The 62780-nt window shown below is 29.7% G+C and overlaps 8 protein-coding genes and 1 non-coding gene across 10 annotated transcripts; 5 read left to right on the forward strand and 4 right to left on the reverse strand.

The window, feature by feature from the left end:
- Positions 1 to 2503: 2503 nt before the first annotated feature.
- On the reverse strand, positions 2504 to 3511 carry LOC124924987. Its single transcript, XM_047464967.1, has one exon. It carries the CDS (start codon positions 3509 to 3511, stop codon positions 2504 to 2506), a length of 1008 nt encoding a protein of 335 aa, XP_047320923.1.
- Positions 3512 to 4972: 1461 nt separating this feature from the next.
- LOC124925699 (phosphopantothenate--cysteine ligase 1-like) lies at positions 4973 to 9013 on the reverse strand. 2 transcript variants are annotated; one of them, XM_047465772.1, is made up of 10 exons: positions 8826 to 9013; positions 8196 to 8372; positions 7992 to 8099; positions 7859 to 7903; positions 7632 to 7717; positions 7069 to 7121; positions 6934 to 6993; positions 5694 to 5795; positions 5437 to 5556; positions 4973 to 5347 (listed from the first exon to the last, which is right to left on the reverse strand). In XM_047465772.1, the coding sequence occupies exons 2-10, from the start codon at positions 8351 to 8353 to the stop codon at positions 5114 to 5116; spliced, it is 966 nt and encodes a 321-aa protein (XP_047321728.1). In that variant the 5' UTR covers positions 8354 to 8372; positions 8826 to 9013; the 3' UTR covers positions 4973 to 5113. The 2 variants fall into 2 exon arrangements, with proteins under 2 accessions (XP_047321728.1, XP_047321727.1); XM_047465771.1 differs by lacking the exons at positions 8196 to 8372; positions 8826 to 9013 and having other exon boundaries at positions 7992 to 8145.
- A 972-nt stretch (positions 9014 to 9985) lies between these two features.
- On the forward strand, positions 9986 to 15148 carry LOC124925450 (citrate synthase, glyoxysomal-like). Its single transcript, XM_047465451.1, has 13 exons — positions 9986 to 10259; positions 10356 to 10536; positions 10658 to 10743; positions 10889 to 10993; positions 11652 to 11714; positions 11819 to 11928; positions 12882 to 13001; positions 13105 to 13180; positions 13400 to 13473; positions 13583 to 13703; positions 14042 to 14139; positions 14208 to 14331; positions 14885 to 15148. Exons 1-13 carry the CDS (start codon positions 10017 to 10019, stop codon positions 15014 to 15016), a joined length of 1533 nt encoding a protein of 510 aa, XP_047321407.1. The 5' UTR covers positions 9986 to 10016; the 3' UTR covers positions 15017 to 15148.
- LOC124925451 (pentatricopeptide repeat-containing protein At5g56310-like) lies at positions 15064 to 16528 on the reverse strand. The gene has a single exon (XM_047465452.1). It carries the CDS (start codon positions 16496 to 16498, stop codon positions 15116 to 15118), a length of 1383 nt encoding a protein of 460 aa, XP_047321408.1. The 5' UTR covers positions 16499 to 16528; the 3' UTR covers positions 15064 to 15115.
- Positions 16529 to 20130: 3602 nt separating this feature from the next.
- On the forward strand, positions 20131 to 24618 carry LOC124923882 (exosome complex component CSL4). Its single transcript, XM_047463865.1, has 6 exons — positions 20131 to 20426; positions 20560 to 20634; positions 21599 to 21687; positions 22441 to 22525; positions 22960 to 23041; positions 24335 to 24618. Exons 1-6 carry the CDS (start codon positions 20256 to 20258, stop codon positions 24451 to 24453), a joined length of 621 nt encoding a protein of 206 aa, XP_047319821.1. The 5' UTR covers positions 20131 to 20255; the 3' UTR covers positions 24454 to 24618.
- A 6172-nt stretch (positions 24619 to 30790) lies between these two features.
- LOC124923880 (sucrose transport protein-like) lies at positions 30791 to 33409 on the forward strand. Its single transcript, XM_047463863.1, has 5 exons — positions 30791 to 31583; positions 31703 to 32195; positions 32432 to 32495; positions 32926 to 32969; positions 33085 to 33409. Exons 1-5 carry the CDS (start codon positions 30829 to 30831, stop codon positions 33250 to 33252), a joined length of 1524 nt encoding a protein of 507 aa, XP_047319819.1. The 5' UTR covers positions 30791 to 30828; the 3' UTR covers positions 33253 to 33409.
- Positions 33410 to 35164: 1755 nt separating this feature from the next.
- On the forward strand, positions 35165 to 35238 carry TRNAI-AAU. The gene has a single exon. It is a non-coding gene; the product is annotated as a tRNA-Ile (tRNA).
- Positions 35239 to 36996: 1758 nt separating this feature from the next.
- On the forward strand, positions 36997 to 40645 carry LOC124923881. Its single transcript, XM_047463864.1, has 9 exons — positions 36997 to 37406; positions 37472 to 37531; positions 37629 to 37676; positions 38217 to 38349; positions 38449 to 38525; positions 39879 to 39977; positions 40044 to 40114; positions 40198 to 40288; positions 40357 to 40645. The coding sequence occupies exons 1-9, from the start codon at positions 37107 to 37109 to the stop codon at positions 40465 to 40467; spliced, it is 990 nt and encodes a 329-aa protein (XP_047319820.1). The 5' UTR covers positions 36997 to 37106; the 3' UTR covers positions 40468 to 40645.
- A 15655-nt stretch (positions 40646 to 56300) lies between these two features.
- LOC124927579 (proline transporter 2-like) lies at positions 56301 to 60686 on the reverse strand. The gene is made up of 7 exons (XM_047468024.1): positions 60271 to 60686; positions 59749 to 59973; positions 59556 to 59650; positions 58959 to 59148; positions 57987 to 58111; positions 57248 to 57463; positions 56301 to 56702 (listed from the first exon to the last, which is right to left on the reverse strand). The coding sequence occupies exons 1-7, from the start codon at positions 60476 to 60478 to the stop codon at positions 56325 to 56327; spliced, it is 1437 nt and encodes a 478-aa protein (XP_047323980.1). The 5' UTR covers positions 60479 to 60686; the 3' UTR covers positions 56301 to 56324.
- Positions 60687 to 62780: the final 2094 nt, after the last annotated feature.

Consider the following 62780-nt stretch of genomic DNA (forward strand, 5'->3'; position numbering starts at 1 on the left):
TTTGGGTTTGATTAATTCGCGGAAATTAGTCACATTCTTGAAGTGAAACTCAGTGTTTTAAAAAAATATTACAATAACATCACACATAAATATATAAACTACCAATTAGGTCTGATTCTATCTATCTGAGTTATTTCAATCTCTCTTTATATTTCATATCACATCATTCTATTTATTGATTTAAATATTAAAATAATATATATTTATTTATTTTTATATATTAATATCTTTTAAATTTGTTTATAAAGAAATGTAAATTTTTTTGAAATCACTGCCTATTATTAGTTTTTAAATAATTCAGATTATTTAAAAATTCCGAATTCGTACAAGCCAAAGATTTTGTTTCATTCACATTAGAAACTGATATAAGTCGGTACTAATCATTTAACGGTTCTTTTAAATATATAATTAATTATTATAAGGTATGCATAATAAATTATAATTAAATACATCTTGTTTTTACAACATAATCTTTTCTCTATAAACTCATATAAGACTTTGTTCGGTTGTGGATTTTTTTTTAAATTCAAGAGAGAGAAAAATTTAATGAAGGTGATAATTTTATAAATGTAATGATTATTTTTTTATATTTAAAAGGTATTGATATAGATAAATAAAATAAAAAATAATAATTTAAAATATATAGTATTTTAATATTTTATTTAATGAAATGAGTAATGGGTGAAAAGTGATTGATTAAAAAATTAATTTTGTAAAAATTAAAATAAAAACTTGTAAAGAAACCATCTAAGTCAATTTTCTTATTATTAATTATCTCTTCATATATTCTTTTATTATTACTATATAATTTTATGTAATCATTAATTAATTAAACTAAATAAAAATTTAAATAACTTATTTTTCTTCATTCTCTTTTTTTAACCAAATCTCAAAATCTAAGAACAAATTAAATTTTAGATGTAATTTTTTAAAATAATAAAATATTTATATGAAGTGTACTCAAACTAGCATGAAATCGTATGTTTGGATATTTGTATCGGATATATAATTTTGGATATACAAATACTCAAGTTCATATTCATGATTAGCTATATTAGGGTTAATAAGGATATATTTTTATATTTTATTCAATTTTTATTTTAATTAAAATTTAAAAGTATATATTAATAAAACTTATATAAACTAATCTATTTATATAATTTTATTTATTTATTTATTAATATTTAAAATTAAATTAATAGAAAAATAAATTTATTTTAAGTAAAAATATTAATTTTATATCATTAGAGTTATATATTATTGATGGTTTATTAAAAAATAAAAAAAAAATTAAAGTGATTAATATTTAAATATATATAATATTAATTATTAAATATAAAAAAATTAGTGTTTAAAAATATCAAATACACCCCATATTAACTATTAAAATAACTTAATTATTACTAAACGAGAATAAGCTTAAATGCTTAATAATATAAGATAAATCAAACTAATCATAGACCTGGTTCATTATGGGTTATTAAGAAAACTAATTCAAAAATCAAATATCACTTTCATTACCATTTTATCAATCACATCACTCTAATCATTAATTAAAATACTAAAATACCTTCTATTTTAAATTATTATTTTTTATTTTATTTATATATATAAATACTTAAGTCTTTTTAACAAAAATAATCATTATCTTCTCAAAATCTTCGCTCATTTTTCTCTCTCTTCATTTTTTAAAAAATCCACAATCAAACAACCTCATAAATATATATGTTTTTTCTTTTTCCCACAATCTAGTTTAATTTCAATAATTCTCTCTCTGCAGGTGCGCCGTCCATGACACTTGTCACCGTCCACCACCTGCCATGTGGATGCCATGTCACAGTTTCCCACCTGTCTTTGTCAATTTTGTAATCATATTTAGCTGGCCAGCCACCATTAATTTCAGGAGAATTAACAAAAGGGATTTGCCTTGATTTTGATGGATATTTTTTTGTAGATCTTGGAATGATTCTTATCCATATTTTATTTATATATAGAATTTCTTCAATTTAATTAGTTTATTCAATGAGATTGAGAATTGGATTAGAAGTTTAAATCTTCTCACATAAACATCATTACAACTTTATAGTTAAGGATAATGAACCAGAATAATGAGTCGACACGATTAGTCGGATCATAATTCGGTTTTAAGATATTCAAAAAACTCGAAAAAAAAAAGATGAAATCAAATGATTGTATAATAAGAAACAAATCCCAAAACATGAGAATGTCAAATATCAAAGTATCAAAATATGCCACTACAAAAATCAATGTAAAAAAAAATACTGCATGCTCAGAAATTGACATGGATATAATGTGATATCAATTCATTCATCAATTAAAATTATCAAATTCCCTATTATTTAATCAATAAGCATTCCATACATAAGATTGAACAAAAAAATCTTACATTAAAATAATCCTTATGATTTTCATAGGTTTAGAACACTCCATTAGAAGAATCAAAAAACAACTCCTATAGGCTTGTCAAAAACCTATAGTTTACTTAGCTTTTTCTCTTCTTCTTTTTTCCCTTGCCTGACCCGCAAATAATATTGCAATCATACCCACACAAGTTCCCAAAACACGAAAGCAATCCTTGTCCACCTTTGGATGAGGAGTTCTTATGAGGTTTTCGTTTGTTTTCTTTCGAAAACTTCTTAGGCCTCCATTGATCATCTCGAGTCTCAATAATGGTATCTTCTTCTCCTCTATCGCCTAACAATGTCCAATTCTCTAGAATAGAACTACCAATTGATGATGATGATGAATACCAACCCTTTCCCAATTTCGACGCCACATCGGTTGGCAATGGACTTACGACGAATGAGGTTGGCGATCTAGCCTCGCTAGTTTTCTTAGACCATGCCCTCATAAATCTTAACCCACCAAATATTGGTCCACTAAATATTGAACTTGAAGCGGTTCGTAGTGATGATTCCGAGTGCTTAGACATAGATTTATCGCTTTTAGACCTCCATGATATGAGCCTTTTTATAGATTTTTTCTTAGTCACTTCACGTCCCGATTTCTTGTTCCCATCCTTATTTTGAGCTTTTTCTTCGTCTAGATCGTTGGATCTTAAAGGAGAATCAATGTTGATAATGTTTAGGTCAATGAAATTGATATCAATGTAAAGTGTGCCTTGAAAAATACCATATGTGCTTTGGATTGGGAGAGGAATAATAACATTTTCATTTTCCATCCTATTGGTATTGGTATAAGATACAAGGCTATTGATAGGCACACAAACTACACCAATAGGTATGTCACGTAGAAACGAGATGTTATATATCTCAAAGGTTACGGTGGAATGATCGGAAGAAAGAGACATGTCTTCGGAGCGAAATATGAAACGATAATTCCATGTGGGATTGGTATTTCCATTGTGGTCAATCGATGTAGTGAGCTTCTCGTTTGGATCGATCCATGCAACCACATATGTTTTCATAAGTTTCGAGACTTGGGCTAGACCACGAGCCGCGATGACATTGATTTCTAACTGCTTCGCCATTAAAGCAGGTGTGATTGATTTGCGGGGGAACAAGTTCTTCGATCTTGCTCGTCACCCGTGAATTGGATGACGAGCAAAAGGATGGATTGAACATGGAGTAGGTTGAATATATATATATAGGTGATTTTTTTTTATTGTTAAAGATAGAGAAACGGTTAAAACATATGAAAGTGTTTGAGATCATTTTAGAGGGCTAATGAATTTTTTTTAACATTTTTGGTGGGTTATTAGTTGCTTCTCATTCCCATCACTAGTTAAATAAAGGTAATTACAAGGTGCCACGTTTACTTGAGATGTTCTAAATTTATACTCTCTCTAATCCTTCTATTTATGGCATTTCACGAATTATGTTTTGGTTTGAAACCACAAAGAACATCTTCTAGTATGTTGTGTTTGATTAAGAGGATTTTTGTTGTGTTATATGAGTTATTTTAGTAAGAAAACTAGGGAGGTAAACTAACAAAGCTGGTCGCGAGTCTATTCGAATCTCGGCTCAGCAAAAAGCTCGTTCGTTAGTCTTAAATAGCCGAGTTCATGTTCGTTTATAAGCTCGTTTATGGGCTTGTGAACATGTTCGTTTATAGGCTAACGAACACGTTAATTTATAATATCGTTTAAATATAATTTGTAAATCATTTGAAAAGTATATTTATAATTCTAATTTTAATGTTTTATTCATTTTATTGTTGAATTTATAAATTTAACTATACTATCAAGTAAACCATCTTTTAAACGAATCAATCATCTCGTGAGCTCAACTAAATTTATACAAGAAAAGCTCAAGTTCGAATATATACTAGACAAGTCGAGCTTAAGCCTAACACTGTTAGGCTCGACACAATTATATCCCTAAAGAAAACCAATCAAATTTTTTAATTCGTTATACTAAACCTATCTAAAGTAGTTAAAATTTATAAAAATGTATAATTTTGTAACATTGAACTAGAATAGATGTTTAAAAAATAATAATAATACAAAAAAGTCTTTTTTTTTTTATTTTGTATGAAAAAATATTTACACATACTAATTTATATGTAGTTTTTTAATATTATTATCACAGTTAATTTTTTAGGACAATAATTTTTTGTTGTATAATGGTATTATTTAACAATATTCTTTTCCGACAAAATCGAAGCGACTAATATACTTTGAGACTTTCTTTCGACATTTCGATGTATAAACGGATTGAACAGAACCATTACACCCTTAATCGTAACATTTTAAAAAAAAATGGTGGGTGTATGAGTTAATAGTATCACTAATTTTCCATAAAAAAAACGCTAAAGTTGGTAGTCATAAAATAGAATAAATTCAAAAAAGAACATAAGAGAGTAATTTGCCTTATATAGGCACTTACTCATCAGTCCATGAATCTCATGAAACAATATTCTCTCAAAGCCAAAACTACCCAAGTGATGATATTACAGTACAAAAATGCAACAAATGTAGACAGAGCAAAGGATTGAAATCATTCATTTATTTCGTGTAAATGTTACACATAATTTCACTTAAGAAATTATATTTTATACTAAACCAAAGACGATTTCAGTATAATAAATAACACATACACAGACATTATTTGAGTCCAGAGTTGTACATAACTTACCTCGTAGAAATATAAGCTGAATGGTTCTCGACCAATAGTTTGATCAATGGACATTCCACAACAGCATCAGGTTGTGTATTGTCTCTGTGGACTTTAATCCTTTCATTACTTGTCACCAAAACAACCTCTTCTTTGCGTGTTGTAAGCTCGTTTGCAACAACAGCATTCATCTCATACTTCTTCAAAGCCATCTCTGCTTTCTCCAACAGAATCTTTGAATCTGTCTCTAACTGTCATCCAAATTTTAGCATGGGATATCAAAACAAAATAAATTCCATAATTTGAAACCATTATAAGTGTTAATATCAGGAGAGGTGACCTTAAATGATACACAGTAGGCCATGGGAGCCCAATAGTTCCTGAGCACGGAAAGCATTTTTGGAACTTGAACAAGTCGCATATCGAAAGGACCAGGTGCTGACTGAATTTTGTGCTCTACCTGCAGTAGAGTAACAGAATATTCAGCATACTTTCTTTTCTTTTTTTTCTCTTTTTCGAATTACAGAAATGTTCAACACAAATACAAAAGGAAACAGAATTTTACAATTACTGAAGTATCATGAAATTGAAGGATACCATGCTCTCCCATGGTACATAGAAGTCGGAAACTGCAGCTGCCAAATAAAACATTGCATGTGTACCAAGAGTCTTCATTGACATTGCAGTCAACTGCAACATCTGTCCAAAGAAATTTGAAACAACTCTAAAAATAATAATCAAAGATCATGAGATGTACTTTTTTCTCCAATCAGAATAACTATAGTGTTGAAGTGGCTTGCAAGCATATATCAATGCATTTGCATTTCATTGACAGAAAAATATACAACATATATGTATGGGGAAAGTGAACACATCATGAGAATTTGTTAATTATCTCTCGGCCTTTGGTTATTTGTTTAGCAGATAGGTTTTAGTCTTTTCTTTTTTTGTCATACTGGGTTTGTTGGGTAACTTTTTCATTCGTTTCTTTTGTCCACTTTGTGAGTGCTGATCGGAAGGAGAACACACAATTGCAGAAACACTTTTTATAATTTGTTTCTGTATTTGGATTCGGATGCAGAAACAAAAATAAGAATGTCTCGGACTAAGCTTAATTTTCAAACGTGGCTGCATCTGATTCAGAAAAAAAAAATCTAGATGAGGCTAATGTTAGGTGTTGCATTGATAACATAATTTAGTTTTTGTCTATAACATGTGAGGCTCAAACAAAACCTACCTCCAAATAGTTCTTTCAAGAAGCATACTTCAATTTCATAAACTCATGATATCCTTATATAATTGTTGAAACCCATAGATTAGAGGTATAAGATTCGAGACAAAATTGCTTCAGACGAAGTCTATGTTTGATAAACTGAAAATTAAGTGTTGAATACTAAATCTTAAGTGCCGAATGAGACAAGTATTTGACAAATAACTGTTGAATAAACCAAATAAAAATATCTAAATTGTAAGTACCTGATATGTAAGTTGATTTGATAAAATATAGAACTAATGTCTTGAAAATACTTAAAAACTATTTTACCCTAGTAAATTGATATATTTCAGGGTTAAAGTTGCATTTTGAACAATCTTACTAGATTACCCAGTTAAAATCATTCATAACTTCTCAAACTAAGTAAACTTTTATAGCTTAAAACTTTTTACTTAGCTTGAGCTGAATCTATAAATAATCTAAATAATTAAATTATTTAAGTACCAATTATTAATGAATTTACCTTAAATAAGCACTTAATCATTTAGATTAAGGGATAAGTTGTCTTATCAAACCCATTCTAAATCAGAGATTAGGAGACTTTACATGACAAATAAAGCTAACCTGTAAATATTCAAATATAGTAGTAAATGGAATCTTCAACAAGAGGCCTTGATCAGTGGCCTGCAATATAGGGATACCAAGATGTGATTCAATATGGAGCAAAGTTAAAAACTCGTGTCCAGATTAGATTATTACAGCACGATGTTCCCCAACAGCCCTCATCACTGCTTCAGACTGTGACCCCAGCACTAGAACATGAGGTAGAGTTTAGTCCTTTAATCAAGATAAGAGAAACAGTTTTATTAAGGAACAGTATATTATGAAAAAACTTGATTATAGAAAATACTTAGTCAAAGCAATTGCTATATTATTAAAGAATTAAATCTATCTCTATGTTTCTGCACAACAAGGAATTTGACGACCATTTTCTGACAGCTATCTAGTAACAAGAGAGACGAACCAACAAATACCATAAGAGGTATTCACTCTGCTTTAAATTGTTCAACATTGGATAAAATGTGTCCAATATTTTATTATTGTAGGTTATGTCTGTAGAATTTACTTTCAGATATCAAAATGCAGCATTTTCCATAGTTCAACATGCAATATTTTATTTTATCATTTTATATATATATGTGTGTGTGTGTGGAGCGAGAACCAAATTCCCAAATACAAACTAAAAATCCAGCAACTCCACCTGAGGTAGTTACTAGCTATATCAAATCATGTAGGATCAGAATCACAACCATAGTACAAACCTTGTAGATTCTGCTCCTTGTCTATTTCAAAGCAGCTGAGCAACGGATCTTCAGGAAGAGATGTACAAAATGGCTGGCAGGTTCCCCTGCAAAACCAACATTCATTTGTTATGCTAACGGCAGAAAAGAAATATTTTTAGATTCATTCACATTTCTCTTCTTTCTTATGAGTAACTACAAATAAATAAAGGATGTAGACGACAGATAAAGCAAGAGACTGTACTGACCTACGATTGAGAAAGATGACTGCATATCCAGCCTTCAACAAGTACCTGAAACTCATCACAAATTTCAATGAGATCATAATAATCCTCATATCTACAACAGATTTGAAATTGCGAAGAAGAATCATAAATATACTCAGTCGATGTCGCCCCTCTATGACCAGAACTGAAATTGTCAATGTAACGAACACATCGTTTTTCCAAAGGAACTGTTGTACCACCAGATGTCACACATACTACTCTACTAGATCTGTTGTTACCTGTGGACATAAACCCAACCCAGTCTATAACAAAATTTTAACACGGACACATTAACAAAAAAAATATCTTGATCGAATACAGTAACTTGCCAGATGACTGTGAATTCTTTTTGATGAATTCATCTAATCTTCTATCTATATCATCTCTGTCTTTAAGCTGTGGAGCTGAGTCAAAGAAGGATTCAATTTCAGAATGCTTAAGATTCTGGGAAGCATCAGAATTGCTCAATACATCCATGGAAAGCCCCTAGAAAACACTGGCCAAATAGATGCTAAGTTGATAGTTAGGAATAATAAAAATGGATCTGAATTACAAAAATATCTACAATACTGTACTACCCTAATAAATTCTGAATAACAGACATAAAGTGTCTCAAATCAATTAATATTTTAATACAGAATCATTCATCATTAAGTATTTGTCACAACATTTAATATTATTATTATAATTAGTTGATGTTGTGATTATACAAATAACATCCAATCATATCCCAATAGATTCCGGCCAACCCAGTTAACTAACTTAGATATGTTGTTCGTCCGTTTTGTCCCTCGGTCTAAGTTTGACACTCTCTTCACCATTAGACCGATAATGAGAAACGTATAATACACATATAGGGATATCGAAATAAGAAGAATTTCCATTCAAAATCAGGACATTGAGGCGCTAAGGAGATGTAAATTTCCATATGTATGTAGATAGAACTTACCACAATTTGTTCGCGTACAAGTACTTGTGTTGGTCGGCTGGAGGTGAGTCACTCGTGGAGATAGAAAGGTCACCTTCGCCGGAGCTTACTGCGTCAATGGGATTTGAGATAATCACTGCGAAGTGAGGCACATTGTTGAAAGGGAGAAGGGCAGTAAGGAGATGATAGAAAACAACTTTAGGGATTTTGACTTTTTAGCTTGTTTGGGTTGACTGTGGGATATTATAAAACTTTTTTTTTATTTTTATAAATGATTTATATGTTAAAACTTCAATTTGTATTAATATTATTTTATATTTATTTATTTAGTTTTTTAAGAATGACTTTTAATTTCATTTATAAAAAGGTTTGCTGATTTTTTTAATATTAATTATTATTTAAAAATATGTTTTATGTTTTATAAAATCATTTTTCTAAATATATTTGTTTTAATTTTAATTTTATTTCATATAATATTTAATTGACTTTTAAAATTATTGAAAAATTTGACGAAATGATCCTCATAATAGGGGGTAAATGAGCTGGTGATCAGCGCATAAAGTTAAATGCGCCGGTGACCACTTCATAATTTTTTTTTGACGAAATTCTCCTTGTCGCGAGACGAAACCGAAAGTCATGTGAAAAGTCTACAAATCACGAGACGCAATCCTGGTTGCGAGAGACGCAATTTTTTTTTTTAAAAGTCCACAATCGCGAGATGCATTCGCGAGACGCAATCCCGAGATGCATTCGTGAGACGCAATCGCGAGACGCAATCGCGAGATGCATTCGCAAAGGACTTTTCACAGGCATTCGGTTGCGTCTTGCAACGGGGACAATTTCGTCCAAAAAATTTTAAGTGATCACCGGCACAATATAATTTATGCGCTGGTCACCAACTCATTTGAAAAAGTTATTAGGGTCAATTCGTTAAATTTCGCAAATTATTATGGTTTTCAAATTTTGTATTACTTATATTTATTATAAAAAAAATGTGGCAACAAAATATTTAAGCATATGTCCCCGCAAAACACACCTAATAATGTGTAATAGTTGTCGTCCGACAGCTTTGAACGAAGATGTGAATATCCACCACCTTTGTACTCTTACTGACACTAAACTAGAAAAGGACATGGCTACTAAATAGATGACCAAAAATTCAGCTACAGGGTTGATTTTGGGAAGAGTGAGAGAGAGAAAAAGAAGAAGAAGATGGAGAGATGCGAATTTTCTTCTTCAATGATTGCTCAAGGCCGGTTGGCCGTTCTCTCAGCTCACCTCTCAGCTGCTTCAGTGGACTCCAACGCCTTCTTCTCCTTCCTTGAGACGTCCTGCGTTTCTGCTCCACCGACGAACCTCAGGGGCTCACTCACGATCGTCGATGAACGGACTGGCAAGAGGTATCAGGTCCCAGTTTCCGAGGATGGAACTGTCAAAGCCACCGATTTGAAAAAGGTTGATGAAGTTAAGATCAAACATTTCACGATTTAATATAATGGGCCCAATTTCTTTCTTTCTTCTTTATTGATGATGGTTGGTTGGGTGTTGCAGATAACATCTGGAATGAATGACAAGGGGATTAAACTTTATGATCCAGGCTACCTCAACACAGCTCCTGTCCAGTCATCAATATGTTACAATGATGGTGATGAGGGTATCCTCAGATACAGGGGTTACCCAATTGAGGAGTTAGCAGAGGGAAGTTCCTTCTTGGAAGTGGCCTACCTGATAAGTAAATGATTTCTCGAATCAGGAAATGATTAGAGTTTTCATTTCAATTTTACTTGTTATTCAAAGCTTTTCCTAACTAGTCTTTAATTATGTTGCCTGCATGTTGTCCTTTTTGCATACAGTGTATGGTAATTTACCATCTGAGAATCAATTAGCAGACTGGGAATTTATTGTCTCTCAACATTCAGCAGTTCCACAAGGAATTTTGGTGCGATTTCTGTCTCTGTCATATAACTTTAATTAGAATTTTATGTTCGCAATTTACGTGTACATAACAAACAAAAAAACAGACCTTTAAGCAGTGTATTTTTACTACAATTTCCTGAAATACAATATCAATCTCTGTGGTGCAGGATATCATACAGTCAATGCCTCATGATGCACACCCAATGGGTGTCTTAATCAGTGCGATGAGTGCTTTGTCGGTCTTTCATCCTGATGCGAACCCTGCTCTTAGAGTAAGTCCATAATTAAACTTCTGGAAATATCTGACTTTTTGTACAGAAGGAATAGTTTGGTAACATGTTTATTGTGCTGCAGATATTGTGACGTCAAACAAAGAAATATAAATAGTAGAGTTAAGCGTTATAACGGGTATCGTAGGATATAAGCGAAGAAATGAACTCAAAACATATTCAGTGTCAATCAAAGAGAAAGACAACACAATGGAAGGTGGAGTTATTTATGGAGCTAGCTCCTCAAGTAAAGATGGTTCTAACTAACTAACTAACCATAATTCAACTAGAATAAGTGAGTTGAAAATACTTAATAAATAATCAAATTCAATAATAATATCTAAATCCAATTGATAAATATCTGTAGGTATTTATTTTATCACTAATGCTTCAATTGCAGTTTTCAATATATATATTGCATTATATTGTCTATGTGATGAAACTCGGATATAGAACAAATAATACCCATTCTGAAAGGAAGAAAAATGACCTTCCATTCAATTTTTGTGCATGGGCTTTGTGAAATATTATAGATGCTTCATCTTTTCGGATCTTGTAGTCTTACTTTCGTTAATGTTTTAGGAATAAGGATCTACCTATTCTATTCAATTTGTTACGGCTGCTTGAGGATTCTTGACCATTTATTGTTTGTTGATGGTAGGGCCAAGATATGTACATGTCTAAACAATTGAGAGATAAACAAATTGTTCGAATTCTGGGCAAGGTTGGTTATTTCCTTGACTTTCATTACTATAAACCCATCGTGTTCATAATTTGTGTAAGTTCTGCACTTGTTGTCATGTTATAATGAAATGATTACATGTTCAGGCACCCACTATTGCTGCAGCAGCATACTTACGGTTGGCAGGAAGATCTCCTGTTCTTCCCTCCAGCAACCTTTCCTATTCGGAAAACTTTTTATACATGCTAGATTCTTTGTATGTTTTCCTCCTTTATCTATATACAAAATCTCAGGCTTGTTTGATATTCTTTTTTAAGAATCTTGTTTGATGTAAAAAGTCATGATTTATTTGGGTAAATGATCAAAATATCCTTTTTTAATATTTAAAATGTTATAAAGAATAAACTGAGGGCAATTTGATTGATGAGTTGAATGATTGAAGAATTGATTGATGATAGGATCCACATCAAACAAGTCCCAAAGTGTCTCAACTTGGGTATGAATGTATGATTGAACACTTATAATATGTGTGTGTGGATGTGGGCTTTGGTAACTTTATGGAATATTATTTTTGAGCTGTTTTGTTCGTGCTCTAGTATATGAGTTGGTGTATGCACATGGGTAGCAAGCAGCCTGATAAGAAACAAAGATTAGGGTTCCGAAGCCTCAATCAATTGAGGACACGTGACCATCAAACTAATATTTTTAGATTAATTATTTTTGTGTATGCATATACAAAAATGTTTAAAAGCTAAACTTAGCCATTATAGATTCAAAATTTTAATAGAATTAGAATTCCAATGAAACTAAGATTACCTTCTCTTTTTTTATTTATTTAGGAAGTTAGCATGACTACCATTTCAACTTAGAGTGTTCTTAGTGGTTATCAAATTTGAGACCTTTGATCTTTTAGGCAAGACTTTTTTCACTTGAACTATCTTATTGACTTTTACATATAGAGCACTTATATTATCATTTTAATTATGAAAATACAATTATAAAAAAAGGTTTCATGTATTATTAGATAGTTTAAACAACTCTATCACACCTCACAATAGTTAGGACATGCTTTGGAATCACCAGTTTGTTCTCTAGAATGGATTTCCAAGAAATCTTTTGCAGGATATATGATTAACGATTTCTCTTTCGCTTTCGTATACCGAACCCTTATATGGTAACTGATTTTCTATCTACCCACTTGGATTGCAGGGCTGATAGGTCTTATAGACCAAACCCTCAACTAGCACGCGTTTTGGATATTCTCTTTATTTTGCATGCTGAACATGAAATGAACTGCTCAACAGCCGCTGCAAGTCACCTTGCATCCAGGTAAGTTATCTTTTTTTTGTGCGAGGAAGGTAATTTTCTTGTTTATTGATGATTACTTGGCACTGAGTCATCATGCATCACATGCCACTCTCTGTTTTTGCAGTGGAGTGGATGTGTTCACAGCTCTTGCTGGAGCAATTGGAGCACTATATGGTCCACTACATGGTGGAGCAAATGAAGTATGTGGATTATTTGAGTTAAATGACTAAAACATTCTTTATTATTTAATATTTTAAAATGTTATAAAAAATGATGTAATGGTAATTTAGTTTTTTTTTGGTTGAATGATGTGATTGAAGAAGTGATTGATGATGTAAAGGTGATTTATTTGGATTAAATTCAAATAATCCACATCAAACAAGCTTGTAATTGGTGGTAATTTTCACTGGATGTAACAGGCAGTGCTTAAAATGCTGAGTGAGATTGGAACAGTTGAGAATATTCCGGATTTCATTGAAAGTGTAAAAAACAGGTGAATGCTGTTATAGTTTGGACTTGTTTACAGGAACACAAAATTCTTATTCCTGTTTCCGGATTCTCATGCAACTGTTGCGATTACCTTTTATCTGATTTATTAATAGGAAGAGAAAGATGTTTGGTTTTGGGCATCGGGTTTACAAAAACTATGATCCCAGAGCGAAGGTCATAAGAAAGTTAGCTGAAGAAGTGTTCCCCATTGTTGATCGGGATCCTTTGATTGAGGTTAGTTACTAATATATTACGAAAGGCCTCTAATGTTTGCTTATTCTAAGGTAAAAATTGTGTTTCCAATATAATATAATGAAATTAAGAGTTATTGTATGAAGATAAAGTTGGTCTCCAATTGTACTAGGTCTTTCTTATTGTTGTTGAACAACCAAACTAATCTTATACCAAAGCGAAGAGAGAATCACATGAAAAGGGGTGATTATTATCACAAATACTCTCTTTTACTTTACATGACCTAACTCATTTACAAAGTTCATGGTCAGGCTAAATAAACTTTTGAAAAGAAAAAATGGATGCAGTAAATGTGATAACTTTGTAACCAACGAACACAGGTTGCCGTCGTTTTGGAGAAAGCGGCCCTATCAGATGAGTACTTTGTAAAGAGGAAGCTATATCCAAATGTTGATTTCTACTCGGGTTTAATTTACAGGTACAAAATTCTTTCTCTTTTTTCACATATATCTTGGAAGAGAATTTTAAATAATTGTTATTAATCAGAGCAATGGGATTCCCAACCGAGTTCTTTCCTGTTTTGATTGCCATCCCTCGCATGGCTGGCTATTTGGCACATTGGCGGGAGTCTCTAGATGATCCCGATACAAAGATAATGAGGCCAGCACAGGTTAGTTTATCAAACAAAGTACTTTCAATAATACATTTAGTGTTAGTATTACTCAAGAAACCAGTAAATGAAATTGGTTACTATAATGATATTTTGCATACATTAACTATTATCTTTTTTGAAATGGTGAAAATTTTCAATAACAAATGGTAAAACCATTACAAGTCATGACATATAGACATCATATATTATCATGAGTTAATAACAAAAATTACAAGACATGAGCCCACAAAACCTAAAAAGAAAGGTGTCAAAGTCAACAAGAAGAAACAACTCACTTATTTTTTCTGGGATGTTAAGGAGAATATGTAAACCATTATAAGGATTATCTTGTCATACTTAAAGAGCTTTGATGTAGGATTTTTTCAAATAATTCGTTTGCGATGAGGAAGTAGATTATTTGGGGTTATTTAGGTTAAATTGACTAAAATGTTATAAAAATAAAAGTAAGACTATTTTAGTTAATTACTTGAACGATGAGTGATTGATAATAGGTTATTATTTGGTTTCCTTCATTAAACAAGGCATTGTCTAATTTTATTTTACAAAATAGGTGTACAAGGGGGTATGGTTGCGCCATTATATGGATATTAAGAAGAGGATAGTTTCATCGGATGTCGACAGGCTAGGCCAGGTTTCAGTTTCAAATGCGGCAAGGCGTCGGCTTGCTGGATCTGCCACTTAAGGTGGTCTAGGTACGAAGAATTGGCTAAGAGAAATGACTGTAGAGGATTGTGCAATAAAATGTTACATTTATAATTTTCAACAGCTAGACAAATGTGTATTAGTTATCAATTTCAATCATAGTGCTTCCTGGCACTTTTCTCATTCCATTCTTATTCATAAATTCCCTTATCAGACTATTCTTCTCCCAACACATCATTTTCACATAAATACTAGAAATCAATACATAGTTTGACTCGTTCAGCGGCTCACTTGTAATTAGCTGCTCTGCAATACTTTCCCCGAGTCTGAACTTTCCATGAACTTGACAAGCTGTAATAAGCGTCCGCCAAATTATCGGGTTCGCCTTAATAGGCATCTTCTTCACAAACCTATATGCTTCTTCTACAAATCCACCTCTACATAACATATCAACCATGCAGCCATAATGCTGAATTTTCGGTTCAATGGAATATACCCTTTTCATTGAATCAAACCACTTCCTACCTTCCTCAACTAAACCAGAATGGCTACAAGCAGTTAATAAACCTACAAAGGCAATATCATCTGGAGCAATGCCAGATTCTTTCATCTCATCAAACAAAGAAATAGCTTCTAAACCTCCACCATTGTTAGCCATGGCAGAAATCACAGATGTCCAAGATTCAATTGTTCTTTCATTCATACTCCTAAATAATTCCAATGCCCTGTCCAAATCGCCCAACTTCGAAAACATACATATCAATGCATTACATAGTTCAACACTTCTCAAAATCTCTTCTTTCTCGATATATAACTCCACCCACTTCCCAATCTCCAGTGAACCTAAATCGGTACAAGCAGACACAACTGAGATCATGGTTACTTCATCTGGGCGAACCCTAGAAATCTGCATTTTCCTAAACAATTCAACTGCCTCAACTGACATCCCCAGCCGAGCATATCCACCTATCATTGCACTCCATGTAACAAAATCTGCCTTGGGCATTCCATCAAACACCTTACAAGCAAGCTCAACTTCCCTTCCACAACAAAAATACATATGAATGATTGTGTTGCTTACATGAAGGTCCTGATCAAAACCCAGTTTCAAAACCGAACCATGGACCTGCATCCCCAAATTCAGCTGGCCAATGCCAGCACAAGCTTTCAGAACAAATGGGAAGGTGAAATGATCGGGCGTTACACCATAATCGAGCATGAGCTTAAAATAATGAACTGCCCTTGTTTTAGTGTCGGATGACTGAGCATAGGGTCTGATGATGGTATTGAAAAGAAACGCATCGTAGACGGAACAATCGGCGTCCGGGGAGAAGAGAAAACGCAAGGCGTAATCGAGAGCGTTCAGATTGGAGCAAGCAGATGTGAACTTGGTGAGGATTAACAAGTTATTCTTGAAACCTGATTTTAGGATAAGATTATGAAGCTGAGAGAGTTTGGGGGTGGAATCGCAGTCCTGGAGGAGAGATAAACAGCTCTGAACCGCCTCCGCCGCCGCGGTCATATTGCGGCGTAGCTCCGGCGTGCCGGACAAATACCGCCGCATCTATTTGGTTTATTTTGAAATAAATCTAAATATTTTTAGTAAATACAATAAATTATTAATAAGAATAATAATGTTTTCTACTAAAAAAAACAAGAATTTATAACAAACCAGCTTTATTGTTATTTTCAAATATAATTAAGATGAAATATAATTTATTGTGTGATTTGATTGATATTTTAAATGATTTTTATAGAATTATTGAATGATGTTTTTATAGTTCTAATATTTTTAATATTTTTAATATTAAACAAATATATATATATATATAATTATAATTATAATTATAATTATAATTATAATTATAATGATTTTTAATTTTTGAAAATTGTCCGGTAGAGATGTGTGGTTAATTTGAATATATATGAGAGAGTAAATAGATATTTGGATTGGATTCTGGGTTGAACCCGCCTAAAAACTTAAAACGGTTAAAAATAAAATTAAAAATGTTATAGGTATATTTCAAACTCGCAACCTAACCAAACAAGTACAATTTTTTAACCAACTAGACTAATAACATTTTATATTTTTAATTCAACACCAAATTTGATAAACGCAGAACATTTTAACAATATAAGTTGAATTTTTTAACTAACTAATCTATATATATATATATAATGCTTAATTTTGAAAGTATTTGGATTGTCGGGTCGAGAGTTGTGGTTAATTTGGATATATATGTGAGAGTAAATGGATATTTGGGTCGGATTCTAAGTTGACCCGCCCATAAACTTAAAACGATTAAAAATCAAATTAAAAATGATATAGGTATGTTTCAAACTCGCAACCTAACAAAACAAGTACAACTCTTTAATCAACTAGGCTAATAACACTTTATATTTTTAATTCAACATCAAATTTAATGAACGAAGAACGTTGTAATAATATATTTTTATCCGTGTGCATCGCATGGAGATCTTCCTAGTTATATAAATATTGATAGTTTAAAATAGTTTTTAAGAAATAATAGTGCTTATTTGATTGGAAGCAAAATAAATAAATAAAATGGTTACATTGTGTAAATAGTTGATTTATGGGAGGTTACTAAGAAAAATAAATAAGCTCAATTCTTCCATACTTGAATGTCATCGGGTACTATTAATTTCCCCCTGTAATTCGTGCCGTTGATGCGTTACACATTCAGTTGGACAGCTTTCCTTGAGCAGATAGGACACAGCGCTATCAACAGACATACTCGCGAAGAAAGCACTGATTCCTATGATGATTAAAAGCTTAAAGTACAGTCAGAATCCAATGTTAAGAGCTAATGCAATGGTTTAAGGGTTGACGCCGTATCGATCTAAGGTTCTAATTCATTGACTGTTCTCTGAAGGCAGGTTGTAAATACAGCGGAAGGGCAAACAAATACTAGGTTTTGGCTTCGCTAGATCGGATGGTCTTTCAAGCAACTCATCAATCCCATCCAGGAAGAGAAATCGTAAAAATAAAATAAAAATGTCATGACCAATCTCCTAATTTATTATTTTTTCTTGATTTACCACAAAGAGGTAAATTTCAGTACATACACTATTTACAAGCAATTACTGGCATCATTAAACGCATTAACCGGTCTTAGTAACCGCATTAACCGGTCTCAGTAACCGCATTAATTGAGGCTTCGCTTCACTAACTTCGGTTACTCGTGAACTCCGTTAGCTAGGCTAGGGTCCTTCCCTCTCAGTCTAGTCGACGAGAAAGTCTTACTCTCGTTTAGTTTGAAGGTAGTCCGCATGAGTAAGGGGTTGTAAAGACGACTCTCTATGAGTGATTAGTAGTGAGAATTTGGGAAAAGAAATCACGTATCATCATAAAAGATATCCGATACTTAATTTTTCTTTCAATTTCTCTCAATCATAACTCTTCAAATACATAATCTTGCTATAATTTTAGTATTATTTTATTAGAATATTACTTTTTTAAATTAAATAATTAAGTATAATATTAAATATTTATAAATTCTTATTTAAAAAAACATATTAATTCACTAAATATTATAATATTTTATTATTTGATCTAAATGATTCAAATAAACTATTTTTTAATAAATAAATTAAATTATTTTAATCTATATAAACAAATTTTGAATTAATTTGAATACAGATTAAAAAAAATATAATTTAATTTGAAAGTAGAATGTAATTAATTTTAAAATTTCTAAGTCATTAAATTTTAATATAAACATACTAATATATGTATTATTATTTTATATAATAAGAGTGAATAAATAATAATCTATATATATATAATGATGCTTAATTTTTAAAGTGTCCGGATTGCCGGGTCGAGAGCTGTGGTTAATTTGGATACTTGGGTCGGATTGTGGGTTGACCCGTTTTTAAATTTAAAACGGTTAAAAATAAAATTAAAAATGCTAGAGGTATGTTTCGAACTTGCAACCTAACAAAAACAAGTACAAGTCTTTAACCAACTAGGCTACAAAGACTTTATATTTTAAATTCAACACCAAATTTGATAAACGCGGGACGTTTTAATATTAATATAAGTTCAACTTTTTAACTAACTAATCTATATATATATAATGATGCTTAATTTTTAAAGTGTCCGGATTGCCGGGTCGAGAGCTGTGGTTAATTTGGATACTTGGATCGGATTGTGGGTTGACCCGTTTTTAAATTTAAAACGGTTAAAAATAAAATTAAAAATGCTAGAGGTATGTTTCGAACTTGCAACCTAACAAAACAAGTACAACTCTTTAACCAACTAGGCTACAAAGACTTTATATTTTAAATTCAACACCAAATTTGATAAACGCGGGACATTTTAATATTAATATAAGTTTAACTTTTTAACTAACTAATCTATATATATATAATGATGCTTAATTTTTAAAGTGTCCGGATTGCCGGGTCGAGAGTTGTGGTTAATTTGGATACTTGGGTCGGATTGTGGGTTGACCCGTTTTTAAATTTAAAACGGTTAAAAATAAAATTAAAAATGCTAGAGGTATGTTTCGAAATTGCAACCTAACAAAATAAGTACAACTCTTTAACCAACTAGGCTACAAAGACTTTATATTTTAAATTCAACACCAAATTTGATAAACGCGGGACGTTTTAATATTAATATAAGTTCAACTTTTTAACTAACTAATCTGTATATATATAATGATACTTAATTTTTAAAGTGTCCGGATTGCCGGGTCGAGAGCTGTGGTTAATTTGGATACTTGGGTCGGATTGTGGGTTGACCCGTTTTTAAATTTAAAACGGTTAAAAATAAAATTAAAAATGCTAGAGGTATGTTTCGAACTTGCAACCTAACAAAACAAGTACAACTCTTTAACCAACTAAGCTACAAAGACTTTATATTTTAAATTCAACACCAAATTTGATAAACGCGGGACGTTTTAATATTAATATAAGTTCAACTTTTTAACTAACTAATATATAATGATGTTGAGTAAATGGATACTTGGGTCGGATTATGGGTTGACTCACCCATAAACTTAAAACGGTTAAAAAATGTCAAAAAATGTTATCCGTAATTTTTTTTCACGATTTTTATATTATTATTCGTGCAAATGCACGGGCTAAATGCTAGTTTTTGATAAAAGTATAAATAGAAAATCTAAACCTCGGAAGCTTTGGCGGCTGGGCGGGGGGTTTTGCTAGTTTCTACTTGTTCTTCTAGCAAAGGCGTTCTGCTTTCTCGGAGACTTGCCGGCGGCGATTATAAGAAACGCGTATTTCCGTTCAATATGCAGGAACAAGAAGAGAAAGAGATGGTAACGCCGGGAGAAATCTTGGGAACGTCTTCGACCTTGAAGGCTGGAAAGGGTTCGTATGTCGTACCCCAATCTGACGCTGTCTTTGCTTCCCTGACTGGCTTCCGCCGCATCATCAACCCTCCGCATGATTCTGTCGACCAGGTCTGTATATATTAATTACCTTTACCTTTAACACATCTATCGCTACTTAATTACGGACTTCAAAGAAACAACTTTTCATTGTTTAGCAATAATTGAGGTTGTGAATGTTGATTTATTGCAACTTTTTCATCAGAGACCAACTGTCGAAGTTATTGGTTGCAAGGACTATGGAGTCTTTCCTGAGCCTGGTTCTACTGTCTTTGCTCGTGTAAGTGTTCATGTTCTTGTTTTATTTGACAGGAACACATTTTATGGTATAATGCAATCTGGGTTACAAGATTCTTTGTGTTTACTTTAGTAAGATGAGTTCAGTTTTGCAGAGAAGAATTCTCTATTATCTAATGATGCTAATGAACCTAACACCAACTATTGTAGCTTCCATTTTTAGGTCATGACATATCAGGATTTTTGTGTTCCTTCTTTTATTTACTATACGTTTTTATCCCCGACTCTTTGTATTTTTCTCTTGCCACTGCTTTTGATATTTCTTACTGCTTATTTTAAGCAAAATTTCACTGATGTTACCTGCAAGTGTTATATTTACTTATGAAGGAACATCTGCTACTTTGTCAAGTTATATTTACATTCTCATGAAAAGTTTTAGTTAATTGATTTCAGTTTGTGTGTGAATTGGATCCTTGGGGGTATTTTCTTACTACAGATTAACACCTTAGCAGAATTCATCTTTAAGATATAAATTTCCATATGTTTAATCTTGTTCTGCAATATTATTTTCTAAAGGATTTACTCAAATTTGAACTCAGAAAGGATCTCAAGTTTTCTATGTGTGAAGTGTATGTTGTTTTTTCAGTAAACTAGCTGATAGAATAATTAACTGGTTCAAAGTTAAGAAGGAAGCACACATTGCATGTAAAATGTATTATATGGCATGTACAGAACACCAAATTTGATCCATTGAGCCTGGATTTCCTCCTATTACTTCACTTGTGGGTTGTCCATAACTGAAACGTGATAACTACACGTTTGAATAAGTGCAATGGATATTATCATTGATGACGCAGTTCCTTGTCTTTCATATCTACTATAACTTGGGCCTGTTCTAAGTGTGCATTGTTAAGCTGAAGAAGTTGATCAAGCAATGAGCCAATTAGAGTTCTTATGCAATAGTTTTTTTTTTGTACCAAATATAAGATTTTTCTTTGTAATGGCAGATAACTAAAGTGATGGCTAGAATGGCTTCAGCTGATATTATATGTGTTGGCCGCAAATCAGTTAGAGAGAAATTTAGTGGTGTCATCAGGTATGTCTTTCCATGTACTGTAAATGATATTTCATGTTGATACCAGGATATGTTCAGCATTGATAGCTTATTTGTACTTATATTAAATTGCTGGATTTTGAGGAGAAAATGTAGTTTAGTTTGTTAGGACACCTAAGCTTTGTGAACCTTTCAAATCAACCTCTTCCTTACCGTAATCCTAGGTTATTTCTTTTCTTCTCTTGTGCCTCCATTTAACTTGACTCTTGTGTAATGATTTTCCATATCGAATCCAAATGTCGATATAATGATTGCAGATCTCTCTCATATGAGAGGTCAAGGTTAAATCTTACCATTATCCCTCCTAAAAATGGATTTCCATGATGGATGGCCTCATGAAATTACTTCTAAAATTTACACAGTAAAATTTATTTGTTAACCCATGATGACTTTTGGTGGTAATGTTGCTTCCATCAGTTGGGTGAACTTTGATTTTATATATGAAGCCCTTTATTTAATATTTTAGAATGTTATAAAAAAAATAAAGGTATTTTAGTTGAGATTTGAATTGATTTTATTGATGATGTTATAAGAGGTTATTTAGATTAAATCCAAATATCCCTTCATCAAACAAGGCCTTGTATGATGTTTGTATCCTTAATGTTGTATAAATAATGTAAGATCGATCCGTCCCCTAATAAATTGATGATCTTATTCTGGATATTTTGATGCTCAGTTAAATCAAGCAAGTCCCTTCAGTTTCTGTAAAGAACGATAAAATGTTTTGCTTTGCAGGCAACAAGATGTTAGAGCCAACGAGATTGACAAAGTGGATATGCATGCAAGCTTCCGTCCTGGTGATATCATCAGAGCATCAGTTGTATCCTATCTCTGTGCATAAATAGATACTAGTGCTTAATGAAACTATTTAGGAACTAGTATTTTGTCACAATCATGGTATCATTGAAGAATCGCCAAGGCTAAAATTGAAAGTGATTTTTTTTTTCGTTTGGTATATAATTTTTTCTGGACTTGATGAGATTATATTTTGGATCATTAGCCAAATTAGAGTGTGAATTTTGTTGCTTCATTTGGTAAAGAAATCATTTTCTAGATTATGATCCAAATTATAGTTAATTTTTTTTTCATTTGGTATATAAGTTTTTTTCACGATCATGATCTTTTTATTGTTTAGATTATTATGATTTTGGTAAACATAACAAATGTAGATTTAACAGCCCATTATGTACATATGTCTTATCAAAATTCCATTCAAATGTAATTGTTCTCTTGACCTACACTACACTTGATCAGCTCTCCCTTGGTGATGCCCGAGCATATTACCTATCAACTGCCAAAAATGAACTGGGTGTAGTTTCTGCAGAAAGTTCAGCAGGTAAATCATCTATAACCTCTCTATGGTAACTTACCAAATTATGTAATTGATAGATATTTGGTAATTCCCGTTACATTTATGTTCTGTGGAATATCATTCTAACTGTTATGAAGAACTTCATTGGAGAAAATCAATCCAATTGAACATATTTTCTTAAATTCCAACCATTTTCTTTAGTCTTAGCTACTTTTGTTTTAACATAGTTATATTCATTTCACCTGAGGAACCAAATATTTCAACCATAAATTCTTCAACTTTTGCATAAATGAAAAATTACAAAATAGGTGCTTGTGGTATTTAGAATTTATCTCCTGTTTTGGCAGTCCTTTCAGGTATGTTGCCTTTGTTTTATAGTAATATCATGGTGAAAGCAATTTTTTTGGCATTCGCAAATATTTCCCCCTACTTTGTTATTTATCTTGATAACCCTCATTATCAAGTTATGTCAATATCTTATCTTATTTTTCCTTTTCTTAAGCAGCAACTTGTTAATATTAGGTTAGGTATTTAAGGTATAAATACTATATAAGCCCCTGAAGGTTAATATTTTATTAAATGTGCTGACAATCAGCTTAAACATAGTTGTTGCAACAAAAAGCAGATTCCTTTGTGATTTTCTTAGCATATTGGAGGCCAATTTGGAAATACTTATAATTTGTGTTTATGTATCCGGATCTAGACAAGAAACAACCAATAAATATCTAGCTAAGTTTAGTTTCCTCACATAATCTCATTGGATATGTTTCTAGATCCAAATTTTTTGTATTCAAGTATTTTCAAATGGGGCCATAGTGTGTTTCTGTTGGGTAAAAGTGCCTTTCAACTTGAGAGTAGTTTTTTCCTTTTTTTTTCTCAAGACATAATTTTTTTTGCCTCAATTTTCCATTTGCTGGTAGAATGATGGTTTAAAACGCAAGGTATGGTTATCGACATTATATGGGGTTTTTCACAATTGATTAGGAACTTGTTAGTTTGGTAAAAAAAAAAAAAACCTCAAATAATTGCAAATAATCCTTGCCTTACATTTCCCCTATTGGTTTAGTTATTCTATATAGGCAAGAAAGTGTAAGTTATTTTTAGTTACAATATGTAACATCAGATTTGATGTGAAATCGGATAGAAATACTGTTTTCAAATGAACCAATATCTGGATGATCATCCACAAAACAAAATCTTGTACAAATGGAAAACAAAATCACTTCCAATGTTGATTTTCCAATATGATCGTGATTATCTGATTGGCTTGAGAATTGACTCATTATTTATCTTCACTTTCTTCATGTGTTTATACAGGTGTGAGTATGGTACCAATTAGCTGGACCCAAATACAGTGCCCTGTCACGGGGCAGACCGAAGAGAGAAAGGTGGCTCCAGGTTGGATCTTGATGGAGAAAAAACAAACCTTAGGTTAGAGTCGCCTTCTGGAAGAAAGATCATCCTCCTTACAAGCTTCTATTTTTGTTTTTTCAGATTTAGTCACTTAATTTTATTTGAAACTATCAACCACAAGAAAACAAGTTTAGACTTCAATGAATTTTGTCATAACATTCTTGCTTGTTGAATTGATGATTGTTAAAGTATTTTTAGAATATCAAATGAGACAATTAGAAAGTATTTAATGTGACTTGAAGAAATGAAAGTGAAGTAGAAAATTGAAATTTCAGGAAAAGAATATCAAATGAGACTACCTAAATTATTTGGAAGGTTTATTGTGATTGTGACCATTCAGATTTTCTATTATTTTGGCCAAATGTGAACAATGATTAATCTAAATACCCGCCATAAAATAAATTTTAAATATTTTATATTTCTTTTTGGTTATATTATGAAACACCTTTTCTGTTCAAAAATAAAATAGTTAAGAAACACCTCTAATATTTATCCAGACAAATTTATGCTAATTAGCCATATTCAAACAAGGAAAATCCCATATTTTATCTCTACATAAAAATTGAATTTTATATTTTCAACTGAAGAAAAACCATTTATTATATTTCAATTTTTTTGTTTTGTTTTTGGAATGAAGTGAAGTTGCGTGCATCATTTTTGAAAGCTACTTAACATATATATATATATACACGTGAAAGTAATCAAATTGTTGGAATTATTTATAGGAAGAAATATCATATTATACACACCACATATTTATATGAATTCTTTTAAGATTTTATACACTTTTCTATTCAATTTATTTTGACCTAAACTATTTTCAATTTTATTGTCGGATTTATTCCTACCCTCACAGTCACGCCCAGAAACGAATTTATGTAAATGTTGTAGTGTACTAAATTCAAGTCTAACAAAAAAAAAAATGTATCTATCAAATCTTTATATATACTCGTCTTTTAAAGAGAGTAAATAGTGATTTTTAAGATAAATTATATATATTTTGTTCTAAGTTCAATTGTCTTCAATGTGTATTTTATTTTTAACTTTGTTTACATTCAATTCAAGAATCATGAATCATGGTTGCTTAAGTAAAATCTTTTATAACTTGAATTGCACTCAAGTTAAACTTAATTCTAGAATTTGAAATCTTACAAAAATTTGTGACATTAAGTAGTTAAAAAATTATGTGAAATTTTTATTTGAAACCACTTAAATCCAACTCCTGATTTAGGTTTGAATGAAAAATTATTTGAAAACAATTTATTTTATTAAGTATTTCATTCAGATGAAATATATTTTTAAAATTATACTTTATTTATCATTAGTAAAAAAAATTAAAACTCTTTTTAAAAAAAATAAAATATGTAGACACTAATTTTTAAATATAAATATGTTGACTTGGATACAACTTTACCTATTAAAACAATCAAACTAGTTTTATATTTGTGCATCATGCAGATAAAATACTGGTTCTAAATAATATGAAACATTGCTTAAAAAGAAAAGTTAGTGTTAAAAAAGTATGAAGAATTATAGTTTGAGGATAAATTTAGGCATTATATTTTAATACAATTGAAATTGAGTAGATTAAGAAAGGGATTCTTGTCCTCACATGAATAATGGTCCACGGTTTGATTATTTTTGCTAAAAAAAAATAAAAAATCATTTATTGATGTGATGCAAACTGATAGTCTTGCTGAAAAGTTTGTCATGGCATGAGCTGTTCGGTGGTACAAATCTACCAGCCTTTGTTTTTTTTTCAAACTTGTATTATTTAAAGACCACATGCCTTCAAATTTTTAATAAGTATGTGAATTTTTTTTATTTTTTTCTTAGGATGATAGTTCGTTTTTCGTTTGGATTAAGCACATGACTCGCAAATATATTCAACTAATTTAATCGAAAAAATTTGACAAATTCAATCTTAGAGTTTCAGATAATTTTAACATTTTATTTTTGTTGCTTATGGACTAAAAGAATAATTAACTATTTGAATTTAATAGGACCCTATTAGTCATGATGACCTTCACTTTAAGGTTCAGAGTTTAAGAATCACTTTTTTTTTTTTAGATATATATTTTAGTAAGTTGAACTATTTTTTCTATTAATAACCATTTTTATAATATTAAATGTTATTATCTTAACAACAAACTAAATTATTATGATACTAATGATTCAATAATACTTTCTCTCCCCCTAATGATTCAATAATACTTTGGAGATGAAAACCTTTGATTGTGCTCCTTGATCATCATATATGTTTTTAAATTGTTATACAAATGTTACTTCATTTTTAAATATATATTACCAGCTATTCACATTATATTCTCTAGTTCACTATAAGATGAATATGGTAATTGTATCCATTTCTAGACAAGACGGAAGATGGAAAAAAAGTGTCTAGTTGTTTAAAGTTTAATCTTTCAAAGTAACTTATTATGTTTAATATATTCTCCAATTAACTTATGAGATATGATAGGGGATGAAATTTTAGAGAATAAATGAGGAAGAAAATGAAGTGTCACTACATCACTGCTGAAAAAAATAAAAGGTGAAAAAAGTGAAGAGAGAAAAAAATTGTTATTTTTTCAGTCACATATTACACCAACGTCTTATTTTGCTATTTAAAATCAAGTTTTCTTTATTTTTTATTTGAACTTTTATAACTCATTATTAAATATATTATAAATTTATATTATATATAAAAATAAATTATTATTTTTATAAATTTAATTATTTATATTTTAATATATCAATTTAATTTATTAATTTTATAAATTTAATTATTTATATTTTAATATATCTATTTAAATTATTATTTTTAATTTGATTATATATATTTTAATATTACTATTTAATTATTATTCTTATAAATTATGTATATTATATATATATTTATATATTTAAATTAATTTTTTTATATAATAATAAATATTCACTCATTATCTTTCTAAATAATTAGTAAATACTAATAAATTTAAAACATCTTAATCATAACAATATCGTTATTAATTTAAAATGAATAATCAAATTATCATTTCTAATAATTTTTTATTATGTATTAATAAAATATTGTTATAATTAAGATGTTTTAAATTTATTAGTATTTATTAACTATTTACGATGATAAAGTTAAAATTTATTATTATATAAAATATAATTTAAATGTATAAATATATGTATATATATATAATATAAATAATAATTTAAATAGTAATATTAAAAAATATATAATCAAATTAAAAATAATAATTTAAATAAATATATTGAAATATAAATAATCAAAGTTATAAAAAAAGAATTAAAAGAATTAAAACATAAATAATAAAATTTATTGAAAAAAAAAAATTTACATAATAAAGTAGATTAATTTGAGAAAGTAGAAGACACAATTTGATGGGTCAAAATTAGGTGATAAGGATAAGAATTATATGGATTAATTGAGTTCGGATGACATTAAATTCAGATTTGATTAATTGCGGATTGAATTAGATTAGAATTGAATTCGGATTTGATTAAATACAAATTGGATTGGATTGAATTATGATTATCTAAATAAAATATATTTTTTTAAATTTTATTTATTTCTCCTCAATATAATATTATTTTTTAAATTATTTTCACAATTTAATTTTGGAATCGTAATCAATTATATATATATATATATATATATATATATATATATATATATATATATATATATATATATATATATATATATATATATATATATATCTAATTTCTTCACAACTCTTGGATGGATAAAATATTATAATTTATTATTAAAAATATTAAAGTGTATTTTGCACTTGTTTAATGAGAAATTATATTAGTACTATATATCAAATGAAGTATATTAACTACTTGTATGGTATGGTGAAAATTTTTGAGCAAATTATATTTTTTTAGGTTGATTACGAAATATAAAACATTTGAACTTGTGAATGGTTGCATATTATCATAAATACAAAAATTCACATACAGGACAATGAAAATAAACTGAAAAATTAAGATTGTAAAAGAAGAGCAAGAATCCACTTTATGCATCAAACTCTTACTATTCTCTTTTTGTCACTACTTTCAAATTTAAGAATTTGGTTGGAATTATTTATGGATTATTTGAATTTCTAAGTATTACTAATTATTGTTAGTTTGAAAGGTCTAATCTGATTAATCTTTTAACAGAAAAAACTCATTAAAGCAATTTGATTGATGATAAAGAAAATTAACCAATATAAAACAAAAACCTTCCAAACTAACTAACTATACTTAGATTTTATAACATTAAAATTTAATATCATAAAAAATATAAATAAAATAAAAGTTAAACAACGAGTCACGAAAATACTACTTTTATTTTTGAGTTAAATCCAAATTATTGATCTCTAAATTGATATTATTTATTCCAATCCAATCTTACCAAACTCATATCACACATTAACCCAAAATGCTTCATATTTTTCTTAACAATATAATATTATCCCTATAGTTTTATTGGTGAACTTTATTTTTAGATATTATTAACTTGAATTCAAGTTTCACTAAAAGCACAATATTTATTTTTAATTTTTTAATCAAATATTATTTATTTATATATTTGGATAGAATTATAACAAATTTTAAGGTCAAATCATAAAGTCATTATATTAAAATCGAAGTCTTGTATCTTTTTATTCATGAATTTAACCCTGACTCAACCAAGCAAACCAAAATAAATAAAATATTTGAAGAACGCTTACACATTCGTATTTTAGTAGAATTAAAAAAAGTGCTCCTTTACAGTTGTTTTTTTCCGAGTTCACTAATGAATAACATTTGTAATTTTAGATGTCTGTACATAATTTCAAAGTTTTTAACTAATTAAATTGATCGAACAAACTTTCTAATCGATTCAACTGAACCAATTAATAAATCATAACCAACAATTTGAGATTTAAGAAAAAAGATCAATTTTAACAATTTACATGTATATTTCAATAAAATAAAAACACTAAACGCATACAATAAAACAGTGTAGGGTTGGTTTAATTTTGATTTTTTTAAATATTTTTTAAATAAAAAGAGAACTATAATTAGAATAAGTTCATGATTCCGCGTATTCAGTTAGAATCGAACTCATCGATCATTTTTAGGTCGACTATTTTCACTTAGTCAGTTTGGTAAATATTTAATTGTAGATTAATAATTTAGTTTTTGTTAATAAAACATCAACAAATTATCAAATAAAATATTGTATTTTTAAAATATAGAAAATTTGCATTACCTCAATTTTTCACTTTAACTTATGACTTCTTCCACTTTAAATATGTTACAAATGCAATCAAAACGGTTACAATTCGGACTTATGAACCACTCTTACAGCTGGTTCTTATATACACTACATCATTACATCATGTTAATTATAATTTTATTCAATCAATATAAACAATCACCTTGGTAAATATTTAATTGTATTTGTTTATAAAACATCAACACATTACAAATAAAATAATAACATATTGTATTTTTTAAAATATTTTTTTTTTGCATTACCTCAATTTTTCACTTTAACTTATGACTTCCACTACAAAACCGTTATATTTCGGTCTTATGAGCCACTCTTACAGATGGTTCTTATATACACTACACCATTACATCATGTTAATTATAATTTTATTCAATCAATATAAACAATTCATTATCAAACAAAATAAAGTAGGAGTAGACTAGTCTACTCATATAAAATATTATTTAAGAAGAAACAAACAAGCCCTTAATTTCAAACATGCGTATTCAAGTTGGTCTCTAGGAGCATGACTAGTCATGATGCCGGGTTGTCGTTGATTGTGTGAGTTTATCATGACCAATTTGGTTATTTATTTAATTACCAAAACCACAATCAGTTCATTGTGTTTTTATTTTAAATTTTGACAAAAATCACAACCAAACTCATCCAATAAAATGATGTCATTTCTCGGACTCTGATTAGTTACTTAATTTTTTTTATCTTTTATCTTTAAAACTCAATTTTAGTATTTTTATAATTAAAAAAAATAAAAAAATATATATTAAAATTTATAATTTTTCGAGATCTATAAATATAGACCACTCTTGCTATAATATTTCGGAGCAAAAAAAATTTATTATTATATTTAAAAATTATTTATTATTTTTTAATTTAAAAATAAAAATAATATTTTTTAATTAATTATCAATATTTTTTTTTATCATGGATAAATACTATTTGACCAAAAACTCTTTTTATAATCCTGACTAAAAAAAATAATTATTTTGATTATTGATAGGATGCTCTGCATAACCTTATCTCCACTAAAATAAAATATATTAAGATTCAATAATTGCATTGCACTTAAAAACACAAACACAAACACATACACTGACAATTTGACAAGATAGAGATGGAGGTTGTTTCTGCTGCTCCTACCAACGGAAAACATCCACCGTCTGCCTCTCAACCTCCTTCAAATCCGCCGCCGGTGAGCCTATTTTGGAGAATAACCGCCGTCGCTTCAATCGGCGCCGGAGTACAATTCGGTTGGGCCCTCCAATTCTCCCTTCTAACACCATACATTCAACTCCTAGGAATCCCCCACCAATGGGCTTCCTACATCTGGCTCTGCGGTCCCGTCTCAGGCTTAATCGTCCAACCCCTCGCCGGCCATTACAGCGATAACTGCACCTCTCGTTTCGGCCGCCGCCGCCCCTTCATAACATCCGCCGCCTTCCTAGTAACTCTCTCCGTCATACTAATCGGCTTCGCCGCCGACTTAGGCCGGAAAGCCGGTGATACCCTCGGCTCCGGCGTCAAGCCGAGAGCGATCGCGATATTCGTGGTGGGATTTTGGGTTCTTGATGTTGGAAACAATCTGTTGATGGCACCCTGTAGGGCGTTATTGGGTGATTTGTCTGATGGAGAACAGAGAAGGGCTAGAAACGCAAACGCTGCGTTTTCTTTCTTTATGGCGATTGGTAGCGTTGCTGGTTATGCTGCTGGATCTTACTCGCGATTGTATAAGTTTTTACCTTTTACCATGACTGAAGCTTGCGATATTTATTGCGCCAATCTCAAAACATGCTTTCTTATCTCCGCCACTCTTTTGATTGGTTTTACCACCCTTGCCCTTTTTACCGTGCCGGAGAAACCATTCTCAAGGTAACAATTTCAATTTTGTTTTTTTATAAATTAATTTAAGTAATACTATAAATATATCATAAACATTTGGTTTAACTTTTAAGTCATTACTATAAATAGAATCTATTTATATGATATAGGGACAAAGAAGAAGAAGAAGGGAAGAATGAAACAAGAGTATCCTTCTTTAGTCAACTATGGATTGCGGTGAAGCTTTTTCCAAGATCAATGTGGGTCCTACTAATGGTTGTGTCTCTGACGTCCCTAGGATTGTTTGCGTTTATATTGTACGACACAGATTGGATGGGGAAAGAAGTGTTTGGTGGAAAAGTAGGAGATGGAAAGCTTTATGATAGAGGTGTTCGCACCGGATCACTTGGACTGATGTTGAATTCCGCCGTGGGAGGGGTGACGGCGCTGGCTATTATGTTCCTTGTTCGCGGCGGGAAGACAGCAAACCGTGTTTGGGGATTGTCGAATATTCTTTTAGGTGTTTGTTTGGCAACCACTGTTCTTATCACCAAGGAGGCGCAATCTTATCGCCGCCATTCTCTTAGTAACGCCGCCTCTCCATCTTCCGGCGTCAAGGCCAGCGCCTTGGCTTTGTTCGCCGTGTTAGGATTACCTCAAACCGTAAGTTTTAATTATCGATATATAATGTGAGGTATCATGTTAGTTCTTTTCTTTCAATATTTTTTCGTGATAATGGTTTGTTACAAATATTTTGTTTTTGTTAGAAAGGGAGTTGTATATATATTATATATAGAATGAGATATAACAAATCTAGAAGAATAATAGATTTATAGTAAGATAAGGATAGAAATTCATTTAATTTAATTAATGATTTGTGGATTATTTGATTTTTGCAGATAACATTTACTGTACCGTTTGCTCTAGCATCTATTTTCTCAAGCTCTTGCGGTGCCGGACAAGGTATATATGTTGTATAAATTTATGCTAATTAGAAGTAGTTTGTTTATGAATAAATATTTGGAGAAAAGTGAAGTTTGAAAACTTGTTTTTTTTAAATATTTATAAAATAATGAATTAAATTGAACATTTATATTACAAAGAAACAATTAAAAAATCAATATTTAGCCTATTTGAAATAATTTTTATCTTTCTTAAAGACTATTTTAGTGAAATTATGTTTCACTTTAAAAATGGAAATGCATTTTAAGAAAAGTGTACATTTTTATTAACATTTTAAGAAAGTATGATTAATTTAATTTGTGATTGAGATTAAAGTATCATTTTTACAAACAAATAAAAAATATAAATTTTTAGTTAATGTAAAAACATGAATGATTCTATATGAGTTAATATTCATCAACCTAACATATAAAAAAACACATTTGCTTAGGTCTAACAATGGGAGTTCTCAATATTGCAGTGGTCATTCCACAGGTTAGCATTCATTCATAAATGTTAACTAATTCATCACATATTTCATATTTTCTTAATCTTACCGTCCGCTGTCGTCGCAAATTAACATTATCAATGTTCTATAATATGTATAAAGCTGATAGTATCGGTAACAAGCGGGCCATGGGATGAGCTGTTCGGCGGGGGTAATCTACCGTCATTTGTTGTCGGAGCTATTTCAGCTGTCATCGCCGGTATTCTCGCCCTCACTTTGCTACCAACTCCAAAGTCTACTGATACATCGACGATTGAGATTCGACACTAGACCATGTCTTCGTTTAAACTGCAATATTTGTATATTTGATTTCAACTTTAATAATATATATAGGGTTACATTTTTATTTTTTAAATATTAAAACTTATCAATAATAATATATTATGAAGATTGTGATATATTGTTAATATACAATGGCTTTATTACCTCTGTACAAGTATTTTAAATGGTGTATTGAAAAATTAATTATTGATATTATTTTTTTAAGAGAGAAGAACGCACTAACAAAATTATTCCAAAAAAATAGTCTTAAAAAGGATAATATATTTTTGGAGTTATTTTATAAATTTCTTAATTTGGATTAAAATAACGATGTTATCCACTTCACAATTCACAAGAGATTTCAACCAAAAGGGGGCTGTTTGTTTGGGAGTTTAAACGAAAATAATATTCAAGATGTAGATTTAATGATTAAAATTATTAAATAAGATAAAATTACATTTTTTCTAGGTGTTAGTTCTTCCCAAACAAATTCGCATTTATGAGTTATTTTAAGGAAATTTGACAAGTAAAGAATTGGAGACTAATTTTTATGCAATCTTATATTTATATTAAAAATCTTTTAGTCCTGTGTACGAATAAAATTAGAATTAAAATTAAAATTAAAATTGACATTAAATTATTTGTTCATATAATAATTTGAAAAACTATAGTTCAATTCTATACAAAAAAAAATAAAAAATAAATAAAAATATATATATAATAAAAATAATTTTAATATATATTATCTATTTTATTAAAATTTTATTTTGCATAACTAAAATATAATTCAAACTGCAAGAGACCTTTTAAGTCTCAATTTTCATTAAAAAATGATTGGTTTAACGTTTTAATTAATTTCATATATTAAAAATAAAAATATTACTTTAATATTTTAACTTCCTAAATTCAAAAATAAAATGTCGGTTGAACATGTTAATTTATTAAATTAATATATTACTTCAAAATGTTAACTCACTAAAATAAACATAAAAAAAGACATCGGTTTGATATATTAACATCCTAATTAAATTTCAAAAAAAAATTATCAATTAAAAACTTTAATCTTGTTTTAAATAATAAAATAATAAGTTATTTTGTTTGAAAAAACATAAAAAAAATTGAAACTACAATTCCGACCTAAAAAAATAAAATTGAAAATTATAAAATTATACTAAATTGAATTCTAATTCTTAATATTAAAGGTTCTACAAAAACTTAAAAATTGGAATTAGATTTTTCAATTCTATTTTCAAGTTTAATGTCAATTCCAGGTTATCAAACACATTCTTAGAGAAAAAATGTTAATAACGTGGTAAATCTAAAATAATTAAAATTGTTAAATGAGTCTAATTAAAAAATTAAAAAGTTTATAACTAAATCCATTAGTTATTGATGCCACTCCATTCTCAAGTTTGTATTAACTTTATATAACGTGTTTTGAGTTGATTATATATACATACATGATAATTAAATTAGGTTGCGATAAGATAGATCAATAATTGTTTCTTTTGTCTTTATTATTGGATATGTTATTTTTTATTATTGTTTTAGTTGTTTTGAATATTTTTTTTTACTTTGCTGTCACAACTAGCCATTTTTATTTTGTTTTAGTAAACATGACTATATCTCCCATCCAATAAATACTTTGTGGTATAAAAGTCAATATAATTTATTTAAGTCTCATTATGGTTTAGGCAAAAATCCAAAACATACAATTATTAATATGGCAAATAATAAAAATATATAGTATTTGGGTGGTCTAAGTTTGGTGAGTGTCATAATATATAGGTAAATGTTTTGATCACTTTTGAGACTTCAAGAAAATGTAAATCTTACTATTTTGTTTACTTTTTTTGAATTTCAAATTGACACATCTAATAGTAATTGTATTATTTCTAAAATTACTAAAAATTAAATAAATGGCCTATTAGCTCAGTTGGTTAGAGCGTCGTGCTAATAACGCGAAGGTCGCAGGTTCGAGACCTGCATAGGCCATTTTTTTTTAACTTCTTATAAGCTTAATTTCTGTATAGGAATAAAGTATAAAAATGTCAACTTGAAACATGAATCCCAAATTCCTAATCCAGAAATCTGTAAATACACAATTATTCATTGGATACCTGACTAATAGTTTAACCACCCAAATTCCTAATCCAGAAATCTGTAAATACACAATTATTCATTAGATACCTGACTAATAGTTTAACCAAAATTTACCTAGTTTAACGTGACTAGTTCTTGCAGCAACAAGGAAAGCAATCAATGTTCTATAATATACATAAAATTGATAGTTAAGTTGACAAGTGGACCATGGAATGAGCTGTTCGGCGGGTAATCTACCATCATTTGTTGTCGGAGCTATTTCGGAGGTATTTTTGCCCTCACTTTGCTACCAACTCCTGAGTCTATTGACACTAGATCTTGTCTTCGATTGATAATGCAATATTTGTATTTTCGATTTGAACTTGAATAATATAGGGTATATATTTATTTTTGAAATATTAGAAATATTATAATAATAATATATTATGAAGATTTGAGTTTAAGCAGAGGGTCATGGATGTAAGTGTCATGCTAGCCAGGGCCGGCCTTGGGGTAAACCCGGCAAGCCCTCGGGCTAGGGCAGCCCACTTGTTAAAAATATTAAGGTATTTACTAAAGTCTATTGTAATTTTAAATATAAAATGGTGTATCTTAGTGATTCAACATACAAACTTAATTTTTTTATGGTTATGGGTTCAAACCTAACTAAGAACATTTTTTTTTATCATTTTTTTAAATTTAACCTAGGTTAATAAAAAAATATATCGACTTTTTTTCTACGGGGCTGGGACAGCCAAAACCTCGGAACCGACTCTGATATAGCTCTCTTTTATTAAAAATATATATTTATATATATATATATATATATATATATATATATATTATATGAAGATTGTGATATCTTGTTAATATACAATTGTTTTATTATCTCTATACAAGTATTTAAAATGAGATATTAAGTTTTTTAAGAGGGAAGAACACGTTAATAAAATTATTCCAAAAAATACAGAAAGGATATATATTTGGATAATTTGACGAAATGACCCTAAAAAGGCCATTAAATGCGCTGATCATAATTGCGCATAGCCGCATATGATCACTTCAAATTATTATGATGAAATTACCTCTATCGCATAACGCGAAGGGTAAGATCGTCTCGCGAAGAAAAAACCTGTGAAAAGTCCAGAATGATCGTGCCATTCGCGTGACGATTGTGTCATTCGCGTGACGATCGTGCCCTTCGCATGACGATCGTATCATTTGCGTTACGTGACAGGGTAATTTCACAGGTTTTTCCTTCGAGTGAAGATCCTACCCTTCGCGTTACGCGACAGTGGTAATTTCGTCAGAATATTTTGAAATAATCATTTGCAAAATTAAATTTACAAGCGCATTTAAGATGTTTTTAGGGTCATTTCGTCAAATTTTCCTATTTTGGGAGTCTCGGTTGTATAATTAACAAACCCAATACTAAAAAAAAGTAATATTTATTTTATAAAATTCTAAATTTGGATTAAAATAACATCATTCAATAAAATGATATTCAGGAAAAAAAAGAGTTATTTCTTTGTTAGAAGAAAAAATAATCCACTTCACAGCTCACAAAAGATTTCAACCAAAAGGGTCTATTTGAACCTTATATAAAAAGTTCACGGATATATTTAATATTTCTTACACTGAAACATGAATCCCAAATTCCTAATCCAGAAATCTCGGGTGGGGCCCCGAGAAGATTAGCCACGTCAAACTCCCGCGGAGCCGAGCCGACTAGCCAAACGGCATCAGCTGAAGAGCTTCGCAAAACCGAGAATCGATCTCTAATGGCGTCGTCGTCGTCTTCGTCTTCACCAATTCTTCTCCAATCTCAACTACAATGTCTTCTATCTCCTCCTCGCTGCAATTGCACCTCTTCACCTGTCTTCTTGGCAAATCGCCGCCGCCGTCGCCTTCTCATCAGACCATCCACTTCCTCCTCCGACTATTACTGTAAGAAGAAGCATGATCAAAGTACTTCTAGGTCTTTTACTGTTCCGTTTGTCTTCAAAGATGAACCATTGTCCAATTATTCTCCACAATCAGTCGATCCAGATAACATTCAGGACTCCTTACGCCAACTTGCTGTAAGCAGATATATTCGGTTTATGTTTATGGCATTTATTTTGATTTTTACTCTAATTTATGGCAGGATACCTTTGTTCTTCCACCTGATTACTTCAAGAACCTTCCACGAGACCTTCGATTGGATGTACGTTTCTTATCCTTACTTTTGTATCTGATTTTTGAGTTTTTCTGGACAAGTTTTAATTTGTTATTTTGTTTGTTCATACATTAACACGGTGAAGCTGAATGACGCTTCTTTTGATCTTTCCAATGGAGCTGTCATTGACGAGGTTTGTTATTCTGTAAAACAACTCTATCTATTGTTTTTGTGTATCAATCATTTTGTATTAGTGCCCTGCATTTAGGGTTCATCACTGTTGCACATGTAACTACAGAAAACAAACAATTTCTGAAATGCATTTCAAAATTGGATAGTATTGTATATATCATCATCAGCTTCCTGGAATGTGCTTTACTTTCGACGAATTTGTTACTTTTTATTGTAGTTCTCAGCAGTTATTTCAGTACATATTGCTTTTCAAATAATTCGTGGAACTGATCTATTAACTGGATCGTCCTTTAACCTCGATGAAACTCCCCCAATAGATAGTATTGTAGGTTACTTCATAGTTACATTAGCTGACCTCAATCCTTGCAATGTTACATGCTTCTGTTGTTTAAAAAAAGAATAAAACATTAATGTGTTGGCTTTTTGTGTTCTTATTCTAGGTTTACTTACTCTAGATTGGATTAAGACATATTTTTCTAATGTGATATATTTAAAGAGTATATTGCGCAATTTGCATAAACCAAATTCTAACTAACTACAGTGTGGTCGAGAACTGGGTGAGATATTGCTCAATATATCTCGAGCATGGGAGTTAGCTGACACATCCACTTCTTCCAATTTGGTTAGCAGTCTCCCTTCATTATCAGGCTCCTTAACAGATAGACAAAAATCAGGCAAGAGGGGAGGAGCATACATTTGTTACCTTTTATTTAACTTGTCGTGAATTGATTTTGTACATTAATCCAGTGTTCTTACAATTTTTTTCTTGATAGCGTTGGGCAAGCGTTTGGTGTCATCGGGAAGGAGATTTCAATCTATGGGACAATATGGTCAAGGTGAACTACAAAAGGTAATAACATTAATTGCAGAATATTTAAAACGAGGAAACTTGCATCTCTTTGTCCCAAGCAGATTACTCTAATATTTCAATTTTGAAAATATGAAAAATAGTATAACTTCTTTCTTGAAATATGATGTTTGATTTCTGATTTAGGTTGATGTTAAATATTCATGTTCAGGAGATTCTGACATTATGCGTGCTAAGAATTTCTGATTTCTACCATTTCTAAGTCAAGGGCCATTGTGATATTGGATTCCTGTGTCATTTACAAGAGTAGTTGATGAGTCATAAATAAGATTGGTAGTTAACCATTCATTACTCGTTTGGAATCATATATGAGTACAACTATACAAACGGTTGGACATGTAATATGATCCTATTGACCTTAAGAGTAATAAAAACAAATATAGTAATATACTAACATGAATCCTATGACTAAAGCCTAATAATCATCATGTCAAGATTTTTATGTATAAATAAGAATAAATGAGTTACTTTTTTTTTTTTTTTGAAAAGCTAAAGATATTAATTAAGAAAATGAGAGTACACAAAAGCTACAATCATGCCTCATGAAGGTGGCTACAAATAGGTTGCTCTGATGCTCGCAAAACAATCTATGCGTCGCATAGAACATAAATAAATATCATCATGATAAAACAAATCTGAAATAAAAACTTGAATCAAAGGCTAATTGTTGATCATTTTGTCGACGATGTGAAATACAAATAGGGACTTTTCCTCCTTTTATGAAAGAGGAAAAAGAGTGAAAAACAATCATTTTATTCTATTGTGGCTTAACGTCTTTCCTTCAAACATTCTTGTGTTTCTTTCTCTCCATTAGATCCACCATAGGGCAATCATAATCAATTTTAAGTTCGATTGTTTTCACCCAACCACAATCGATCGCTCCCAGAATTCCCCAACTGAACGAGTCATAACCCAATTAATTGAGTACCTCGCAAATCATATTCTACAAAACTCTTCTGAGAGGACGAAAGAGACTCAAATCATGGATGGATCCTTCAGATTGTTCACACAAGAAACATTTGCTAGCCACGGTGAAACTTTTACGCTCTAGCTTGTGCCAATACATTATTTCTGATTGTTGACTCACAATAAAAGAAAGTTTAGTGGGGCTTTATCTGATTGTTGACTAATTTGAAAAGATTCAAATCAATCCTTAAAGGTGAAAAACTCTATTTTTTTACCATCTCCCAATCTAAATGTTATAAATAATGAAAATGGGACCAAACTTTAGTGAGTTCTTTCCACATACCTGAAAAATGCATTACAATTGCCTAACCTTACAAATAATGTACTGAATGACTTGGTTGGATGCTTTGCTAATGTAAGCTATAACAGATTGCTCAAGCAATGGCAATGACTGGAAAGCTTCTGACTGCTACTACCATATCATCTGTTACCAATGAGCAGCCAAAAGAATCAACTAGAGTACTGAAGGTAGATGATGATTTTTCAAGCAGTCGAGGTTGGATTATAAACAGCTAATATTCATACAAACTGCAGTTTGGAGATCTTCAAGTTGAAATAACTCCAGAAAAAGCTTATATTGGGGCTGCAATTGGTTTTGTCTTCGGGTATATCAATCAATGAGTTTTTTTTTTTTTTTTGTATAGTCTTCTCGTGATTTCTGTTGACCCGTAAGAAAGTGTTGATGCAGACTTATTTCCTGGCAAGCAAGTCAAGGCATTCAAGGTATACCAGAGAGTTCACTCGAGTATGCAAACGACAATGCTCTGTCACTAGCAAAGGTGCTACATACAAAATATTTTAGATTAATTTTTAATAGTTTAATAATTCAAAATCTATACTGATACAGTCTTTGCGCGGAGCACTTCTTGCAATTTTCTACTCGTCGACATTCCTCTCCGGTTTTTCTTGTGTGGGGCTGGTCTTGCTTGCGGCTCAAATTAAGAAGAAAGGAGAATGAGATTATAAGGTGATATCTGTGTCCTGATTTTCTTTTCTTATATGTAAATGTGTCAATACGACTCACGTGTACATCTAGTCGTGACTATTGTTATATTTTGCGAGAAATATAAAATAGAGAATGTTTTGTACAGGTTTCATTTTAGTTATATACAGAAGATGTTGTGAGTTTATTATTATTTAGGTTGTAAACTGTGAAATTAGTGGTAGAAGGTATGTCTCTTTAATGAAAGAAATGAAACAAAGTGCAATTTCACATATTTTGCGACAAAATGAGCTATAAAATTGACATCTTAAACCCGGGCCTTGCTAGTACTAATCATTCCAACCAACGAACCAACCAGGTTAGAACATAATTAGAACAAGTCCTAGTCTTGTCAATTTGTTTGATGTTTTGTAAAAAGAAAAGAAAACCAAGATTATTTGAAAGTTGTTGAAAATAATTAGTGAGATGGAGATTGGAGAGACAGATTAAAGCATGGATGGGATGAATGGGCATGATCTGGTGGTAGACATTAAAGCATAAATGGGACCAAATTGGCACATCGGATTGTTGAACAACAATAATAATAATAATGGGGAACAATTATGTTACAGCTAGCACAGAACAGCACACTTGTTGTTTGTGTACATGAAAGAGGGTTAGTTGTCTGACCCACTTCACTTAAACTTCTCATGAATCCTTCTCTCATGTGCCTACCTGCCCATTGTTACACATGAAAAAGCTTCATAACCTAATTTTCCATTCTTTATATCCTAGTCCATATATTCATCATGAATTGATCTCATTCTATTGTTGAGTAAAAAACAGAGTTTATGTACTAATACAAAAGTACACTTTCTCTATCTCATTCATTCACACAAACAGTACAGTCACACCTCAAATATTCATTTTTTTTATCATCTTTTCCCATCAGTCCAGTACTTATGCTCTTTGACTGTGAAACCACTTTCTTTTTAACAACTAGATAAATAAAAATATAGAAACTTGTTTGATTTTGGATTATTTGAGATTTTTTTTATTTGATAAAAAAATATATTGATGATATTGTATATTTAAAACAACTATTGGTTAAACATGAGAAAACCCGTCTCAAACGGAACAATTTGAATTGAATACCGCCTCGTCTACCATCAACTTCTTACTGCGAATGAGTAAAGGCAATGAGAATATTGAACAATCTAAATCATGCTCTCTTTCATTTGGTCGATCAAGTATAGTGTGTGAAAACTTAAATCTATAATCTTGAAGACATAATTCTTGTATTCTATTAGTGTTCAAACCAACCTAACATTTGAGGTGTCTCATCCCCTATCTAGAATATATATAAAAAAAACAATTTTATAAGTTTCTCAATTAGCTATCCTATCTTAAAATGTAAACAAATAATAATTCAGTATGTTTATAGATTATTTTTATGAGAACTTTAATTTGGGTAGGATGGAAGTATTGGACTCCAATTATTTAAATAACTCATATTAATCTTGTTTAGAATGTCTTTATAAATTAATTAATTTAAATAAATTATATTTTAATTAATAAATTAATTAATTTGATTAATTAAAAAAATATATTAATTTATTTAAATAAATTCACTAAAATAGCTCAAATGACACATAGTTATTAAAAGATTAAAGAGCATAGATTTGATTAACACACGCGTATCCTATATATATTACAAAACAAAAAATAAATAAATAATTTCAAATAAACATATATTATCGGAACACGTCCTTACTCCTTGCTTTTGTCTCAATTTCATATATATATATTGACATAGAGAGGAGAGAGAGAGAAAAGTATTTCTAATATGTTATGTACATACTGCTGCTGGAACTGGAGGAGAAATCCAAAGGGATCGCATTGATCCCATCATTTCTAATATTTTGCTGGTTTATTATAAGAACATGTATAATCGATTTGAGAAAATGGATCATGCTATCCCTTCGGATTCCTCCTTCAGCAGCTCTTTCGAAGACTAATAATTAATCGAAATGCTCTATCATTGAGTTACGAATCTCCACAAGAAAAGAAAGAAAACCGAGAATATTCAGATCCAAGAAAGATGAAATCACATGAAACATCAGGTCAGTCATCAGTGTGTGTATAATATACTCTCTTCTCTAGCTTCCTATATATCATCATCATCTCTGATCTTATGCTCAACACCCAACTATATGTTTATGCATAAACATGAAATCATGATGATTATATATAAACATGAATGTATTTGTAGATCAATTGTTACAATATTATTGTAGCTCAGATTTATAATTTTTTAATTTAAATATTATTTGTTAGACTTAGTCCTAGCCCTATATATACCTTTCCTAAATAAATATAGACTCTAATCACTAATAAATGATATAATAATTAATATGATGCAAAGGCTGCCATCAATGGACATTTCTTTATATTGAATTTTCCTTGCCGTTTCTTTTAGGTCTTGGTCTTAATTTTTGACTGATTATTTAATTTTGGGTTGAATAATTAATTTGTAAGGTGGTGGTGGTGATTAGGATATATATATGTTCTTCCCTAGCTTACTTTCATTTTATCCACAAAAGTCGAAATCCTTGGATGGGAAAGTGGATAATAATTATTTTTTTTTTTTTTAAAAAAAAGGTATCTTCTTTATTATCATTATATATATAGTCTTATATAAGTGTCATACGTACGTACCCATCAAATGTATTACAGAAGTTAGCTTACCATTTATCTTTCTTTTTGAATTTAGGAGGTAACACCAATTGTGTTTGACCTCCTACTTTAATTTAATATATATGTTTTTAGGGCGTGACCTTTTTAATTAGTGAAGTACTTTAAAATGATAATATTATTATATATATTGAGGATTAAAAAGAAAATATTGTTAGACTTGATTACTATAAAAAAAAAATAATACTAAAATATTCAACCTAAGATTAAGTAAGAGAAACTTAGAATCTTGTTCTTCTTTTCTAGCCTGATCATTCTCTTTATAAGTCCATATACTTAACATTTTATAACAACCAAAAACCTTCAACATTAGTACTATATATATACCCTCTCTAGGCTGAGTGATTGACGACGATTCTTTCAAAAAATACAAATTCTTCATTGGGATAGTAAGGAAATCTTCTTCTTTATTTCTTTTCTTTTGGATAATATCAGTAAAATACTTTAAAACAATATCATTCTCAAATGTTCTTCACACTCAGATCCTTTAAATAAATAAATATTGCTCTAAGAGTGACTTAATTACCATGTATTTATAATCTACTTTGATTCAAAGTTTCGACTTTGTATTATGCGATAATATGAAACATGAACCAATGCATTATGCACTTGATCTTCAATCTTGTGGGAAACAATCATCACCTGAAACAAAAACTTATCCATGATTTAAGATCAAAATCAACAAGATGAGAGACAACCCACCCTTCATAGAAATTGAAACATCACACAATTTTAAGAAAAAACATCACCATATGACTCTACAAAAAGTTAATTTTTTTAGTTGGTTTAAACTTAAGTTAAAGTTAATAACTACTTATAGTGAAAAAATATGGATTTTAATATGTTTAGTTCTAGAATGTAAAATAATATTACAAATATTGTCGCACCAAATAACAGTTAGTGTGCGTAAAAAGAGTGTCAATTTAACGTTGATTGATTCAAGTAGAGTTGTGCATCGATCGGCATATATATTATATATGTCACAATATTCAAGATTCAATATTAAAACAAGCAACCACGTGTTGCTTTTTAGAGTTCCACGAGATAAGATTAGTTTTGAGAAATTTACAATAGTATGCAAATACTGTTTCATTTAATTGTAAAAGATATGAAGATCCATTAGTTCAGTAATAAATCGTAAGATCTCATGTCTATATTTTAAAAGTTATGAGTTTGAGTATTTGGAATATTTAAAAGAAAATATTATAACTATAAAAACTATTTTCATGGTTAGTACTAGTTTCCCAATTTATTGATGAATTGAGCACAGCACCTGCTTCAGAATGCATTGTGGTATGTTAAAATTATGACTGACTGAATAATTTTTAGTTTCAAGTTGTAAATTTTATATTCTAAAATAGTTGAGGCACTCATTTGATTGTTTTTATGGTGTCTTTTTATTTTAGGGAGGATAGTTATATTTTTTTTAAAGTCATAAAATTGTGTACAACAAATTAATAAACGTATTCATTACCAATTATAATATAAGTTATCACGTGATATCGTACTTGTAATATGAGATTATGTCATTTTTTATTTTAAAGAGAGAGGCTAGAATTATCCATAGTATAGTTATAATCTACTCTAACTCAAAACGTTTAAAATGAGAAATAGTGTAATTTTTAATCTAAAAATAATTAAAAGGTTCGAGTTTCTTAGTCTCCTTCTTGCATTTGAAACTATTGTTCATCGATTAAGATCGAGGCTTAGATGACATGCTTGGTAATTCTATTACTTTCCCATTTTATTCTGGTTTAATTTCAACTAGCATTTAGCCCGTGCATTTGCACGAGTAATAATAAAAAACCGTGAAAAAAAATTACGGATAACATTTTTTATTTTATTTTTAACCGTTTTAAGTTTATGGGTGAGTCAACCCACAATCCGACCCAATTATCCATTTACTCAACATCATTATATATTAGTTAGTTAAAAAGTTAAACTTATATTAATATTAAAACGTCTCACGTTTATTAAATTTGGTGTTGAATTTAAAATATAAAGTCTTTGTAGCCTAGTTGGTTAAAGAGTTTTGTATTTATTTTGTTAGGTTGCAAGTTCGAAACATACCTCTAGCATTTTTAATTTTATTTTTAACCGTTTTAAATTTAAAAACGGGTCAACCCACAATACGACCCAAGTATCCAAATTAACCACAGTTCTCGACCCGACAATCCGGACACTTTAAAAATTAAGCATCATTATATATATAGATATGACTGCAAATATCACCAATCAAAATTATAGTAAATAGTTAATTCTCGTTATAGGAAGTAGTATCAGTCTCGATAATCAATGCAATTCCATGTAATTTTTTCATACCACATAAAAAAAATAATGCATTTTAATTTCTGAGGGTATCAACGTCGTAAGACTATATGAGTCTTATCAAGCCCCACGGCTTGCAGTGGTTCACCCAAATAGTCCATAAAACAATGTTGGTGGCTACCACGAGTCAATCCAAACTCATAATATATACCCACAACATACTCCAAATAGGTCTAATATATAAATACAAAGAAGATTTATAAATATAGAATTCTCTTCCTCTTTCTACATAAGTGACATTTGCTCACATCAATATAGACTAGTCTATCGTCCATCAAGATGTCACACCATTCAGCCATAAAAAAAAATTGAGGGCATTATGGCAAGCCATGTCCCATGGATATGGGTCTTCCTCGCCATTAACTTGTAGTATATATTGTCTCACGTTGATGTCACGTTGATGGCGACTTTGCGAAAAAATTCAACTAGCTGTGATAATTTATAATTCCATTAACATTGTACTAAGAAATGATTTTTTTTTTTTATAATCAATAATAATACCATGAAATGCAATTTAATAACATAATATTTAGTAACATGTCATAAAAGTTTTCGAACTCATGAAGGTGTGAAGAAAGAAGAAGGGGTTAATTAACTAATTAATTAATCAGTTAATGTTGTAACCATTTTGACAAATAATTTATTTATTTCGGTCCCATTAGTTTTGTTGGGCCAAGATGGAAGAATTAATGGGAAATATAAAGCTGAAATTGTCACCAAATGAGGAAAATATGCACTCCAATTGTCCCCTTCTCACACTACACATGATTTAATTATGAAAGAAACTAGGACCCAACAACTGTCAAAGGAAAACCCTAGAATTGATTTATCCATGTCCTTAAGGAACTGGGTTTGAGTAGTACCCTTCTTTCTTCCCCCAGATGCCCTATAGCTCGATCCCTCACCTACCTCCATTTTCAACCTTCTAATTCCACTTTTAATAAAACCCTAGCTAGCTAGCTAGATATTTTGATAATTAACTAATTAATGTATTAATTAATTAATGAAGTGGGGATCGATCAAAACATAATCAATCATCTAAAATATTCCCAAATCAATTAATTAAATATATTTTATCATGAAGTTATAAGTTAGTTTTTAGCTAGACATAACAACACTCTGCATGCATGGCCCCTCCTATATGCTATATATAAGGCTAAATGACTTTACACATGAGTAGGCGTACGACAATTTTGGCAGACATCGTAAGGACATGAATAAATACCCACGTTCCAACCATAATTGGTCCGATAGATATATAGAATTCATGTAATAATGTTTTCATTTTCAAATTCAATTTCAAGAGCTCTTTTTACCTTTCAAAGTCATTGGATTCCTTATGAAGGATTCATTCCACCCATCTTCTTTTTATGGGTACGTACGTACCCACATTACAATAAAGATTATGGTCCGATCCGATAGATTATGTTGTGTTTTAAAAATAATTCATGGTTTTTGACATTTTGTAGGGGGGTTGAAATTAATGATGTTATGTTGTGTAATTTCCTAGACCTAACCCAACATGTGGTCTCAGACAGAGGACCACATAACAAAATTCCACCAGGATTCTCAATATTTATGAAGATAAATATTATTGCAGGTTTCCCAATTAAAGAGGACCAGGTGGACCATAACATTATAGTCCTTCACTAACATATATACTTTGTCTACAAAAAAAAAAAAAAGATAAGGATGTCCAAATGACAACCACCCCTTTCACCATGGTTTTTCTTCCTATTTTGTAAAATATCTTCATTTAAATTTTGAAAAAAATATATTTATTTGTGTAAAAAACTGATATATGTGTATACCTAATTCAATGATGGTTTTAGAGTTCTTTTAGTTGATTCTTATACAATGATTTTGTTTCATATGAATGGTTGAATCCAATGGGTTATGCCTTGCTTAGATAGTATGTTTTAAATTAAGTTAAAAGAAAAATCGTTAAATTAAGTTAAATTATGAAAAATGTTTTAATTGATTAAAATGAATTTAGGATAAATAGAATGAACACACATGATTTTGATTAATGAATAAAACTAAGTCCAGTCATGTGTTAATACGCAGGTAAAATGAAAGACTCACTAACAACAAAGTTGTCATCAGCAGCTTGTCATCAGCAAAGTTGCTCAAATAGCAGAGTTTGCTGACAATAGAGTTCGCTGATAATAGAGTTGCTCAAACAGTAGAGTTCGCTGGCAGCATAGCTGCTCCATTAGCAGAGTTCGCTAACAGCAGAGTTGCCATCAACAGAGCTCGCTATCAGCTGAGCTGCTCCATCAACAGAGTTCGCCAACAGTAGAGTTGTCATCAGCTGAACATTCGAAGTCCGTTACTAGTAGCTCGTAAACAAAGTAGAGTTCGCCAACAACAGAGTTGTCATCAGTCTGAACATTCGAGTTGTCATCAGAGTTGTCATCAGCAGAGCTGATCAACAACTGAATTCGCTATCAACAAAGTAGCTCGTCAGCAGAGCTGATCATCAGTAGAGCTCGCTTAGCTGAGTTTCACATCAGTTGAATGCTTATCAGCTGAACACTCATAAATTGCACTACAACAAAATGTACAAGCAACTCTCTACTCTGACATGCAAAATGATAAACGAATATTCCATTCCCTTGCGCACTAAACCCCGTACTTCAGGCATACGACAAACGTACCGTCGCCACGTATCGACAAAATGGATTCGATCGTTGCCAAGCCTCAAGTATAAAAAGGCATCAGAGAACAACAGTGATCCTTTAGTTCTTTAGTGGTTCAGTCTCTTTGCAAGTCACTAGGTTACGCATACACGAGACGATATACGCTGAGAGACGTTAATATACACTACGTTCACACAAGATAGTTTACTCTATAATCTTTTGTATCATTCGATAATCATTTTTACTTGTGTAACTTGAACATATAGTCGTCTGTTCAACAAGATAGTGTGGGAGCTAGAAGTTCAGACAAGTAATGTTAAGACCTGTGATCTGAGTGAGTTTGTGTAGCGTCTATACAAATCAAAATCTTCTAGTGAAATTCTTCTGTAAACAGAAGAATGTAAACAGAAGAATGGGTGACGTAAGAGTTTTTATCTCCGAACATCTATAAAATCATGTGTTTTCTTTTCATTGCTTTATTCATTCTTATATCTGCCGCTTCAAATCCTACAAGCATTTTTTGCACTTGAAACCGTTCAAGAGTTTGCTACGATTTGTCCAAAAATAGAAATATATTTTCAATTCTTAACAGGATTAAAATCGCATTTAAGTGAAAAATAAAACAACAGTATTCAACCTCTCTACTATTGTTGTCTTCCATCCTAACACTATAAGTCATGGATCGAGGGGCTAAAAGAGTCGGACTAAAAATATGGATCTCTATCTCTAATATTTTCTGGTGAATCTGTTTGAAAAGAAACTGGAGTCAAAATAAGTTATAATGATTAATCGCAATGTCATTATTATGATTATGATGACGTAATTGAAGATCTATTTTCTATTGTATTATCACATTCAAATTTTTTTTTACTAAAGTTTCTTATTTCCTTGTATAAGTTTATCATAGCATTTCACAACTATAACTTAAATCAAAATAGATGTATTTTTATCAATAACAGTCCTAGGGTAAGCCTTCATGTAATATAGTCCCAATTTTCATTTAAATTCAAATTCTATCGGATCAACTCTAAAAACTATTCCCTTATATATTCGTTATTTTCACTAGTTTTCAGAACCACGAAGTCGCATTATAAAAAGTTTGGATTATTATCTCTATTTCACATTCAATTGTATTTCAAATTTATTGTCTTCTTTTAATTTTCTGGGAGAAAATAAAGAGCACAATGAAAAGAATGTTGCTTTGTCCTAAAGATAAAATAAAATAATAATAATAATAAAAAAGTCTAGAACAGTCTAAATGTAAGGGCCTACACTAATTTTTATACAAGCTTTAGAACAGATTACGTTTATATTTAGTTATCAACATTTTTATGAACAGTGACCATTTCTTTTTTTTATATTATATATACATATTTTTATTTTATTTTGAACACTAGCTAATAATATTATATTTACAATAAATAAACTTAAGAAAATTAAAATCTAGTCATTATGGGCGAATTTAGCTGGTTGAACTTGCAATGCCTAATTAATTATTTATTTTGTATTAGGTGGAAATGTAACATAATTCCTATTCTTTTTTCAATCTAATTCAATATCTGTTTCTTTGATTTTTTTTAAAAAAAATAGAGACTCACAATGATACATTCATAATTTTTCTTTCATTTTCTTCGAGTTCATCTCAATCGTTTTTTTTTTCAATTTCATTATAACTATAATTTCTGGATCCGTTATTAGTCATCTCGTCATACATTCAACTACTTCAAGATGAACAATTCAAAACTCAGTTATCTTGAAAACATGATATTCACAAATATCACGATGTAATCTTAGCCACACCGAATTGTCAAATCCGAGACAATTAATTATCATGCATATAGATGGATCATATTTGATCTAATGAAACTCCATAACTAGCTAATTATTAAAAGGGCTCACTCTTTCTTAATTATGTATAAACCATAAATATTAAAATATGAAACCAAATCATTTTGAGATGCAAGCATGCATGAGATCTAGAGGAGAAAAAGATGTAGCTAGTTATGAAGATACCAAATTAACCTGATATCTTTAATAATTTGGATATATCATGATCATTTGTCATGCATGCCCAAAGCTTCTTCTCATTATATATACTACTCTTAATTACTACTCCATAGATAGTCCTCCTAATGAGACTTATCCCCACAGTTTGTAATCACTGCAATAACCCTTTCTATGCTTCTCATTTTTACTTTTACTTTTACTTTTCCTTTACCTTTCTAATTATAAGAAGATTTTTTAAGTACAAATTAATATGTTGAGTAATCATGACAAATCAAAGACCAATGTTTAACATGGAATAACGAATTGTCTCATCCTTCAAATAAAATAAAATGAGTATGTACGTAGCGCTAAATCTTTTGAAAAACTCGAACACTGAAGACTATATATATATATATATATATTTATTTATATAAATTAGTAGTGCCCTAAATTCTTTAAAAGGCCATAGATATGTACTTTTAACTTTAATTTAATTTGTAGGATGACTATTCTTTAATTTCCTCTCTTTTGGGGGTGAGACTATATAATGCTGTGTTTCGTAATATTGGAAATGAAATGAAATTTTAATTAAAATTAATTAAGAATTATAATTATATTTGAATGTACCTAATTCAAAAATATTATATTTTCTTCCTAGCTTGGAATTGCATGCAGTTCCAATTTCTAAAACCTTTCTAATAATTTTGTAAATTAAATTATTATGTTGACACATAATACGTACATGCATGTAATATTTATGTGAACATTATTTATTAAAAGATATCTCATTTTTTAATATAAAAATGTGGTACCATCAGTCAAGAGCTTTAAATCGATGATGATAATAATAATAATAATAATAATAATAATAATAATAATAATAATAATAATAATAATAATAATAATAATAATAATAATAATAATAATAATAACAATAAATATAATAATTTTATAACTTTTTCAAACATAAACTTTCAATTATTGTAGGATTAAAATTAAAATTGTAATTATAAACACATCCTAAATTCTAATTCTAATTTTAAAAAAAAAGAGTATTGCAGGTTGAGTTGAAGGATATGTTTACATTTATTGTAGATTTGAATGATATTGTTATTGTAAATAAAAATTATGTCTAGAGAGAGTGTTAAAATGTAATATCCTTTTTAGGCATGCATGCATCTTATTCATTTTGACACTTATTGGTTAGCATGGTGAAATAGTTTGATTGCGCATGCTTAATAATTAGTAGATGTTTATTTTTTCTAAATAATAAAGTTTAAATGAATAAACAAATTATTTTTAAAAGATACTTTAATTATCCCTTTAACAACAACATTAGGAACAGCCCAACAGCCCTGGATTTATAAACCAATAAATTCAAAATACATAAAAAAAAATAAAAGAAAAATGAATTCATAATAACATATAAAAACTGCCCTGTAAGAGTGAGTGTAATCCAATCAACAAAATCAAAATGCTCATAATTATTCAATCAAAAAATTGAAAGGAGGGTTGCCCTAGATTTTTATTGTAAAAAATATTCTAATTAAATACTATTTGAAATGTCTTTTTTTGAAAATGATATGTGCTGGATTGGGCTAGTTGTTTGTGGCTTCCTTAATTTGGGCTGGTTTTGAGTAAGAACAACCAATGTGGATTCTTTTTACTTCAAAGGTAGAAAAACTATCAACTTTAATTTGTATGAAATACCTTCTAAAGTTCTGTAGGAAGACACTGAAATTTTTAAAGGAATTTCCAAAAAAAGCATTAAGTAAAACTTTGTTAAAAGAGCAAAGAAAGCAAAAACTCCATAGGGTTCCATATTTAATGGAACGTGTTTAATGTCCTCAACTATTTGTGTCGAAAATATGCTCTCAATTTTAATTCTTATTTCTAAGTTCATTTGTCACATATGATCAAATCTGTAACCATCAATTACTGTTCTTTGTCAATAACTCTGTATGCCTAAGGTTTTTAATATTTGGTCTTAATCGAATATCTAATCAAATTCAAACTTTATTTTCGATTTTCGAATCGAATTTTAAACCGATTCGAATTCAAATACGGTTTTCGAGTTTGGTTTCAACTTGAAAACCAAACAATAAAAACGAACTTATTTTTTATTATTTAATTTAATTATATAATTTATTAAATATAATTAAATAATTATATATTAAATTACTATAGTCCTCCTACTAAATCTAATAAATTACTCTTTCATCTCTAGTACTCTTATCCAGCTTTAATGGCAGTAATCCTTCTTTCATTCAAAAATTAATTATATATTAAATTAGCATGGCCTCCTACTAAATCTGTAAATTACTCTTTCATCTCCAATATTCTCAGTGGTCGCTACTGGCATACTGGCAATAATTTCTCTTTCATTCAAATTCATCTCTAATTTTATAATCTAATAAACCCCTTTCTTTAGTCGCACACTTTTCTGATCCTTCCAATGGTTCACCTCATCTATAACTCTAAAAATCACTAAAACTCTTCACATATCAAGCTCTTACCGGTAATATAAATAGTCGTCAATACTATTTTAGTTCCTTCGTTCAATCGTCGAACATTAAAGATCAAAGGTAAGTCAATAAGAATAATTTAGTGATTTTTTATATTCTTTTTTTTTTATAATTTTAAACTCTTAGTATATAAGATCCCTCTTAGTGTATATATATAACTTGCTTATTTTGCTTCTTTTAGAAATAGAATTAGTACATTAACTTAAATGTTTGCAATTGAGTTTTTCAATTATTTATTTACTTATTATAAGATTATGTGTAAAATGAGTTTGTTACCTAGTTTTTTTTTTAATCTATTCATTTTCAAATATTTTAGCTCTCTACAATCTATTCATTTTTTTTAAAAAAAAAAAATCATTGTTTAGATAAATAAAATTTCTGAACAAAACGAAGACAATCAAATACTTTTAGAATGTCAAACATTAGAAAGTGAGTTTAGGAGAAGAATGTTAAGGATCTACTAGAGGAAGTGTATATGATTTATTGATTTAAAGTTTACTAGAAAGCATAAAGATTATAACAAAAGGTAAATGGTTTGATAACATTTTTTAGAATTTGTTGATAGTGAAGGTAAAAAAAATGCATATGCAATTATTGTAATAAAGAGTATAATTGTGCACATTTAAATTATTTGTGACTTTTTTGTTAACTCATATGAAATCTTGTCCACTAAACCCTATTGAAATTATTATTATGGATGAAAGTTGATTGAAAATGCTGGTTTAGACAATGTATGAAAAATTGTAAACATTCACTTGTTGTGTCATCCATAAATATTGTGACTAGGGATTGCTATCAACTATTTATTGATGAAAAGACTAAACTTAAAACTCAACTTAAACAAACAACTATTAGTGTTTGTTTGACTACAAATACTTGGACGACTTTGCAAAAGATTAATTACATGGGTCTCATTTGTCATTTTATTGACAATGATCGGAAATTACATAAAAATGTGTTAAACTTTTATCATATATCAAGTCATAAGGGTCAAAATATTGGAATAACTATTGAATTGTACTTGGCTAATTGGGGTCTAAGCAACGTGTTTACTGTTACACTTGAAAATACAAGTTTTAATAATGTTGCAGTTGAATATTTGAAAAAAAATGGTGCTAGTTCTAATATTGATAATGAAGTTCTCTCAATTAACATATTTTTTTTTTCAAATATTCAATTGCAACATTATTAAAACTTGCATTATCAATTGTAATAATAAACACACAGAGTAAACCATAATCAACCAACACAATTCAAAAGATATATATTCTAATATCTTGACTTTTATTACTTAATATATGATGGGAATTTAACACATTTTTATGCAATTTTCAATCATTATCAATAAAATGAACAATAAAACATATGTAATTAATCTTTTGCAAAGACGTCCAAATATTCGTCGTCAAACAAACTATAAAAGTTGACTATTTAAGTTTAGCTTTTTCATCAACAAATAAATAATTGATAGCAATCTTAGTCATAGTAATTCTAGATGAACACACACGTGAAGGCTGACATTCTTTCAGCATTTTTAACAAATTTAAACGAAAGTTCATCAATATTAATAATCATTTCAATTATAGCCTTCCTAGGAGCTTGTTGATCAAACTTCAAAATCAATACACTAACATTGTATTCCCTAATTTCTCCATTTCTTTTAGTATTAAATGTTAATTGGCTTTGGTTTTAAGTTTTATTGATAGGGTTTAGTGAATAAGATTTCATATAAGTTAACAATGTAGAAGTTCCAAATGATTTAGATGCACAATTATACTCTTTATTACAATAATTACATTTGCACTTTTTTTTTATCTTTACTGTCAACAAATTCTAAAAAATGTTATTCCTATAGTACATCATTGACATTCACCTCCTAAACTTTCAATTTTCTATATTTGGTATTCTAAAGATATCTAATTGTCTTAGTTTTGTAAGACATACAAAAATGAATAAACTGTAAACAACTAATTAAGATATTTGAAAATGATTAGACTTTTCTAATAACATAGGTAGCAAACTCATTTTACACATAAACTTATATTAAGTACGTAAATAAATAATTGATAAACGTCCTGACAAACATTTAAGTTACTGCACTAATTTTATTTTTTAAAAGAGTGAGCAAAATAAATTAGTTAAAGAGATTTTATCTATTAAAAGTCCAAAACTATACAAAAAGACTAAAAATTACCGAACTATTTTTAGTGACTTACCTTTGATTTTTAATATTCGGCAGTTGAACGCGGAAGTAAAACAATGTTGGTATAGAAAAATGAAGAATAGAGAGAAATTTTATTGCTTGTATTTTTGTTATTATATTCTTACATAGGAAGTTCAATGCTTAAATAGTAAAAATTACATTGTAGAAAAGGAAATGATTTAAACGATAAAATCATATAATTGATTTGATAACAAATCTTCAATCAATTAGTCTAATTAATTGATTTGCTTATACCTTTCCATTTTTTTTTAAATAGTAAAATTATGTAATTGATAATCAACAGCCAATTAGCAAATCAATTAGTCTAATTGATTATTTGCTACTGACTTTCTAAACATTTCATTCTTTAAATTATTTTTCTTTCAGGATAATTCTATAGTTAGCGACTATCAAGATATTACTGGTGAGATAGCTAGATAGGTAAAAAGTTTTAGACATTATTAGAGATGAAAAAGTAATTTTATGAATCTAGTAGAAGGTACATGGTAATTTAATATATAATTATTTAATTATATATAATAAATTATATAATTAAAATAAATAATGAATTTAGTTTTCGGTTTGATTTTCGAGTTGAAACCAAACTCGAAACCAAATCAAAAACTGTATTTTATTTGAATCGGTTTAAAATCGATTCGATAAAATACAGACCAGATATAGAACACCCCTATTTATATCCTACAAAATATTATCCCAAAAGTGATCTTTTATTTTTATTAAAATACCAAAAAAAAAAAAAAAAATCATTAGGAATTAGAATAGTAGAGGTCTTTGAAATAGAGCCCCTAGGGTCATGACTAATGTAGCTTGTTTTACCAACAAAGCTTGATTTTAAAACTCATCTATGTCCCTTCCAATATTCAAAATCTTTTATCTCCGAAACTGAACTTTCATACTTCCCCAAAATCAACTATTATTAAAAATAACTCCATTATCCCAACTTAAAATAACTTATTAAACTTTAGACAGGCTTAATTAACCTATAAAGTTCTTAAGTGTGAATCAACCTATTCCATTAGAATTAACTTTAATGTTCATCTAAAAACTATAATTCATTTAGAACCCAATTAGGATACATGTTATTTATGTTTTGAAAAATTAAAATAATTTTAATAAATAATTTGATCAAGATAAAATGATAGCCTAAGTGAGATAAAAATCTCAAAATTACATTCTAATTTTAACTATGAACAATAAAATAATTTTTATACCAAATGAAACAATAAAAAAAAACAATATCACTTTCAATTTAAACTTTGAGGGTTTTATAATGAGATGCAACTATGTGGATTTGGGAATTTATAATTCCAAAATTCTTTCTTTAACTGTTGGATCATGAATGATAAACATTTTATGAATTTCAGATAAAAAATCATCCATTACCTTTTTTTTTTCTTTTATGCCCAGGCATGAAAATAATAATGCTTAATTGATTTATAAATCAGCAAAGATATGGTATGTTTTGGAGTCGACAACGATGAGCCTCAAGGCTGCGACTACAGCTAAGAGGGACATACATCCAAAGAAGCAGACATTAAGCCAATGCCACATCTTTTGCAATGAATTCAGCTTGTTGTTCTTAGCCACAAGGTACATATGGTTGGCCAAAATGAATGTGAGTGGGAATGTACTGATGGCACCGGTTAGGCTCATGAAATCTCCCAAGAACGGCAACATTGCAGAGACAAGAGTGCTGAAACCCAAATACCCGCCTCTTACCATCAACCTGAAGGACAGATTGCGGAATGCTAAACTGCTCCCTTTTATGCCATATTTCGTATCCAGAAACTCGTACATTGGACTTGCAAATATCTGTTCAGATATCACCATTACAAAACATATCATGTGTGAATATATGATCAAATGTTAGGCCTATTTAGATCATGACATTATAATCTAGAGCATCGTCTAGAAAATAATTTAGATAAACAAATCTTATTATGTCATTTGATTTTGACGACTTTTCAATAAGATTGTGATTATGCTACAGATTATGCCATTTAGTTTCCTGTTGGAAATTAGAAGGGCAGGAGACCCATTCAAACCTTGTAATTGCACGATATATTCATATAGATACTTTGAAAATGAACCTCGAACTTGTGACATGACTTGAAATAGATAACATCTCTAGCTTTCGTTTCAATGAGAAATTTTCCAATCATTACTAATTGACAGAGAAATTTCTCAACTAAAATTTGGCCTATTCCAACCAATAAAAAAGATTCATTTTGAAAACATTCAATATAAATATATATCCTGTAAGGTATAGGATTCAATATGGATTTTCAGTCCAGCAAGAAGAGATCAGGATTTTGAATGTTTTTTTCTCGAAAAAAGAAGGGAATTTGAATGCGTACATGTAGAGAAATGACAGTTTGTAGGAAGGCAGCAATGTTGGCCATAGCCTTCACCCAAACAGGACCATTGACACTGTTAAGCAGAAAAGTTGATGTGCTTGATCCATATGCCCAGTAGCCAATGAAGGTAAGAGCATACATAGGTAACACTCCAACAGTGAACTGAAAGTAAAGGGCTTTCATCATATTTTTAACAACTGGCTGCCTAATTGTCGCCTGTAATGAGAAGTAAACAATAGTGAGCACTGAGCAGAATAAAGAAATTTCTTAGAAGCATCTATAGTTAGAATTCAATCAGGAGAAATGGCAAAGTCAGTTACTAATCTCTTTGCTAATTATATATCCATACCTATCTAGTTGTTTAATTAATTGAAAATTTGAATTATTTGGACTAATAATGACCCGAATTTGAGTTTTTATTTTATTTACACCAGGATTATTTTCTTGAAGAAGGCTAGCACAACATCCCACTGTGATGAGCCCCCATTTCAATCAAGATGCTTTCAACGGGATTTATTGAATCGAATTTGAATCTTTCTATGATAAATCGAGGGTATTAGTCATAATTTAGCAAGTTCTGATGCTACATGATCTTCAAGCTTGAGGGGGATTTCTTATTCTTATTCCTAAATCAAATGCACCATCTATGAACATAAAGAAATCATACTTTAACAAATAGCTCACTTTAAAGTGACAAAATGTATATCATTGTTACAAAAAAATGATACCCATGCCTTACCTGTATCTCCGGAAGCATTCCTGTATTAAATGCAAAAACAAGATTTGCAGTTGCACCAATGGTTGTGAAAATCTTGCTCGTCTTTGTTCCAGGAATACCATAATCCCTTGGTGGAGACTGGACTCCTATGCATCATTAGGAATACAAAATATAAAGGTTCTTTACCACCGAAAATCATATAAATTCTATAGCATAATAACAGCTTCATTTTTCAAATATGCTCAATGAATTCCAACATTTCGAACAAGGTTTCTCTTATTTTTTTACTGTAGTTAGTGAATATAGCTAACAATAGAAAAGAAATAGCAGTATATCATTTTAGCTGTTAACTATGCTACTCAACTCACATATAGAAGTCCTGGAATCATAATTGTGGAAAGACAAACAATATATTTTCAGACTGTCAGTGATCTGTCATCATAAACATAATGGTCACCGAGACTGGAGTTATAATGTTAAGCACGTTATGAAAATATAAGTCTGTCAATTCAAATTAGGAAAACTAAGAAGTATGAGTTTGGAATATGTAAGGAGATTAGATTTATGCAATACACAGAATGAGCGGATATTAAGAACATCATGCTTTGCATTTGTGATTTGGTCGAACTGGATGGTCTGCACTCTGGACCTGCATTAAGAACGTCATCACACTTCAAGCATGCCAAAAACTTCTGTATGGATGTTTTTTTTTCTCTTAATGTTCTTTATCCTTTTATTTTTATGCTTGTTGCTTCTTTGTAATTGTGGATGGATATGACCTGTCATCTTTTCTATGAAATTTAGTATGTTTAAACAAAATAACAAAGAGGGTTTAAATTCATATATACCACATGCTTCAATATATCTTCAGCATAAACTTTCATCTATTGTTAAAGTTTGTTCAAGGTATAAAAGAAATTAACATTAAGTAAGATTGTTAGTACATTCTAGGGAAGAAGATATCAATCAATGAACAAGAGTAAGTGACCATACCATCTTTAGCTGACAGCACTATTGCTACAATAATATACACCAGACTCAATATAGTTGAGACTCCCAACCAAATCCTTAAGGCTGACAAATGAGGAATCCCAATGGCAAACATGGCACATACTACTCCAGAAATCGCTATAAAGTATGGGAGCTTCATCATATGATCATCACTGAAAAGAACATAAACCCCCTGCATGTAAAAGAACATAAACCCCCTTCATCATATGATCATCGCTGAAAAGAACATAAACCCTTTGTATGTATGCTAGAAATCAATCAGCTTTAGCAGATTATGAAACAATATATATTTCTTATGCAATGAAACAACTCAATACAAGATAACTAATTATGCATATTATTGAAGAACGCCTGTAAGAAAACACAGAGAGTCCCATTTGGGAACACTTATTGATTTTCTATATCGATACGTTTTCAGAAACAAAAACATTATGGAAACTAAATTTAGTCCGACAAATTCAAAATTATATTTTTGTTTCTGTATCTGGAACACTTATTGTTTTTGTTTATGTAATTGGATCTGTTAAGGTTAGGAAATTAAATTTAGTCAGTATCCATATACAATAATACTCCTCTTACCTTAAGGGCCTGACCAGCTAATATGATGTATCCGGTATTAATCATAAAAAGATTTACATATTGCAATGCCCATGTAAGTGCATAAGCTTTCTGACCTGCAACAACACAACATCCATAATTAGACTTGAAGAATTCCTATGAACTATGCACTTAAACTGTTATGGAATTATCTAATTGCATGCCTTGTACCAACCATATACAAATCCTGCAAGGTCTCTGTATCGGATATGCCTTTTCCCTCCAAACTCATGAAGCTTAGCTATTAGAGAGTTCGCGTACAAGGATATACATGTAGCCATAATCAAGCCGAGTACACCAGGTAGCCATCCAAGTGGGACCATGATTGTACCAGAATAACCCAATACATAGGCACTGTTGATACCAGTAGTGAGGACAAAACCAACCTGAAACCATGAATCTAAAGGGGGGAAATAAACGAATATTAAACAGTGATATACCAAGTAAGAAAGATAATTCATTCTTAATGACAGATCATTTTGTATACTGAATAGAGCACATTTTTAGATGATTTCGAGCACAAACTTAATGGGTTTTGATTACATAATCGTCAAACCATCAGCAAGATAATTGAAACTAAATTGGCGTGTATTCTACCCTAATGTTGAATCGAACTAAAGGATTTCATTTCCATTGTTTCCCAGAACCAATTGAAACACAATATACTACATAAAGAAAGAGAGAGAAGGAGACACACCAGTGCTAATCTGATGGGCGGTTTCGGGAATATCAAAGCTTGGTTGATCTTCAGAGTAGACTTTATTGTAATGTAGAGAATCTTGGTGATTGTTTTGACCTTCCATTGCGACCACGATAACATCTTCTTCTTCTTCTCTGAGGAGAGATGTTCTCTCGTGCTCCTCTGATATTGGTGTCATAGCTAGCGTATTATATCTCTCTTCCATCTCACTTAAAAATAGTTAGACCCAAATTGGACACAGAGAGATACTGAAGAAGAGGATCGCAGAATTAGTTAAAGGCTGTGACTTTGGAAAATCCAATCATCTAGTAATTGGCCTAGCTAGCTAGCGCAAAGGATTGACCCAAAGAATCTGCTACGAATAGGATCCCCAGGCTAACGATTCAAGCATGAATTGGTCAGATAACAGTAAAATGCAGCAGCGCTCATGTATTTCACTCGTCTCAAGAGTTACTAGTTTTGTTTATATTACGGAAATCTCCAAAGCAATAACGTCTACAAATAGCAAAGGTCTTTGCTTTGAAAGCAAAAAATTATGTATTTTGGAAATAAGGTCAAAATCAAGTACCACCTTTGACGTGAAACGACAGAAAGTACACCCGTAATTTCGTTTATAATTTTATTTTTAAGAATTTAATTTCTCTTAATAATTCAAAATTAAAAAATTTGAGTTAGATTGGACTTAAAAATAATTTAAGTTAGACATAAAATAAAATATTGATAAAGTTATTGGATAAATATAAATTTAATAATTATTATTTTTATAAATTAAATTTAAAAAAATTAAAAAATTAAAAGGTAATGTCATATTTTTAAATGAGTTCAGTCCAATCCGAGACGAATCAATTCTAAATATAACATAGTTTTTCATTTAATTTTTGAATTAGTATACTTTATTCATTCATTCTCAAACAAATATAATTTAATGTTAAAATTTATTTGTTTTTAATTAATTAATTTATTTAAATTTAAACTCATTATTATATATATAAAAAGAGAGTAATGATAGGAAAGCCATAAATTGTAGCGTACCAATTTCTATCTTTTTATATATATTAAATTATAAATATAAATATATATAAAATAAAAATAATATATATATATAATTTATTAAATTATTATTTCACTTCTTTAAATTTATTATTCTTATTTCTTTTTAAAAGTATTTTTCTTCTTCTTTTCTTATCTAATTTTCTTATAAAATATATATATTAAAAAATATACGTACATTTATATATTCTATTAATTTATTCATTCTCTTTGTTATTATTTATATTCAAAATACATAAATAAATTAATTAATTATTAACAGCAAAAATTAGTAGATAAAAAAATAATTAATTAAATTTAAAAAAAAATAATCACATTCATATTTAACTTCTTATTTTTTTATATATATTTATTAATTTTTCCAATTATTACTTTTAAAAATATATAAATAAACTAATTAATTTAAATATGAGAGAAATAATTGTGATAGAAAATTTGACGGAATGAATGATGCGGCACAATTTGATTAGCCAAAAAATTAACAAAATTTTTCTCTCTAGTGATGTAGTGACACATTATTCTTTTTCTCATTCTCTCTCAAATTCTCTCGCTTATTATCTCTCCTCTTTAAATATATAATTATAAATTAATAGATAAAAAGAGAAAAATATAAATGAAAAAAAGATAGATAAATTATTAATGAAAAGAGGAGAGATAAATAAATATTTTGAATTAAGTTTAGTCATCCATCATAATCACCTTAACACGTTTTTTACTCCACTTTAGTTGTAAAATTCTATATATATATAAAGAGTAAGGATAGGGTAGCCAAATTTTTGTAACTAAAATATATATTTTTTTATTTATTATTTTTATAAATTTGATATATATTTTAATTATTATTTTTATAAGTTTGATTATTTATATTTTAAAATATATATTTACCTTTCAATTATTAATTTATATAACCTTTTAATAAGAAAATTAATAAGTTCACTGTTCACTTCCAATCATTTATAGTCATAAGTTTTTTTTCTAGTGAGAAATGGTGTTGATATCACTCTTCATGTTCTCATTTATAGTCCATAAGTTTTTTTTCTGGTAAGAAATGGTGTTGATATCACTCTTCATGTTCTCATATAGTTATTGGTTTTATAATGTGCAATCTCAATACATGTTATAATTTAAAAACACTTTTTGAGATGTAGCATTATCATTTTCACCCTACTTAACTAATCATTGGATGTTCCCAACAACGAGGTAAAAGTCAATGTATTATACGAGATGTAGCTCAGGATATCTGAGCAAAATCCTCCTGAGCAAAATCGTCAAGAATTTAAATAATGATGATTATAATATTAAACTTTATAAGTATTTATTAATTATTTATGAGAAAGATAAAGTAAATATTAATTACATTATATAAATAATAATTGAAATATAAATAGAGGAGTGATAGAGAGAAATTTGGTGAAGGAATTTGGTGAGGGAATGACTTAGAAAATGTAAAAGTGGGA

Source organism: Impatiens glandulifera, chromosome 2, assembly GCF_907164915.1.
Source record: "Impatiens glandulifera chromosome 2, dImpGla2.1, whole genome shotgun sequence".
In the NCBI taxonomy this organism is placed as follows: Eukaryota; Viridiplantae; Streptophyta; class Magnoliopsida; order Ericales; family Balsaminaceae; genus Impatiens; species Impatiens glandulifera.

Coding starts and splice junctions, on each gene's coding strand:
- LOC124923881 (XM_047463864.1), top strand. CDS start 37,107: ATGGCGTCGTCGTCGTCTTCGTCTTCACCAATTCTTCTCCAATCTCAA. Junction 40,115..40,197: donor GCAATTGGTTTTGTCTTCGG/GTATATCAATCA, acceptor GTGTTGATGCAG/ACTTATTTCCTGGCAAGCAA. Junction 40,289..40,356: donor ATGCTCTGTCACTAGCAAAG/GTGCTACATACA, acceptor ATACTGATACAG/TCTTTGCGCGGAGCACTTCT.
- LOC124924987 (XM_047464967.1), bottom strand. CDS start 3,511: ATGGCGAAGCAGTTAGAAATCAATGTCATCGCGGCTCGTGGTCTAGCC.
- LOC124927579 (XM_047468024.1), bottom strand. CDS start 60,478: ATGGAAGAGAGATATAATACGCTAGCTATGACACCAATATCAGAGGAG. Junction 59,651..59,748: donor CCTTGCAGGATTTGTATATG/GTTGGTACAAGG, acceptor GTGTTGTTGCAG/GTCAGAAAGCTTATGCACTT. Junction 59,149..59,555: donor TAGCTGGTCAGGCCCTTAAG/GTAAGAGGAGTA, acceptor TTTTACATGCAG/GGGGTTTATGTTCTTTTCAG.
- LOC124925450 (XM_047465451.1), top strand. CDS start 10,017: ATGGAGAGATGCGAATTTTCTTCTTCAATGATTGCTCAAGGCCGGTTG. Junction 10,260..10,355: donor AAGCCACCGATTTGAAAAAG/GTTGATGAAGTT, acceptor TGGGTGTTGCAG/ATAACATCTGGAATGAATGA. Junction 13,704..14,041: donor ATCGGGATCCTTTGATTGAG/GTTAGTTACTAA, acceptor CAACGAACACAG/GTTGCCGTCGTTTTGGAGAA.
- LOC124925451 (XM_047465452.1), bottom strand. CDS start 16,498: ATGACCGCGGCGGCGGAGGCGGTTCAGAGCTGTTTATCTCTCCTCCAG.
- LOC124923880 (XM_047463863.1), top strand. CDS start 30,829: ATGGAGGTTGTTTCTGCTGCTCCTACCAACGGAAAACATCCACCGTCT. Junction 31,584..31,702: donor CCGGAGAAACCATTCTCAAG/GTAACAATTTCA, acceptor TATATGATATAG/GGACAAAGAAGAAGAAGAAG. Junction 32,496..32,925: donor CTCTTGCGGTGCCGGACAAG/GTATATATGTTG, acceptor ACATTTGCTTAG/GTCTAACAATGGGAGTTCTC.
- LOC124925699 (XM_047465772.1), bottom strand. CDS start 8,353: ATGGATGTATTGAGCAATTCTGATGCTTCCCAGAATCTTAAGCATTCT. Junction 5,557..5,693: donor ATGTACCATGGGAGAGCATG/GTATCCTTCAAT, acceptor ACTCTACTGCAG/GTAGAGCACAAAATTCAGTC. Junction 5,348..5,436: donor CCTACTGTGTATCATTTAAG/GTCACCTCTCCT, acceptor TTTGGATGACAG/TTAGAGACAGATTCAAAGAT.
- LOC124923882 (XM_047463865.1), top strand. CDS start 20,256: ATGCAGGAACAAGAAGAGAAAGAGATGGTAACGCCGGGAGAAATCTTG. Junction 20,427..20,559: donor CGCATGATTCTGTCGACCAG/GTCTGTATATAT, acceptor CTTTTTCATCAG/AGACCAACTGTCGAAGTTAT. Junction 20,635..21,598: donor GTTCTACTGTCTTTGCTCGT/GTAAGTGTTCAT, acceptor TTGTAATGGCAG/ATAACTAAAGTGATGGCTAG.